General features: G+C 37.1%; 2 protein-coding genes and 1 pseudogene across 2 annotated transcripts; all 3 read right to left on the bottom strand.

Annotated features, from left to right (window-relative positions):
• Positions 1 to 31,656: 31,656 nt before the first annotated feature.
• Positions 31,657 to 32,602, bottom strand: LOC110258891 (olfactory receptor 1009-like). The gene is given in 2 exon segments (XM_021082137.1): positions 31,657 to 31,806; positions 31,808 to 32,602. Coding segments are annotated over 2 exon segments (945 nt in total).
• An 8,104-nt stretch (positions 32,603 to 40,706) lies between these two features.
• On the bottom strand, positions 40,707 to 41,661 carry LOC100520660 (olfactory receptor 1002-like). The gene is given in 3 exon segments (XM_021082120.1): positions 40,707 to 40,801; positions 40,804 to 41,350; positions 41,353 to 41,661. Coding segments are annotated over 3 exon segments (951 nt in total).
• Positions 41,662 to 52,571: 10,910 nt separating this feature from the next.
• Positions 52,572 to 56,933, bottom strand: LOC110258890 (annotated as a pseudogene).
• Positions 56,934 to 72,089: the final 15,156 nt, after the last annotated feature.

Below are 72,089 nucleotides of genomic sequence, written 5' to 3'. Positions count from 1 at the left end.
GAATAATAAGTTCTTTATTATTAGGTTAAATATACTTATCAAATCCCAGCCTCAATAAAAAAAAACAAAAAAGAGAGCTACTAGCCTTAAAAGGGAAAAGAGAGAATTAAGTGAACATCCTGAAGAGAATTCCAGGTCCTTTTTTATGTAGATATTTTAAAAACATGTTCATTACAGATAGCTTGAATAGAGAACCAGAAAGAAATAATTTTAAAGTCATATGTGATATCATCCCACAAATATAACTGCTGCTAAGTTAAGTGATTCATTCCTTTCCTTCCTTTAAAAAAATCATTCTTTCATTTTTTAGTGTTTTGAAAACATGTATATAACATTCTACTTTTAGTTCTCATTTAACAAGAGAATAAATAATATCTTCTCTTTTACCCATGCTTGGCTAAGGTTGGTAATAGCTGAGTAATATTTCTTTATAAAGGACATAATTCTGGAGTTTGTGGGGCTTAAATTTTCAAAATAGGGAAAGGATTATTCATGCCATCTGTAGCTAGGGGCACCTGGGCCTACAACTTTTAATTTCAAGGATGAAAGTCATAAAAAGTCATTTTCAATTTATTATAAATTCTTTTTCTTTTTTCTTTTTTATTAGTTGATTTACAATGCTCTGTCAATTTTTGCTGTACAGCAAAGTGACCCAGGTATACATGCATATATACATTATTTTTCTCATATTTATCCTCTATCATGTTCTATCACAAGTGACTGGATATAGTTCCCTGTGCTATACAGTAGGACTTCATGGCTTAACAACTCTAAATGTTTGCCTCTACTAACCCAAAACTCCCAGTCCCTCCCATTGCCTCCCCATCCCCCTTGGCAACCACAATTCTTCTCTCCATGTCTGTGAGTCTGTTTCTGTTTTAGAGATAAGTACATTGGTGCCATATTTTATATTCCACATGTAAGTCGTATCATATAGTACTTGTCTCTCTCTGACTTCACTTGTATGAGAATCTCTAGATGCATCCATGTTGCTGCAAATGGAATTACTGGTTTCTTTTTTATGGCCAGGTAGTATTCCATTGTGTATATGTATCATATCTTCTTAAGTACTTCATCTGTGGATGGAAATTTAGGTTGTTTCCAAGTCTTGGCTAAAAGAGTTGGATACTTCTTTAAGGCAGAACATGTCCGCTTATGCTATGTAAGCCCTGTCAGTCAACATTTTTTAATCATGGTAAAATACACATAACATAAAATTTACCATTTTCAACACTTTCAAGTTGAAAATTCAGTGACATCCACACTGTTACACAAGCATCACAAGCATTCATCTCCAGAATTATTACCTATCAAACAATAACTGCAAACCATCCCCTCCCCCTGGCAACCACTATTCTACTTTCTGTCTCTGTGAATTTGATACTTTTAGTACCTCATGTAAGTGGAATCACACAATATTTGTCCTTTTGTGTCTGGCTTATTTCATCTAGCCTAATATCTTAAACTTCATCTGTGTGGTAGCCTGTACCGGAATCTTATATCTTTTAAAGCTGAATAATATTCCATTGTATGATATAGCACATTTGATTATTCATGTACTTGTCAATGGACATTTGAGTTGTTTCCACATTTTCCACAAGGATGGAGAGTGCTGCTATTTACATCAGTAATTTTTTAGCCATGCAAAGACAAAGCAAAGATTTTCTGCTGAAATAAGGATGAATATAATAATACAAAGTACTAGCCTGTTAAAAAAAAATTCTTTCAGAGTTCCCATCGTGGCTCAGTGAGTTAGTGACCTGACATAGTATCCACGAGGATGGAAGTTCAATCCCTGGCTCAGTTAATGATCTGGCATTGCCACAAGCTGCAGCATAGGTCACAGATGCAGCTCAGACTGGTGTTGTTGTGGCTATGGTGAAGGGCAACAGCTCCATCACCAATTTGAACCCTAGCCCTGGAACTTCCATATGCCACAAGGGAGGCTGTAAAAAGAAAAGCAAAAGAAAATTTAATTAGACAAATATTATTAAGCACCTACTCTGTATAAGGCATTCTGTGAGGGGAACAGTGGTGAACATAAAGAGCTATTCAATGAGTGTACAAAGTACAAGTGCACCTAGAAATATGGTGGCAAGGATGGGGCAGCTGGCCACCCTGGTCTGGTAGGCACTAACTATAGGTAGCCTCCTCAGGCATATTTCAGAAAGCAGCCCACACAGAGTGGGTCCAGTAGAGACTAACGCCAGCCTCCACTGCTCTATTCTCTGCTTTGCTGCAGTTTGCTAGTTCTGCTAATTCAGGCACCCAAACTGTCTGAATAGCTCCATTGTGGCTAGGAGTCATGGTGCTGCAGGACAGTTACATGTGCCAAGGGCCTGTGGAGATGTGGTCAGGCGGGAGGTGGGGGAAACGTGGGCCTAGCAAAGTCTCCTGGCAAAGGCAACTCCATGTAGGCCCCCAAATCTGTCTTCATATTTATCAGAAATGCCTGTATTTTTAAGCTGATGTGTCATTTTGCTGACATCCAGGCTGCACCATGATTATGTAACAACTTGTGAACATTCAGAAAATTGGGGATTCATCTGCTTTTGAAATACGTTCTATGTAAATGTTAAATTGGATTTTAAAGCCATTTTCATAGAAAACTCCACATTGCATTTGTCAAAAAGAGAAAGTGAAGGAGAGCTTTAACACTGGTTCTTTCAATTTAATTTCAGGCCCTTTAAGTATCTGAATGATGTACAAAATTCAATTTCAAATTATTATTAAGAATTATTCCTCAGGAATTATTTGTAGTCATTTCAACTAAAAAACCTAGAGTAGGAGTTCCCACTGTGGTGTAGTGAGTTAAGAATCCAACTTCAGTGGCTTGAGTACTGTAGAAGTGTGGGTTTGATACCCAGCCCCATGCAGTGGGTTAAAGATCCAGCATTGTTGCAGCTGTGGCTGTAGTGAAGGTCACAGCTGCAGTTCAGATTCAATCCCTGGCCTGGGGACTTCCATATGCTGTGGGTTCAACCATTAAAAAAAAAGAAAGAAAAAATCTAAAGTAGAACTGTTGGAAGCAAACTCATTTCCCCATTCAAATGTTTGGAAAAAAGTATTTGTAATGTTTATATAAATTCAGAACATCTTCTTTTTCATTTTGTACTTTATTTATATCGTTATAATATTTAAAAATAATGAATGTCTAAACAAGTCATATTTGGATACCCCAGTCCTTTTTCAATGTCTTCAGTGTGTGAACAATTATCATTTTTTTGTTATTTTATCATGGCATGAAATCTGTTGAGCTTTGTGATGTTAATATATGTGTCAACTTGGCTAGGCCACAGCACTCAGACAGGCAGTCAAACATTATTTTGGATGTTTCTGTATTGGTGTTTTTGGATAAGATTAACATTTAAACCAGTGAACTCTGAACAGAGTAGACTGCCCTCCATCATGTAGGTGGGCTCATCCAATAGGTTGAAGGCATGCATAGACTAATAGGTGCTCTTTCCTGAGCAAGAGAGAATCTTGCTGCAGACTTTTTCAGGTTTAAACTACAACATAGGCCCTTCCTGGGTTTTCAGCCTGTTGGCACTTTCTAGGAGCGCAGCATGAGGCCATAATAACTACAATATAAATCTATGCATTCAGGGATGATTATATCCCAGAGGATGTGTAAGGTGTTTAATTACACAATACCTTTGTTAACGTTTCAGAGTATGGCATCCCAAACGTGTGTTCATTATGGTAATTTGTTATTTATTTCAAAGAGTCTTCCATTGATCACCTTATTCTGAAACACTTTCCATTATTTAAAAAGAAGATAAAAAATTTTTAAAAAATTCTGGATTTCCCATTAAGGCACAGCAGAAACAACCACAGAAAAAGAAAATTACAGGCCAATTTCACTGATGAACAGAGATGCAAACATCCTCAACAAAATACTAGTAAACTGAACCCAACAATGCATTAAAAGGATTGTACATCATGATCAAGTGGGATTTATCCCAGGGATGCAAGGATTCTTCGATATCTGCAAATCAACCAGTGTGATACAACACATTAACAATCTGAAAAATAAAAACTCTATGATCCTCTCCATAGAAGCAGAAAAATCCTTTGACAAAATCCAACACCCATTTCTGTTAAAAACCAGAAAATGGGCACAGAAGGAACCTACCTCAACATACTAAAGGCCATATAAGACAAACCCAGAGCTAACATGGTGAATGGTGAAAAGCTGAAAGAATTCCCACTGAGATCTGGAATAAGACAAGGATCTCCATTCTCACCACTACTATTTAACATATTTTTTGGAAGTCCTAGCCACAGCAATCATTAAAAAAATGAAATAAAAGGAATGCAAATTGGAAAAGAAGTAAAACTATCACTACGTGCAGATGACATGATACTATACCTAGAGAATCCTAAAGACACTACCAGAAAACTGATAGAGCTCATCCATGAATTTGGCAAAGTCGAAGAATACAAAAATAATACACAGAAATCACCTGCATTTCTATATACTAACAATGAAAGATCAAAAAGAGAAATTAGGGAAACAATCCTATTTACCATTGCATCCAAAAGAATAAAATACCTAGGAGTAAACCTACCTAAAGAGACAAAAGACCTGTACTCTGAAAACTATAAGATGCTAATGAAAGAAAATCAAAGATGACACAAACAGATGGAAAGACATACCATGCTCTTGGATTGGAAGAGTCAATGTTATCAAAATGATTATACTTCCCAATGCAATCTACAGATTCCGTGCAATCCTGATCAAATTATCAAGGACATTTTTCACAGAACTCAAACAAAATATTTCAAAGTTTGTTTGGAAGTGCAAAAGACAGAATAGCCAAAGCCATCCTGAGAAAGAAAAATGGAACTGGAGGAATCAGGCTCCCTGACTTCAGACTATACTACAAAGCAGCAGTCACCAAAACCATATGGTACTGGCACAAAGACAGACATACAGATCAGTGGAATAAGATAGAATGCCCAGAATTAAACCCATGCACCTACAGTCAACTAATTTAAGACAAAGGAGGCAAGAATATACAATGGAGAAAAGACAGCCCCTTCAACAAGTGGTGCTGGGAAAACTGGACAGCCACATGTACAAGAATGAAATTAGAACACTCGCTAACACCATACACAAAAATAAACTCAGAGTAGATTAAAAACCTAGATATAAGACCAGACACTATAAAACTCTTAGAGGAAAACACAGGCCAAACACTCTCCAACATAAACCACAGCAGTTTCTTCTCTGATCCACCACCTAGAGTAATGACGATAAAAACAAAAATAAACAAATGGGACCTAATGAAACTTAAATGTTTCTGCACAGCAAAGGAAACACTAAGCAAAATGAAAAGATAACCCACAGAATGGGAGCATATATGTGTAAATGAATCGACTGACAAGGGATTCATCTCCAAAATTTATAAACACTTTCTGCAGCTCAATACCAAAAAAACAAACAAGCCCAAAAAAAATGGGCAGAAGTTCTAAACAGACAATTCTCCAAAGAAGACATGCAGAATGCCAACAAACACATGAAAAGATGTTCAACATCACTCATCATCAGAGAAATGCAAATCAAAACCACTATGAGGTACCATCTTACACCATACCAAAATGTTTGCAAACAGTAAGTGCTGGAGAGGGTATGGAGAAAAAGGAACCCTATCACACTATTGGTGGGATTGTAAATTGGTGCAACCACTATGGAAAACAGTACGGAGACTCCTCAGAAAACTAAAAACAGAAGATATCCCACTCCTGGGCATCTATCCAGAGAAAACCATAACTCGAAAAGACACATGTACTCCAATGTTCATTACAGCACTATTTTCAACAACCAAGACATGGAACAACCGAAATGCCCATCAACAGAGGAGTGCATAAAGAAGAGGTGGTACATATACACAATAGAATATTACTCAGCCACTAAAAGGAATGAAATAATGGCATTTTTAGCAACATGGGTGGACCTAGAAATTATCATGCTAGGTGGAGTCAGTCAGACAATGAGACACCAACATAAAATGCTATCACTTACATCCGGAAACGGAAAAAAGGACATAGTGAACTTCTTTGCAGAACATATACAGACTCATAGACTTTGAAAAACTTATGGTTTCCAAAGGAAACAGTTTGGGGAGGGGATGGGTTTTGCTGGGGGTGTAGGATGGAAATACTATAAAACTGGATTGTGATGATCATTGTACAAATATACATGTAATAAATTCATTGAGTAATACAAAAAGGCACAGCAGAAAGGAATCCCACTAGTAACCCTGAGGTGTCAGGTTCAATCCCTTTTCTCACTCAGTGGGTTAAGGATCTGGCATTGCCATGAATTGTGGTATAGATCACAGAGGAAGCTCGGATCTGGCATTGCTGTGGCTGTGGTGTAGGCCGACAGCTGTAGCTCTGATTCGACCCCTAGCCTGGGAACCTCCATATGCTGATGCTGTGGCCCTAAAACAAGGGTGAAAACAAAACAAGACAAAAAAAAAAAAACACTTCTCAGAAACTATATGCTGAGATAAGTATTGTCCTCAATTTATACACACACATACATTAAAGTAAAAACCACATGGATAATTCATTACGGATTCTGTATTCTTATTTTCATCTCTTAATCCAAGATACAATTGAGAAAGACATTTTCATATCTCACTGTTTCCCCCACAAGCTAAGAGCATTACAAAGTGCAGGATACAAACACTATTCAAATCCTATTGAAGAATTTTTGGGTAAATTAACTAAACTGTTATTTCTAACAGTTTCATTATTTATACAAAGCAAAAATACAGGTCTTTATTCTGAAATGATTGCTATAGCAATATAAAATACAACCCTGTGACTATGTACATATTTCCAGTTCATAGTAAATCTCACAGTAAACTGAAAAAAAAAATTGTATGCTATTTGAAAAGTACTAGTGATGAAGCATGAGGCTGTCAATATAGAGTCCAAAACCATTTACACATAGCAATGTTTAGGGATTGTCACAGATGAAAATAAGACTTTAATCAATGTCATAATGATAGAATAGCTTATTTATTGAGAATTTATCATAACAAGGGACAATACTAGGTAGCTGACATTTGTTATCTGATTTAAATTAAAGCAGGATGCTCAATTGTCTCAGAGTTTTAGCAGAGCTCCTTGAATCATGGACAAAATACTAGGTGGCCGAATTTGCTGAATTTGAACACAGTGTGGATATGGCCTCACTACGTTGGTGGAAACACACCAGGTGAAGTGATGCAGGAGCATGGAAATGAGACAAGCTAGTGAAGAAAGAGCAGCCACTCAGTTTCAGGCTGTGTGCTGTGTACTTTTTGATTATATAACCTAAGGCTAAATGCATGTTCTTCAATTGCTCTAAAATCCACCTCCTTTGACTCTGGAAAAAGTTACTTTTCTTCATCTGTGCAATAGGAACAATAATAGTAATGCCTACCTTGTAAATTGTTGTGAATATTAAATGAGATAAAGCATTTAACAGAGTCCTATTGAACATTTAGATAAGTGCACACTAATCATTGGTATTTGTGCCTTACATATTGCTTTTACTAAGGATGCTAGCTAAATAAATATCATTAGGTCCTTTTACATAGGAGGAAAATTGGAGCTCATGCCATGTTTACAATATTACTAATGGGTAAAGTGGGCTTTGAACAGGTATCTGTTAAAACAGACTGTGCTTTCTCCTTTTCTACACTGCAGAAATATTTCCTGTGTCTTCACAATTCCTTTCATCTTAAAGAGATCCAAAATTCATTTCAATATGAGTACAGTACAATGCATTTTGGGCTTCCTATTCCTTATGGTGAGGTTACAGCTAGCGGATTTTGGTGGGAAACCTGCTTCCCACCAATAGTATGTTGATTTTAAGCATCACCTTTATGGAAAGTACATGGAAGAAATCTGGAAAGGAGCCTAAATTATCCCAACCCTGTATCCTCTGCATATTCTTTTTTCATCCACTATGAGAATGGCCTTGGTACACAACAATGTAATCAATGTAAATCAATTATACTTCCATTAAAAAAATTTAAGAATAGCCTAGTTTAAGTCAGCTCATCTCTTTGAACCTGAGCAGACCATTCATTCACTGTGGCTAAAACTTTGATTTCTCAGAATTCCCATCCACTCAGAATGAGAACATTGATGTATACGTGCTCAGAAAACTACTTACACTTTATTTTATTAGCCCATGAATATTTGCGTTCAAAATCACATTTAGGCTAGACAATTGCCCTTTACTTTCCTAATTTGAAATTTATCATTTGACTTCAGGAAGGTCTTCTAAGAGGCCAAAGAATACAGCTTACACTATATCTTTTGCTTCAGGAGCATTAAAGAGAAGATGGTATAGCTAGTCATGTGCACTTCTCGTTTGAACCTCTTCAAGGTCTCCTCCAGGACTGGTCATGTACTACAGCTCAATCTTCCACTTGACAACTACCCTACACTCCTAAACTCTTCCTTGTCAGCCTTGGTTTCTAAAACTGCTCAAGCTTTGGTGCACATGTTAATTTCTCAGTGTTTCTGTGACACTAGATGCTTAGAATTGAATATAATGTCCCATACAAAGTGGGGGACATGATGGGCTCTCAGGTTCAGAGCTCTAGGAGAACATCGGCACAACCCATGATAGCCTTATCACAGCAAGGAAATCACCCAGGTGGTTTCACCAGGAATGTGAGCTAAGTTCAATGCTATCTTTTCTCCTTACCCTGCTGCTGAAGCATCTCTCTCCTATTTTATACTTATGTGATTACAATTTGATCCAGTTGCAGAAACTAAATTATTGCCACATAAATGATCTCTTCTTAGACCTCACTCAACCATCCAACGAAGATAAAGCTCTAGCTAATCCTGGCAATGAATCAAATCTGTAATTTATTTTTTTTAATATTTTATTTTATTTATTCATTTATTTATTTTTTAAATTTTCCCACTATACAGCAAGGGGATCAAGTTATCCTTACATGTATATATTACTATTACATTTTTTCCCACCCTTTGTTCTATTGCATCATGAGTATCTACACAAAGTTCTCAATGCTATTCAGCAGGATCTCCTTGTAAATCTATTCTAAGTTGTGTCTGATAAGCCCAAGCTCCAGATCCCTCCTACTCCCTCCCCCTCCCATCAGGCAGCCACAAGTCTCTTCTCCAAGTCCATGATTTTCTTTTCTGTGGAGATGTTCATTTGTGCTGGATATTAGAGTCCAGTTATAAGTGATATCATAAAGTATTTGTCTTTGTCTTTCTGGCTTATTTCACTCAGTATGAGATTCTCTAGTTCCATCCATGTTGCTGCAAATGGCATTATGTCATTCTTTTGGATGGCTGAGTAGTATTCCATTGTGTATATATACCACCTCTTCCAAATCCAATCATCTGTCGATGGACATTTGGATTGTTTCCATGTCCTGGATATTGTGAATAGGGCTGCAATGAACATGCAGGTGTGCCGAGTTCCAGCCCCAGCAGCCAGGGAGTGCCGAAGGAGAGGATGGGCTACAAACGGCGCGGAAAGAATTGGAGCCAACTCCTCAGCTGCATGCTGCAGATGACCCAATTTATTATATGAAAATCATCAGTTTTTATACCATTTCACAATCAGGTTTCGTGTAAGATTTATCATTAACATTTGACTTATAGCCCTTTTGTTCCCTCCACCCGAGATACAAAAAAAGAAGGTTAGTTAAAAGATGTTCCTTTCAACTTCAGATTTTCCTACAAGATTACAAACTTAAAGTTTCACACTGTATTTTTCTTAAAAGGTCAACAACAGCAGCTATTCTATTCTATATTAAGAACAAAGCTTTAATAAGTAATAAACTATGATACCTAACATTCTTTAACTAAAGGTGTATGTAGTTAACAAAACGCATGAAAGTTTTGGGCTCATGGCATTCTTAAAACCACGATTTATTTGGCGCAGCAAGCTAAGCATTTAACCTATTGTGCTGATTTACGTAAGTTCCAAACCACCAATTTCAATAGAAAGGAGTATTATACCCAAAAATTAGCAAATGCCCCCACAAGGGATGAAAGTTACAAGTGACACTGTTAAAAATATATCTATTATAGAAAATAGCAATTTATAGGCCAAACAACATTTTCCCAGCCCAAAACTTCTTTTTAAGTAAAGGGACTGAAATCATAAGTTTCCCCTGAATACTCTCACAAAATAGGTGCCATAAATTGTTACTCCAAAACAAAGGCTTTTTCCATTACATTGTTTAAACAACTTCACTCTGTTTTGGTTCAAGTGTTTTACGTACCCAGGGCAAATCTTTAGCAGTAAGAAAGCTGTGAATAGAGATAGAAAAGGAAGGATAAACACAGAAAAATAGATTAACATATTTTTTTAGGAGATATCATTTTTATTTTCCTGGAGCCGATATCTTTCAAGGGATTGCTCTGCAATCCTTCTTCTTTCATCAGCTTGTCTGTAGCTCTGCTAACCAGACAAGCCTCACGCATCCGCAATCCTTCTTCTTTCTTCAGCTTGTCTGTAGCTATGCTAACCAGACAAGCCTCATGCAGGTGCCGACTGTGGCTTTGCTTTCTTTACTGGAGCAGCCTTATGGCTCCCGACACAGGTGCATGTGTCTAAGTAGAGTTTTGTCTGGATAGATGCCCAAGAGTGGGATTGCGGGGTCATATGGAAGTTCTATGTATAGATTTCTAAGGTATATCCAAACTGTTCTCCATAGTGGCTGAACCAGTTTACATTCCCACCAACAGTGCAGGAGGGTTCCCTTTTCTCCACAGCCCCTCTAGCACTTGTTATTTGTGGACTTCTGAATGATGGCCATTCTGACTGGTGTGAGGTGGTATCTCATGGTAGTTTTGATTTGCATTTCTCTCATAATCAGCGATGTTGAGCAGTTTTTCATGTGTTTGTTGACCATCTATATATCTTCTTTGGAGAAATGTCTATTCAGGTCTTTTGCCCATTTTTCCATTGATTGATTGGTTTTTTTGCTGTTGGGTTGTATAAGTTGTTCATATATTCTAGAGATTAAGCCCTTGCCAGTTGCATCATTTGAAACTATTTTCTCCCATTCTGTAAGTTGTCTTTTTGTTTTCTTTTGGGTTTCCTTTGCTGTGCAAAAGCTTTTCAGTTTGATTAGGTCCCATGGGTTTATTTTTGCTCTTATTTCTATTGCTTTGGGAGACTGACCTGAGAAAATATTCATGATGTTGATGTCAGAGAGTGTTTTGCCTATGTTTTCTTCTAGGAGTTTGATGGTGTCCTGTCGTATATTTAAGTCTTTCAGCCATTTGGAGTTTATTTTTGTGCATGGTGTGAGGGTGTGTTCTCCTTTCATTGCTTTGCATGCAACTGTCCAGGTTTCCCAGCAATGCTTGCTGAATAGACTTTCTTTTTCCCATTTGATGTTCTTGCCTCCCTTGTCAAAGAGTAATTGACCATAGGTGTCAGGGTTTATTCCCTGGTTATCTAATTCTGTTCCATTGGTCTGTCTGTCTGTTTTGATACCAGTACCATATGGTTCTGATGATTCTGGATTTGTAGTATTTCCTGAAGTCTGGGAGAGTTGTGCCTCCTCCTTGGTTTTTGTTTCTCAGGATTGCTTTGGCGATTCTGGGTCTTTTGTTGTTCCATATAAATGTTTGGATTGTTTGTTCTAGTTCTGTGAAAAAAGTCATGGGCAATTTCATAGGGATTGCATTGAATCTATGGATTGCTTTGGGAAGTATGGCCATTTTTACAATATTGATTTTCCCAATCCAGGAACATGGAATATCTTTCCATTTCTTTACATCTTCTTTGATTTCTTTGATTAAGGTTTTATAGTTCTCGGCATATAGGTCCTTTACCTCCTTGGTCAGGTGTATTCCAAGGTATTTGATTTTGTGAGGTGCAATTTTAAAAGGTATCATATATCTGTATTCCTTTTCTAATATTTCATTGCTGGTATACAGAAATGCGACTGACTTCTGAATGTTAATCTTATATCCTGCTACTTTGCTGAATTTATTAATCAGTTCAAGTAGTTTTGGGGTTGAGTCCTTAGGGTTTTCTAGGTATAGTATCATGTCATCTGCATATAGTGACAGTTGTATCTCTTCTCTTCCTATATGGATTCCTTTTATTTCTTCTGTTTGTCTAATTGCTGTGGCTAAGACTTCCAAAACTATGTTGAAGAGCAGTGGTGAGAGTGGGCATCCCTGTCTTGTTCCAGATTTGAGTGAGAAGGCTTTCCGTTTTTCCCCATTGAGGATTATATTTGCTGTGGGTTTATCATAAATGGCTTTGATTATGTTCAGGAATGTTCCCTCTATACCCAGTTTGGCGAGGGTCTTGATCATGAATGGATGTTGGACTTTGTCAAATGCTTTTTCTGCATCTATTGAGATGAACATATGATCTTTGACTTTTTTTTTTGTTAATGTGGTGTATGATGTTGATTGATTTGCGTATGTTGAACCATCCTTGTGAACTTGAGATGAACCATACCTGGTCATGGTGTATAATTTTTTTGATATGTTGTTAGATTCGGTTGGCTAAGATTTTGTTGAGAATTTTTGCATCTATATTCACAAATGATATTGGCTGATAGTTTTCTTTTTTGGTGGTATCTCTGTCTGGTTTTGGAATGAGGGTGATGGTGGCATCATAGAATGTCTTTGGGTGTATTCCTTCTTCTTCAACCTTTTGAAAGAGTTTAAGGAGAATGGGCACCAATTCCTCTTTATATGTTTGATAGAATTCACCTGTGCAGCCATCTGGTCCTGGACTTTTATTTGTAGGGAGTGATTTTATGACCTCTTCCATTTCATTTCTAGTGAACGGCCTGTTTCTTCTTGATTCAGTTTTGGCAGGGTGTAAGATTCTAGAAAATTGTCCATTTCTTCCAGGTTGTCCAACTTGTTGCCATATAGTTGTTCATAGTATTCTCTTATGGTTTTTTGTATTTCTGCAGTATGCGTTGTGATTTCACCTTTTTCATTTCTAATTTTGGTTATTTGGGTTCTTTCTCTCCTCTTTTTAGTGAGTCTGGCCATGGGTTTGTCAATTTTGTTTACCTGTTCAAAGAACCAGCTCTTGGTTTTATTAATTTTCTCTATTGTTTTTTGAATCTCTATTTTATTGTCTTCTTCCTTGATCTTTACAATTTCCTTCCTTCTGCTGATTTTAGGTGTTTCTTGTTCTTCTTTTTCTAATTCATTTAGGTGGAGGGTTAAGTTGTCCATTTGGGATCTTTCTTCTTTTTTGAGAAAGGCCTGTATTGCTATAAATTTCCCTCTGAGCACTGCTTTCGCAGCATCCCATAGATGTTGAGAGGTTGTGTCTTCATTATCATTTGTTTCAAGGTAGTTTTTAAATTCCTTCTTGATTTCCTCATAGACCCATTTGTTTTTTAGTAGCATGTTGTGTAGTCTCCATGTAGTAGGTTTTTTCTCTTTGCTTTTCCCATGGTTGATTTCTAATTTCATGGCATTGTGGTCAGAGAAGATATTTGAGAAAATTTCTATGCTCCTACATTTGTTTAGGTTAGCTTTGTGTCCCAATATGTGGTCGATTCTTGAGAATGTTCCATGAGCTTTTGAGAAGAATGTGTATTCTGCTTTTTTTGTATGTAGTGTCCTGAAGATATCAATTAAGTCTAACTTTTCTATTGTTTCCTTTAGGATCTCCGTTGCTTTATTGGTTTTCTGTCTAGAGGATCTGTCCATTGATGTGAGGGGGGTATTAAGGTCTCCTTCTATGATTGTATTCTCATCAATATCTTCCTTTATGTCTGTTAATATTTGTTGCATGTATATGGATACTCCTGTATTTGGGGCATATATGTTGATGATAGTAACATCCTCTCCTTGGATGGATCCCTTAATCATTAAGTAGTGTTCTTCTTTGTCTTTCTTTATGTCTTTTGTTTTAAAGTCTATTTTGTCTGATATGAGTGTTGCAACACCTGTTTTCTGTCATGTCTATTGGCGTGAAATATTTTCCCCCACCCTTTCACTTTCAATCTATATGTATCCTTTGTCCTAAGGTGAGTTTCTTGTAGGCAGGAAATTGAAGGGTTTTGCCTTTTTATCCACTCAGCCAGTCTGTGTCTTTTGATAGGGGCATTCAGTCCATTGACATTTAAGGTGCTAATTGATAGATGATTATTTATTGCCGTGTTGAACCTCGTGTTCCGGTTGATTCTATGGTTCTCCATTCTTCCTCTTTTTTTTCAGTTGGATGGTTTCCTGTTATTATCTGCTTGAGTGTTTTTTTTTTTATTTTCATTTTTTGCAAATGCAATATTTGGTTTTCGCTTGTGGTTGCCCTGTTTTGTAAGTATGCTAACCCCTTGCTATAATTGTGGGTTTTAGCCTGATGTTCCTGAAAGTTGAAACATTTCATTACTATCTTAAATTTAAGAAGAGAAACATACAAAAAAAAAAACCGAAAAGGTTTATCTATTTCCTAACATCCCTTGCCCACATTTTATAGTATTGATGATTCTTTTTTAATTTTTTATAATTTTATTTTGTTTGAAGCATGTTCATGATTAAATCTGTATGATGGCTTATTTGAGTGACTGCTCTCTGATTGCGGTTTCCTCAGTCCTAATTCATCCTCTTCTTATTTTTTTTCTTTATTTTTTTCTTCCCTTTCCTTCTGTTCTTTTTGGTTTAGAGAAGATCTTTCAATATTTCCTTTAACCTGGGCTTTGTGTTGTGGTATTCTTTAAGTTTTGTTTGTTGGAAAAAATTTTTATTTCTCCTTCTATTTTAAATGATATTCTTGCTGGATAGAGTATTCTAGGTTGCATATTTTTTTCCTTTTAGCATTTTATTATCTCTTGCCATTCCCTCCTGGCCTGTAGTGTTTCTGTAGAGAAATCAGCTGATAACCTTCTGGGGATTCCCTTGTAGGTAACATTCTGCTTTTCTTTTGCTGCCTTTAGGATCCTCTCTTTATCACTAACTTTTGCCATTTTTATAATGATGTGTCTTGGTTTGGGTCTATTTGGGTTCAACTTGTTTGGCGCCCTCTGTACTTCCTGTATCTTGAACTCAGGATCCTTTAGATTTGGGAAGTTTCCAGCAATAATTTCTTCAAATATATTTTCCATCCCCTTATCTTTTTCTGCTCTTTCTGGAATTCCTATTATGCGTTGATTGGCCTGCTTTATATTATCCCATAGGTCTCTTATATTGCTTTCCAGTTTTTTGATTCGGTTTTCTGTCTGCTGACCTGATTGGGTGATTTCCATTATTCTATCTTCCATGTCACTGATTTGTTCTTCTGCATTATTCATTCTGGCTTTTACTGCCCTTAGTTCAGTTTGTATCTCTGCAAATGAATATTCTAGTTTTTCTTGGCTCCTCCTTACATTTTCTAGTTCCTTTTTGAGGGTATCTGCATTACTGTTCATATCTTCTCTTAATTCCTTCAGTATTGTCACTCTTTCTCTTTTGAACTCCAGGGCTGTCAGAGTGCAGAGATCTGTTTCATTGTTGACTGTTTTAGTTGAGTTCTCCTGTTGGTTTGACTGGGGGTGGTTTCTCAGCTTCTTCATCTTGCTTGTTGTTTTCTTTCTCCTGAGGGAGTTGTGCTCTCCATGATCGGGCTGTGTATGCCTTGACACTGCAATGGAATATTTCCTGAGGGCTGGCATTGTTGGTCAGTCTCTTTTGAGGCAGTGTGGCTTTTCTGGAGTGTTGATGGGGCTAAGAGTGTTTCTTTGAAGCAAAGGAGGACTTCCTGAGGGCAGAAAGGACTGGGAAGTCCACACCACGATGATAGATTTTACTCGGTCAGGCAGAGCTTGCTCTGGTGTTTTTAGGCTGTGGGTTTCTTGCAGGGGGTTGGCGGTGTTGGGCAGCTGTTCCCCAGGAGTGCAGCACTCCCTGATGGCTGGAGCAGCTATCTGGGTCACTGAGAACCTAAGAGGCTCTTCCCTAGGGCCGCCCAACTCAGAAGGACTGCCTGAGAATATAGGCGGAACTTTTCACAGTCTGGCCAAGCTTATTGCAGCTTTTCTGGGCTGCAGGGGCTCCTCCAGGGGGCTGGTGGTGCTGAGCAGCTATTCTGCAGAAGTGGGGCAACCCCTGAGGGCTTTGGTGGCTAGCAGGGCTGCTGAAAACCCAAGAGGGTCCTCCCGAGGGCAGCCCAACTCAGAAAGACCGTCTGAGTTCTTTTCACGGCTTAGCCAGGCTTGTTGCAGCTTTTCTGGTCTGCAGGGGCTCCTCAAGGGGGCTGGTGGTGCTGAGCAGCAATTCTGTGGAAGTGGGGCAACCCCTGAGGGCTTTGGTGGCTAGCAGGGCTGCTGAAAACCCAAGAGGGTCCTCCCGAGGGCAACCCAACTCAGAAAGACTGTCTGAGATCTTTTCACAGCTTAGCCAGGCTTGTTGCAGCTCTCTCTGGGCTTCAGGGGGTCCTGCCTGGAGCTGGCAGTCCTATGCCGCTGATCCGCTAGGGCTTGGCACACCCTGGGGGCTTCGGCGGGTAACAGGGTCACTGAAAACCCAAGAGGCTCCTCCCCAGGGCAGCCCGACTCAGAAAGACTGTCCACAAATTAGGCAGATCTTTTCACAGCCTGGCTAGGCTTGTTCTAGCTTTTCTGGGCTGCATGCCTTTTCTCGGGGGCTGGTGGTGTTTGGTGCTGCTCTGCAGAAGTGTAGCCCCTCCAAAGGGCAAGCAGGCCTGTGCAGGGACAGCCCCTGCAGTGGTAGGCTTCAGGCGATTGTTGAGGCCAGCCCTCCTGGATGGCAGGCAGCCCCAGGTCCAGTGAGAGCGTAGGGGGTGGTGGGGGTGGGGGATGCACTGGGAAGCACAGCTTTCTGCTAGCTAGTGGGCCTGTAAGCTTGCTGTGGCGTGGGGCGTATTCTATGGGGACCTACCCCTTCTTCTCTCCCCTCCCCAGCATGGGCGCAGACCAGGCTCTTCTCCCAGGTTCCCTCTGATGTGGCTTTCCACTTCCCCACACCTAGAGTATTGCTCCCTTCCTCTGCAACAGCTTTGTTTTCTAGTCTCCCAGGCAGACTCTGCCCCGTCAAACTTGACAGACCAGTTTCTAGACCTCCCAAGCAGTCTCTGCTCCACCCCCCCCCAGCCCTTTCCCGGGGACTAACCTCCAGAGCCGAGGTCTCGGTGCCCAGCCCTACCCAGGTGTCCCCCAGCCCTTTCCCGGGAATAACCTCTGGAGCTGAGGACTCGGTGCCCAGCCCCCACCCAGGCATCTCAATTTTTGGTGACTGTGCCCGTAGTTCAGATGGTCTGTTCAGTTCTTGATCGGCATTTCAGTACTCCAACTCACTGCTACACTCTTCTCTGCATCTGGAGATTCCTCAGGTTTGTTTGATCTTTCCCCTGGTAGGTGACTTTCTAGCATGTGGGATCCCTTTCTCCTCCTCAGTTTCCCTTTCGGGAGTGCTCATCCCGCTCAGATTCACCTTCTCTCACTCTCCTCTTTTCTCTTGTTTTGCCTAGTAATGTCACGAACTTCTTGCCGTTATTGGAGTTTAGGTTCTTCTGCCAGTGATTGGTTGCTGTTCTGCGTGAGTCATTTATTCTGTAGATGTGCTTTTTTTGTTGTGTTTGTGGGAGAGGGCAAGTGTGTCCCCCTACTCCTCCACCGTCTTGTCTAAGGTGTAATTTATTTTTAATTCCACTTAAAATTTATATTCTCCCAAACTTGTTAAAAATCAGGTAGAAAGAAGACCAGATAATGATTCAGAAGTTCTCAACTTACATTTTAATGGGCTTCCTCTTCTTTAAAGGTGACAAGAAGAATTAGAATAAAAATGGGCCAAATTCCCTCCTAGTTTTCATCTCTTCCCTTAACATGGCTGCCTTCACACACAGAATGGGTGAGAATTTTCAATAGTTGTTTGATTTTATTCTTTGTTTTCTTCCAAAAAGAAAATGTGGAAGACTCCAATGTAAAATATATTCAGAGCTCTCATCAATTAGGTACAAGTTGCCTGAACTATTTGCATCCTTTTGTCTTGCTTGTTATCGAAGATGTCCTGCTCTCAATGTGTACCATATCTTGGGAATGAGCCACTAAGGGAAAGCACAATTAGCATTTTGTTTCATAGACCAAGTCAGTCCAATGAATGAGGTCTATTTTTTTTTCTATTTTTATTTTTCTGATAATTTTATGGGTTTTTTTTTGCAACTGTATATAACTCTCCATGTTTAGTTCCAACCAAAGCAAGGAAAACCTATGGGGTTTTTTTGTAAATTAAAGTAGCTTGGGGAGTTCCTGTTGTGGCACATCAGAAGCAAATCCAACTAGTAGCCATGAGGATGTAGGTTCAATTCCTGGCCTTGCTCAGTGGGTGGGGGATCTGGCATTGCAGTGAGCTATGGGGAAGGTCACAGTGTGGCTCAGATCCTGAGTTGCTCTGGCTCATATAGGCCAGGAGCTGTAGCTCCAATTCAACCCTAACCTGAGAACTTCAGATACCTTGGGTGTGACTCTAAAAAGCAAAAAAAAAAAAGAAAAAAGTAGCATGGATTCAGTGGTCAGTGAAGGACTTGGCTCTCCTTACCCTCTTGGTTTTGTACTAACATTGGGCTGGAAGATAACTTCTGATGATGTATTAACTGATCATTAAACTTCAGCAAGAGATTACATCTGAACTGTTAGCACAGGGCAAAAGAAGTACATTTCTTATTGACAAAAAAAGGGATTACAAACCAATCAAACAAAATACTCTAGGGTTATGTTTTGCTTCCAACACAAATAGCACCATCTTGACAAAAGAGAGTCAACTGGAAACCAAAACGTTGATTCTAGCCTGAGTCAGTGAAAACTTTCAGTCTGTTGACATAGAATACAACAACTTCCCTACTCTAGAGGGGTTTGCTTGGGAGGTTTTGTTTTTAATTTTTTAGTATGCTGCTGCATTCTTTGAAGTAATTTTTCCCATAAGATCTTAATTATTGATAATAACATTTTGGTGACTCTACATAGGAAAAACAATTTATTTCTCCTCTGAAAACTCTGTAGACATTGCCCTTGTATTATTATTTTTTGCTATTACTACTGTCAATAAGATTGAGAATTGTTTGACTGTATTCACTTTGGAGGGTAGCAGGATTTGATTGCCTTTGTACTTAATTGTTTTATTAGCCTCAATGTTGTACTTTATTTTATTAACCTTAAAAAAAACCTCCTTTTTATTGATCTTTGTCTTAAACACAGCAAAATTTTTAAATCATGTCAGTTGGTGTTTTATTAGCTCAGAAAACATTTTTTAGTTTTAAACACCCCTTTTGTTTTGATTACTGACTTATCCTAAACATACATATATTAATACTTGCTGAATCTCTATGTTTTTGATATGATTATGTTTCTTCTCATCTTTTAAACCATATTTTTTTCTGTTCTCCGCATCTTGCAAATAGATTTTCAAATTGGTAATTTCAAATAAGAACTTGATCTCCTAAATGTCAGTTCTTTATTTAAAACTTCTCATTTGGCTTTTAACTGTGAGGTTGCATTGAGTTTCCTTATACTCCTCAATAATTCTTAAATTGCTTTTATCTCACTCTTTTAAAAATGTAATCTTGTCTATGATTTTCAGCCCCTTCGGTCATGGTGACAAACACGTCTGAGATCTGCTTAGAAAAATCCAAGTATTTTTCTAATGTTTTTTTCTGGTTCCTTTGGTATGTCATTTGGAAATTATGTGATTCTTTTGAGTTGTCATAATAATCATTTTCTATTGTGTGACAGTGTGAGTTCATTGGTTTAATATTGCTGAGGGGTTTTACCTATATCATTTCTTGAATGAAGTGTCTTCTACAAACAACAAGCATTTGCCACTAATCAGGGTTTGTGGTATACTTTTGGCCCTATCCTCTGTCTTCCTGCTGACTGGTAATAGCTTTTTCTTTGAGGAATTGGTTAATGCTTGTTCCATAAGCATAGCATTTATATTTTCTAAATTTTTGAAATATAACTTAGTAATTCAAATGGAAATGAATATTTAAGTCTTCTTATATTGTTTATCACATGATTATTTTTATTTTTATTTATTTTTTAAAAGAACATGAGAAATTTATTTATTTATTTTGTATTTCCCCAATACATTATTATTTTTTTTCTTCTGTACATCATGGTGACCCAGTTACACACACATGTATACATTCTTTTTTGTCACATTATGATGCTCCATCATATGTGACTAGACATAGTTCCCAGTGTTACACAGTAGGATCTCACACAATTATTATTAATTTTGTTATGTAAATCTGTTTTGAATCATGTATTTCCAATATTTATTTTTAAATTTACTTTCTTAAGTCATGAGGTCCTAATTTCCTATGTATTTCCAATATTTATTTTTATTTATTTATTTCTTTTTTTGTCTTTTTGCCATTTCTTGCCGCTACTGTGGCATATGGAGGTTCCTAGGCTAGGGGTTGAATTGGAGTGGTAGCTGCTAGCCTACACCAGAGCCACAGCAACACGGGATCCGAGCCACGTCTGTTACCTATATCACAGCTCATGGCAATGCCAGATCCTTAACCCACTGAGCAAGGCCAGAGATCAAACCTACAACCTCATGGTTCCTAGTTAGATTCATTAACAACTGAACCATGAAGAGAACTCCCAATATTTATTTTTAAATTTACTTTCTTAAGTCATGAAGTCCTAATTTCCAGATATATAATTTCTAGTTATAATGACATAATTTCTGTTGATTAAATTTGGAGTATCAAGGTCATAAGACACACCCATTTGTAATACAAAACACAGATAATCAGGTTATCATCAATGTATATTTGTGTTCTCTTCAAAGCTATTTTCTTCTTTCACCTAAATCACTTACTGGGGAAGGAAAAGTCAGCAATGGAAGGAAAGGTACAAATAAATAATGCTAAACCTCACTACAGAACACTCAACTGTGCTATAAATAATTTGTATATTGTTAGCTAAATAAGGGTAAATTAGGAGAAAAACACTTTATTTGTTTTATTATAATAATATCAGATTGATTTTGGAAACTCTGTTTCAAACTCATGTAATTCCTAGCTGAAGCCAAATGTCACATATAATTACAGATTTCATATTTTGCCAACATCAATGCTATATTTGATAACCAATTAGTTAAAAATAAATAAATAAATAACAAAGTAGAAAAATTAATAATACAACTGGTGTTATAGATAGAACATGAATTTAGAAGATTATTATATCAAAGATATTAGATGTAGAGGTAAACTACTCCAGATGTAAACAGATAAGAGAACTAGAACAAACAATCCAAAAACTTGTATGGAACTGCAAAAGACCCAGAATTGCCAAAGCAATCCTGAGGAAAAAAAAAAACCAAGCAGGAGGCATAACTCTTCTAGGCTTCAGGCATAATTACAAAGACACAGTAATGAAAAAAGTGTGGTCCTGGTACCAAAACAGACATACAGACCAATGGAACGGAATAGAGAACCCAGAAATAAACCCAGACACCTATAGTCAATTAATCTTTGACAAAGGAGGCAAAAACATAAAATGGGGAAAAGACAGTCTTTTCAGTAAGTGGTGCTGGGAAAAGTGGACAGCCACATGTAAGTCAATGAAACTGAAACACACCCTCACACCATGCACAAAAATAAACTCAAAATAGCTTAGAGACTTATACGTAAGACAAGACAACATCAAACTCCTAGAAACATAGGAAAAACATTCTCTGACATCAACTTTGCAAATGTTTTCTCAGGTCAGTCTCCCAAAGCAACAGAAATAAAAGCAAAAATCAAACAATGGAACCTAATGAAACTGACAAGCTTTTGCACAGCAAGGAAAACATTAAAAAAAATAAAAAGACAACTTATAGAATGGGAGAAAATAGTTTCAAATGATGCAACTGACCAGGGCTTAATCTGTAAAATATACAAACTTATACAACTCAACTGCAAAAAAGCCAAGAACCCAATTGAAAAATGGGCAAAAGACATGAATAGACATTTCTCCAAAGAAGATATACACATGGCCGACAAGCACATGAAAAAAATGCTCAATATCACTGATTACTAGAGAAATCCAAATCAAAACTACCATGAGATACCACCTCATACCAGTCAAAAAGGCCATCATTAATAAATGACAAATAACAAATGCTAGAGGGAGTGTAGGGAAAAGGGAACCCTCCTGCACTGTTGGGGGGAATATAAGCTGGTACAACCACCATGGAGAACAGCATGGAGGTACCTTAGAAAGCTAAACATAGAACTACCATATGTCATTCAGTCCCACTCTCAGGCATATATCCAGACAAAATTTTCCTTGAAAAAGACAAATGCACTCGCATGTTCATTGAAGCACTATTCACAATAGCCAAGACATGGAAACAACCCAAATGTCCCTGACAGATGATTGGATTAGGAAGATTTGGTATGTATACACATCGGAATACTACTCAGCCATAAAAAGGAAGAAAATAATGCCATCTGCAGCAACATGAATGGAACTAGAGACCCTCATGCTAAGTAAAATATGTCAGAAAGAGATAGACAAATACCATATAATATCACTCATATCTGGAATCTAATATATGGCACAAATGAACCTTTCCACAGAAAAGAAAATCATGGACTTGGAGAAGAGACTTGTGGTTGCCAAGTGGGGTGGGAAGGAGTAGGATGGACTGGGAGTCTGGGATTAATGCCTACTATTGCATCTGGAGTGCATAAGCAATGGGATACTGCTGTATAGCACTGAGAACTATGCCTGATCACTTGTGGTATAGCATGATAATATGAGAAAAAAGAATGTGTACATGTATATGTGATTGGGTCACCTTGCTGTGTGGTAGAAAATTGACAAAACACTGTAAACTAGCTATAATGGAAAAAAAAAATAATTATAAAAGGAAAAAAAAAAACAGCTCATAGGGCTCCAGGTGAAATTTCTTTAAGAAAATGAAATTGACAGAATACCTGATCCATCTAAAACTATAATTGACTGGGAATTCCAGATAGAATTAAAATTATTTCATAGAAAGTTGAGCAAACAAAACTAAGACTATTATTGTGAGGAAAAAAGTTACATGACTCAATATATATACTGCATGGCTCAACTGTAATTAGCTTTTGCCTGGTTAAAAAAGTGACATAGTTGAAAAATATGCATAATATATTGCATACCTCAAATAAAAATGGCTTTTTCATAGTGAAAAGTGATACAGCTGAATACTGATCTAACGAAAATTACAATAAAAGTGTAATTGCCCTTGTGGCACAGCAGAAACAACCTGACTAGCATCCATGAGGACACAGGTTCGATCTCTGGCCCTGCTCAGTGGGTTAAAGATCTGGCATATTGCCAAGTGCTGTGGTGTAGGTCACAGATGCAGCTCAGATCCCATGTTGCTGTGGCTGTGCTATAGGCCAGCAGCCGCAGCCCTGATTGATTTGACCCTTAGCCTGGGAACTTCCATCGGCTATCCGACGGGACTGTCCATGCTGCCCTCCTGTGAATCTTTCATCAAACCATTATGCTTGTCTTCAAACCAGTCCCCAGAATAGCTTAAGCAGGACCTCCTCTATCAAAAGGCTTCCTCTGATACCTGCAATCCAAGCAATTTCTCCCTGTAAATTTCAAAACATGTAGTGACCTCACCTATGGAATTTATTGGTGCTACCAATTTTTAAATTCTGAAATAATTATATTAAAATTCAAGTATGAAAAACCCTAAAACACAAAAATAAATTATTTGCCAAATATTCCAATCTATGGTCAATATGTATTTAAAAATGAAAATAGCAGTAAAATTTTTTAAACTACGCTATTTTATTTTTTTAAGTAGCAAAGGACACACAAGGAAAAGCATTTACAACTAATGTTAGAAAACCATTTTGTAAATTATTATGGTGATGTAAGGAATTGCATGGTGAATTGTATGGTGAGATAAGAATGTTGGATGAAGGACAAAAAAATCTCTGAACCACATGTTTCTAGAACAAGTATACCATAATTTTGTTACATCATAAGAAAATTATTTTCCCACTTTACATTTTAGTTTCACAATATGACAACAAGAATTTTAGAGTAGTTTAGGGGTTTTTAATTTTTATGTGCTATGAGCTTTAAAGAATCTCTGAGATAGGAGTCTTTTTCTGTACCAAGGCCCAAACATATGAAATTTGTATACAATTTCACAGCCCTTCAAACTTAGTTCTTACACTTTTGAAAGCTTTTTTCCATGCCTACTATCTTAATAATGCTTCCAATATTTAAAGGAACATTAGGACAATTTTATGGTGCTAGATAAGCTGATGCTGCCATCTGGTGGCAGAGTTTAACAACACCTTAAAAAAGACCCAGAACACAATGTTACTTCACTAGGAATGGCGTCTACACAACCTATATTAACTATATTAACTGAGACCTTGTTAACAGAAAACGAGTAAATAGTAAAAGGTGAAGGATGTTTCATAAAGAATGTTAAATAGTGCATCTCATGGTATTGAAACTATAACAAACTTTGACCCTCTTGTTTTAAAATACTCAATATTTAAAACTAGGTTTTCAAGAATTTAGGGAATAAGGTCATTTTGAGGGAATCTTCATTAACCTAAAATTCAATCAGGGCTAATATCAGCCTTAAAATTTAATGATGTTTTATCACATTCCTTTCAAAATAACTTCAGATAGATTTAACATATTTATATATGTTAAACTACTTTATATATGTGAAACTACTTTAGTGTCATATATTGCCCTAGATTCTGAAGATAAAGAAGTAGTAGTATTTCCCAGGTCATTCAATAAAGAAGAACTCTTCTTTTTCTAGGCTAGTAAAATTTTACAAAATTTAAGCAGGTTCATAGAGTGTCCTGTGCCTTCCTAATATCTATAAAGACAATCATATGGAAATTTTATGAACCTAAATAAAATAATAATAAGAGTAGCAGAAATATCAGTTACAAACCCCTGAGCCATTATCTTTAATATTCTACCTAATTTTATATTAATATATATAATGTTATATATAATGTTACCCCATTTCATAATGAATATAAGAAATTTTTGTTTAAATTACTTGTGATATTGGATACTGCTTCTTATTTTGAATTTTGCAACATGTAATCTCATCTGCATAACCTGAGTATAACTGTGACATGCTCACTTAAATTATCTCTCTCTCTCACACACACATATACACTCACAAACTCTAAGCACTTTAAAAATATTTTTTTTTCCAGGAGTGTTTCTCACATTGGTAGGGAATAGGAAAGTATGAAAATGTTCTTTCTCTCTCCAAAGCATCTTCTTTATAAACCTTTCTTTCTCTTTCCTCAAAGTTCCATTTCAAATGTTCTTATCTGCCCAACTAGATCTCCCCTTTCTCTTCTTTTGCCATCCCACACCAGTGGCTCTGAGTGAGGCCCTGCCTCTCCCAGGCCACATAGGTAAGCACCTGGTCCAGTGGAGGAGGGACCTCAGCACTCTGGACATGGCCACCAGATCGGTAAGGAAGAATTAGGACGAACTCACAGCACTTGTGTCAAATGGAGAGAGGGAAAATGAATAGAAACATTTTCTCCACTATCTTCTCTGAATTGTATTATCTTTTAATGCACTGAACCTAAAAATCAAGCCAAGAGTCAACCAGAATGTGGTGTGGATATTTTGTCCCCACCCTTTCTCGCCCAAAGAGGCATCTGTGCCAGTCTGAATTAGGATTGCCTATTCCTATGGTAGAAAACTCAGAATAATGGTGGCCCTTTAAAAGTATTTAAGGAATTTATTTTCTATGTCATAAAACATATGTGGAAGTCTCAGGGCTGATACAGCTGGCACACAGTATCAGGAACACAAATGTTTCCTCATGGCCCAAGGTGACTGCTCAAGATCCAGATATTAAGGTTGCATTCCAGGTCATATGAAAGAGGTGAAAGGAATGGCATTCTCTGAAAATCTAAGGAGATGTCCTAGAAGTTCCTTCCACCTACAGACCAGAACTTAGTCACAAGTCAAAATAAAGGAGAATGAGAAAGGCAGTTTTTCGTCTTGGATTCAGTATGCCCAGCTGAAAGTGGGGCTTCCATTAAAAACAGGCAGAATGAAAGGTGGGATGCCTCTTTAGTAGTTCCTGACATGGAATGAAATGGAATTCATTTGGCTGTTTCTCATCCCTTCTTTTTACAAGGTGATCCAATCATGCTGATGGCATTAGTACAACAGCTAAAAACAAAAGTTTTGCTGTCTGAGGACCTGAATTAGATGCTGAAACCACTACATACTAGCAGCATGATCCTGCCTCCATTGCAAGATAGCCTCCATCCTATTATGCTCTTCTTTTTGTGTAGTAGTACTGGTCACAGTTAGGTTTACTTTTATTTGCAAGCCTCTCTTCTCCCAATGAAATGTAAGCTGCATGGCAGAAGAGTCTTTGCCTGTATTGCTCACAGATATATTCTCAGAACCCAGGATACCGCCTACCAAGGATCATGTATCATTGCATGTTAATTTCATACAATATTTTGGCAATTAAACCTACCATTGAGAAGAATATTTAATAAAAAATAGTTTAAATATTTAGGATGTATGATTTAAACAGGCAAGATAATATTTCATATGAAATCCTTACAAATATTATATGTAATACCCAGAAAAATACTGGAAGAATATAGACAAATGACTTAACACAGATGTTCTGCACAAACAAATCATATTATAAGAACATGCGTTTTTTAAGATCCCACTGTCATATAAAATAGACTATATATATTTATATATTTTTGAATTCTGCATATACTATACAAATATACACATACAGGAAAATAACTGAAATAAATATATGAAAGTAGCCACAGTTTTTATATGTGACTAGTGTAATAAGATGAAATTTGTGTGTTTGTGTTCTACCTTCCAGATATCGTAAAATGACTTTGAGCACCACCCCAGATGTGTTTTTATTATTTTTCTTAGGCAACAAAATCTTTTCTAACTTAGGCAGATATGTTGCTTATTCTTGACAGTTTTTAATTGGACTTATACATTAAATTGTATAATAACCTAAGTTGAAATAGCCTCTCAATTTAAAAAAAAAAAAGTCTCATAATTTTTAAACTGTAGAGAGTTCCTTCTGTGGCATAGCAGGTTAAGGATCCAGCACTGTCTCTGATGCAGCTCAAGTTGCTATTGAGGTGCAGGCTCAATCTCCATTGTTAGCACAGTGAGTTAAGGATCTGGTGTGGCTGTGGGTGTAGTGTAGGCTGCAGTAGCAGCTCGGATTTGATCCTTGGCCCTGGAACTTCCATATGCTGTGGGTATGACAAAAAAAGAGTGGTAAAAACTATGATCAAGGAAAATAATTTCTGGAATCTCTGGGAGGACTCATAGCCTCTCACCACATGCTGGCAATTGAATCTCTTGCCTAGGCTACAGACAAGTCTGTCTCCATCAACACCAACCCCATTATAGCTGGCTTTGAAATGGCTCAAGTGAGATTCAAGGAGACTGCAGTTACTGCACATCACCCTGAGCTCAGATGATAGACAGGATAGTTAGATTCCATCTAACCAAGTCTAATCTTCCCTTCCTTGCATCAGCTACCCATGAAACATCCAGAGCCTTGGGAAAGCAGAGTGTCTAAACAGATAACCCCGATGTGTCTCAGGGAATTTCCAAACACCTGAAAAAGACCTTACAGCACCTAATCCATTCCGAAGGCTGGGTTCTGCCTCAGGAGATAGTTTAGATGCACAGGGGTTTATAATAAATTCACCCCCTTTTATTTACCAGTTACTCTGTCTTAAATTGTTAATAAAACTTTATTTGATTGAGACATAAAATGCAGTTATAGCTCATCTTGGTGGAGTCTCCAGACATTATGAGATGAACAAAATCTAAGACTCTGTGCCTACACTGTTTCTCCATTACTTCAGCTCCCCAGGGCTGCCAGAGTCAACTTTCTCAGAGGACGATGCTGGCCTGTGACTTGGCGCAATCGCTGTTGAGACTCATCTTGCCCACTGCAAGACCATGATGGAACTTCCTGGCCTCACCTTTATGTAGCTCTCCTCCCAGATTGCCTCAGAGGTGCTTCATCTTAAACATCTGAGGGTAACACGGCACTCACAAAGCTCCCTGTGGGCCCTAGGCTCAACCATAACTACCTAGATCCCAATAACTCAGGTGTAGGTGGTTTTTGATCTTTTTTTTAAAACTGTTACATATTTTTCTTAGTCAAAAATCCAAGTTAGAAGAGATCAAATTTGTGAGTGTATCTGTTTTTGTTTTTTGTCTTTTAGGGCTGCACCTGCAGCATATGGAAGTTCCCAGGCTGGGGGTCCAATCCGAGCTGTAGCCTCCAGCCTAGACTACAGCTCATGGCAATGCTGGATCCTTAGCCCGCTGAGCAAGGCCAGGGATCAAACCTAGGTCCTCATGGATGCTAGTTGTGTCCCTTAACCACTGAGCCACGATGGGAACTCTGTGAGTGTATCTCAACAGCATCAGACTTATGTATTAAAACTCAACTGCCAAAAAATGAACTGGGGGTGGGGCAGGGAGAAACAGGGGATGGTCTAAAACCTTTGGTGGGTGCAGAGATCTAAGAAAGAGGTTTTGAGGAACTGCATATGGTTCAAAGTCAGGATGCAGACCAAGCTCCTGGAAGTACAATTTGACTCACTGAGGTTTGAATTTATATTCTCTTCCTGGGAAAGAAGGCAACAAGGATACTGTCCAAATGACAGACACATAAATCCTGATCACGTATCCATTCCTCTGCCCATTCATCCAGAAGCACTGGCAAGTGGCCCAGAATCATAGGAACACTCCCAGTTCACTTGTTTGCATAGAAGCTCTTTTTTTTCCATTTCCTATAATGAAAATCTATGTAAATCTATATATCTGTATGAATTTATATCTTAGCAAAAATTATTCTCTTTTATAGACATGCCTTTGGAGATGAAACTAAGTCTCAAATGCTTTACTCCTTTAGAGAGAGCTGGGGAAACTTGAAAGGCTGTCTTAGACATAAAAGCAATTATCACTCAGCACAGAGATCATTTAGAATAAAAGCAGGAGTGGAAGCCTGCGTCCTCTAGAAGCTGCATAGATTCTCACGATGGCAGTAAAGAAGCAAAGAGAGAATATCCAGGAGGTCAGACCATACAAGTGTGCTCTCATTGCAGACACAGTCAAAGAGGAACCCCTGGATGTCACGAGAGAAGGGGTTCACTATACTGTGTGATCATTCTATATGTAAAATTCCATAATAAAAAATTTAAGTGCAAATATGTTGCATGAAGTGTCAGAATATTTGACGGTGAAGAGTAGGGAGATGTCTCAGAAATGACCTGGAGAATAATTCGAAAGCAACAGCTGTCATAAAGTATGATGGTTCACAAATGTAATAGTAGAAATGCTATCCATCACACTGACACTGCATCTGTATCACAAGGCAAATAAATAGAGCTCTGGTTTCTAGGAGATGTGTCTATGCCATAGATGATAAAAGGAACCATTTTACCAGCCTCAAGAATCCAAAGAAGCTAACAACAAAGTCCTACTCTATAGCACTGGGACCTATATATAATCTCCTTGAATAAACCACAGTGGAAAGAAATATCTAAAAGAACGTATATATGTGTATAACTAAGTCACTTTGCTGTTCAGAAGAAATTAAGAAAACATCATAAATGAACTTTAATTTGAAAAAGAAAGAAAAAAAAAAGAATCCAAAGAACCTCTGTTCTTTTTTTTTTTCCTTATTTAATTTTTTTTTTTACCTGAACCTCTGTTCTAAAGCAAGACCAAAATACTGATATTTTCCATTTCAGCAAGAGAAAGAGAAGTCACTCTTAGCAGCAAACATATCTGAATTTGTTCATCCCATCCTCCAGCTAATTCATTGTTTCCACAAGAAATAAATAACACAGATTAAATGGAGGACATGTCTGAGCTAACACCAGGATCCTTTTAGTAGTGACCTATTGGCACTATTTCTGTCTTGCTGGTTAGGTAGCACCTGTCTCATTCCCTCTCTTTGGGAGAATGGTTTCACTGAAGCCATGATTACCCCTAGCCTACACACCACCTCCACGTCTTAGTATCCAGCTCCTTCCACAGCCTGCTCACTTCCTCTGCACTCAAGCCACTCCATGATCAGTCCTTTTAATGGGCTATGCTTAGAATAACTCCAATATTCAAAGCAGGTTCAACAATCCCTGGGGTGCAGAGGAATGATTGTGACATGCTCATGTCAACACTGCCTAAGAAATCATTTTCCTATCTAGCAACCACATCTTATCCACCAACCTCATCAAGATATTTGTGTGCACAGAGGATTGAGCTAAATCTTCACCCTAGTTTCTCCTTCTATCACTACTCATGACACTAAGCATGTCTCACTGTTTTTTTTTCCCACTCGGATGTTGATCTTTCTACAATTTTAAGATAAATTTTACATTTTTAGGTGAGTCACAGCTCATGGGGCTAAAATGCCTGCAGAATCTAGTTTGTACCAAAAAGATGGTTTTAAAAAACTGCTTATCTTCCATGAAAATTATTAGAATTGTTCTTGAGTTCTTCAAAATATCTTCAGAGTGGGTGGTGGGAGAAGAAAGATGTTAAGATAGTTCATAACCTCATTCTGTTGTATGCAGTTTTTTTTTATTTGGAAACAAATGCAACAACAACAAAAAAGGCTAACACGAAAACATGATATAAATTTTCTCCATTTTAGTTATCGCTAACTTTCAGCACCTATTTTCTCTTAAGTTTTAGAATTTTTCTCATTTTTTTCACTCACATTTTTGCATGTTTTCTAATTTCTGTAGTAAGCTATCCCTATTTACTTTTATTTAAAAGAACTAGGAAAAACCAGACGTCAATAATGACATAAGAGTGGGAGTTCCCACTGTGGGGTAGTGGGTTAAGAATCTGACTGCAGCAGCTTGGGTCACTGCAGGGGTATCGGTTGCATCCCTGGCCCAGCGCAGTGAGTTAAAAGGCTAACCCCTGCCCCGGGAACTTCCATAAATAAATAAATAAAATAAAGTAATAGTTGGAACAGCTAAAGAGTCAAATATATAAAGAAGCATCTGGAATTTATTACCAATAGTTGTCACTTGGTGAAAGGATAAGAATACAGGATTTTTGTTTTTATTAATATTGTTCTTCATTTACTTGCCTATATTTTCTCTCTTTTTGCAACAATAATGACATTGCATTTATAATAATAATGACATTGAATAAAGAAAAGAGGCATAAAATATATTAAGAAGAACATGTTTAGTTTTTAAAAAGTCATCAGTGAGATAAGTAACTGCTCTGTTTGATATTTTCAGTTCTGTAGCAATATGGGATGGACACGCTGTTCCAAAGCATCTCCCCTGATCTGGACATTTACTTTTGCCCAGCTAGTGTGAGTGTACTAGTAGCTAGGTGGCTTCAACATTTGATTTTATCATTTCTCAGTAATGAAGATATTTGAGGAAGCAGAATTGCATGGGCTTTGTGGGTGACTGTGGGTTTTTATCACTTACAGGATCATGATGAAATAGAACTTTTAAAAAGATACCATAATAGAAATCAGATGAAAGAAGGGAAGGATGCTATCCTCCAAATTCTGCAAATACTGTAGCATCTTTGCATGATGCCCAGGTAGTCTAGCCATGTCTGGAAGTTTTTCTTTTTATTGATTTTAAGTGGGAATTTAACTTCCAAGGCAAAACTTCCTCCTAGCAATCGTTCTACACATGGCAGCTTTCACTTCTTTATTTCTCAAGCTGTAGATGAGAGGATTCAACATGGGGATCACCACCGTGTAGAACACAGACACTGCTTTGTTGAGGTCCAGAGAAAAAAATTGCACCTGGTCTCACATAGATAAATAAGAGGGTCCCATATAAGAAGGAAATGGCTGTGAGATGGGAAGAGCAGGTGGAAAAGGCTTTGCACCTCCCATCAGCAGAGCGGATTCTCAGGATGGCGATGAAGATGTAGAAATAAGAGATTATAATGGTCAGGCTACTGATGACTAGGACAGCCCCAGCCACAATGAAAACTAGCAACTTATTGATCCAGATGTCAGCACAGATGAGCGAAAGAAGCGGGGACATGTCACAGAAGAAATGATTGATAATGTTGGAGCCACAAAATGGAAGTCGGAAAGCAGCTGTTGTGTGGGTCGTAGTGTTCAGAAACCCCACAGTATAGGGTCCAACTACCAGTAGGATGCAGAGTCTCTGTGACATGGCAACTGAATACAACAGTGGATTAAAGATGGCCACATAGCGGTCATAAGCCATGGATGCCAGGAGAAGGCACTCAATGGCCGCAAAGAACCCAGAGAACCACTGTTGCAAGGCACATCCCAGGAAAGAGATGGCTTTCCTTTCAGCGAAGAAGTCTCTGAGCATCTTGGGACCCACCACGGAGGAAAAGCAGATATCCATAAAGGACAGGTGACTGAGAAAAAAGTACATAGGTGTGTGGAGGCGGGAATCGAGCTGGATGAGGATAATCATGCCCGAGTTTGCTGTCATGGTAACAAGGTAAAAAAGTAGGAAGAGCAAGAAAAGGAAGACTTGCATCTGAGGGTGGTACTTTAAGCCTATGAAAATAAACTCTGTGATCCTTGTATAGTTTTCCCCAGCCATTGGTTGGTTTTAACTGTAAAGTGAGAAAAACAGAAAATTGATACTGCATACAACTTTAAATTTCTTAGAAGCATAACATAACATGAAAGGAAAGAAAGTACAGGTTTTCAATTTAGGAACATTGGCTTTAAAAAAAGCCTAAATAAGAGGCTAACAAATCAAATATATCACAGTTCTAAAGAGCAACATGGCTTAAGTGTTTTAAAGAGAAAATCAGTGTTTAAGAATTCAGGAAAACCGGAGTTCCCGTTGTGGCTCAGTGGTTAACGAATCTGACTAGGAACCCTGAGGTTGTGGGTTCAATCCCTGGCCTTGCTCAGTGGGTTAAGGATCTGGCATTGCTGTGATCTGTGGTGTAGGTTGCAGACACGGCTCAGATCTGGCATTGCTGTGGCTCTGGCATTGACTGGTGGCTACAGCTTTGATTGGACCCCTAGCCTGGGAACCTCCATATGTCACAGAATTGTCCCTAGAAAAGGCAAAAAAGCCAAAAAAAAAAGAACTCAGGAAAACAAATAACATTATTTAGCACATTTACAGATTAAAAGAAAAGCATTATTATTGTTTCAAAAGAATTTTTAAAAGAATTTGATTAATTGTGGCTCTAAAAAAAAAAATCCAAACTAGAAACAAAAATGAACCATGTCACATAGTGAAAAAGAAATATTCCTGAAGCTCCCAGCAAATGTGTGCAGCATAAAATACTAGAAATATTCACATTATAACCAGAAATATGTAAAGATGATCATAATTTACACTATTTAACAGTATATTGAAATCACTGCCAAAATTCTGAGACATTAAAAAAAGAGAGATGTAAAAAATGCAGAAAAAAAGAGAAGAAATACTGTCACTGCTTGCAGGCAAAACAGTCATCCACACAGTAAATGAAATCTTACCAGATATATATTTTTTTATTTTTAGAAAAAACACTGAAAGAGTTCACCAAAGTAACAGAGTAGAAGATCAATGTTAAAAAATTCAATAACAAGCACTTATGAATCAATAATGAAAAACCTCATATTCACCAACTATAATTGATACAATAACCATAAAATAAACCTACCAAGGAAACATCAAGATTTATATGAAGAAAAATATAAATTAGTGAATTTTACTAAAGCAAAGGAAGAAATGCCTAAATCAGTGAAAAAAATATTTTTTTATGTATTTCTCATGTATAACTGACTCAGACCAATTATAAAGATTCATTGCCTCCTGAGAAAGTAAAACTTAGCTTAGACTCCAGCGGTAAGAACCTGCATGGCCATTCTTCACGTGGGAATAGCAGATGCAGACAAGTCTACTGGGAAGTGAAGAGGGACAGAATTGCTCCCACAGTAAACCCTTTAGTTTCTAAAATTGTAGGTTAGCTAAAATATTTGTTTGTTATTAAACTAGCAAGATGAAACTTGCTACTCTGACCCAGAAGACGTAAATCTCTTCGCCATAATGCAGGCGTCTCAACTTCCAGCACGGGGCCAGAGCTCCCTCCGCAGCTGGGATTTCCAGATACAACATTCCATAGCTCTCATCGCTTCCTAGATTCCAGGGAAACAGGACCCTGTGTCTGAGCTGTGAGCCTACTTTGATATAGATCCCTTTACATACAGCCTGCTTTGATTTGACCTTATCAAAATATTTCTTGATTTAAGTTTCACTTTGCTATATAGCAGAAATTGTCACACCATTGTAAATCAATTAGAATTTAAATAAATAAATAAATAAATTTCACCTAAACTCTACCCTTCTCAAAATCCTACATTAACTCTCTTTTACCTTTTCTCAATGAGCCCAATGGTGCCTAGTGTGTGTGACCTGCTCATTGCAAATGGGTCCATAAAGCTGGCTTGGTCCAACTATAGGCTTGCTTCTGTTTGTCTCTGGCTGACTGAGCAAGGACACTCACTACATTAGTTGGTTAATTTAATGCAATTTTAGCTAACATCTATATATAATTATTAATGAAACAATCTGATTTAAAAATTTAAAAAGAAAAAATATTCAAAGCCCATGCTACTGCAGGGGTGGGGCCTCTGGATGGTAAGTTTTCACTGTCTTGAATGTTTCTTAAAAATCATGTACCTGATGATTTAGCAATCCCACTATTTAATATTTACCCTGAGGAAACACAGCATGGAAGAACAATGATGTCTACTTCACCATTGTTTTAAATGATGAAAAACTCAAGTCCATGTAAATATTGTCCAAAAGAGTAAGCACAAAATAAACCTCAGTAAAGTCACTCTATGGAATACTGTATAGAAATGCAGAAAATGGGTAAGCCTATATATACAAACATGGTTATTTTTTCCAATATATATGAAGGAGGAGCAAGTTACAGAATACTCTGTACAGCATGATTCTAGGAACACTTTTACTTTAATATTTTCTTTAATTATAATTATTTAAATATACATGTAAATAAAATAAAAGACTCTCTAAAGATTTACACCAAATGAGCAATCATCATTTCTGAAAACAGAGGAAAATTGAGCTGGATAATCTAGAAAATAAACTGGGAAAAATGAACTGGTGCATAATCAAAGAGGACTACATTTAGGTGCAATTTTAGGATTTTGTTATAAGGAACAAGTGCAGATTCATTAACCTTAAGTTAAAAAATAATCTAAAATAACTGTCATAATCTATAACAAGTCCATAAGGTATTTTAGCAATTTTTTTAAAGAGAACAAGGGAAAGAAAATAGTTACAGTCAACCTGGGGTAGGAACAAGAGGTAAGAACTAAAGCCTAGGAGGTAGAAAGTGAGAAAGAATTGCAAGTTATGCACTTGGAGTTCTAGATTTCTAAAACTGCAACAAGCTCAGAGCACTCCAGTGCCAACCTCGCCTTTATAAATAAGAAAACTGAGAACCTCAGATATCTGAACACCAGTTGCAGGTGGTGAATGTGCAATCCTTTCCCAGCGTGCAGTGCTAGAGCCTGTGATCAGCTTCCTGATACAATTGAGCCTGAAAGAATATGCAAGTCTTACCAGACTCTGCTGTGCAAATATCTGCCCATTTGATTTCCACCCATGTCTGTGGACAAAACATGTTGTTATCCCCATTTTACAGAGCAGGCAATCAGGGCCGTACATGTGGAAGCTGGAGCCTGAAGTCCCAGAGCTAATATCTCATGAGCATCATCTTAGATGAAGACACTGCCCTGTCGGAGTACAGAGCCTCTGTCCTTTCAACAATGTCACTGTCCCAAAGAGGGAAACTTAGATTTCCGAGGGTCCCAACCCAATTCTGCTCATTCTTTGTGGGACATAGAATTGGTCAATGCCCAAATGCAAAGTTAACATTGAATGGTCTGTGGATTACAAAGAAAGCAGTGAAGCCCCAGAGAAATCCTAAATTCAGTCCAAGTCCACTCAAGTAAAGGGCTCTCAGCATCTGCAAACTATGCTCTCATTTCTAGGTCTTTCATTAACCTTCCCATCACATGTGTTGAGTGTGATGCTCATTAACTCAACGCCACATTCCACACAGATGGCACCACACCTGTGGTGGGTGGCCCAGCACAGTCTTTGGGACCTAAAGAGGGATTTCACTTGCCTATATAACCTCTTTGTGCATCTTACAGGATTTCACATTACTTCTTCCTAAATTTGGTGCAACATCCTAACTAGATGATACAGAAGATGTAGTAGTAGTAGTAGATATGGTAATAGATATAATAAACACTTTTTTTTTTTGGCTTTTATGGGCCACACCTGCAGCATGTGGAAGTTCCAAGGCTAGGGGATGAATTGGGGCTGCAGCTTCTGGCCTATTCCACAGCCAGAGCAATGCCAGATCTGAGCCTTGTCTGCAGCCCACACCACAGCTCATGGTAATGCCAGATCCCTAACCCACAGAGCAAGGCTAGGGATTGAACCTTTGTCCTTATACACACTAGTCGGGTTCATTACCACTGAGCCACAATGGGAACTCCATTTAAAATATCTGTCATTTATTTAGCCATAAATCCACATAACTCATTTGGAAATTCCTGACAATAAACAAAGGAGTAGAAATGGATAAAAGATCTAAACTTACATTTCAATAAGTTCCTTTCTTCTTAAGAGAATTAAAATCACAATGGAATATAAATTGTACTCTTTTTCAGCATAGATTTCATCTTCCCACCCCGAGTTGTGCCTCTGCACAGAGAGGAGGTCCGACCTTCTAGCCATCACTTGATTTTATTCTTGGTTTTCTTCTCAGGGAACTAGTAAGATTCCTGCTCTGAAACACATAATCATCCTCACGTGGACTGAAGTTTCCAGAAGTAGTTACATTATATTTTTTTTGGCTGTTGTTTTGGGAGGATTTATGTCCCTAAAGGGTGCCATACCTTGGGAATTTTATTAAGAGGGAAGTAAATGAAAATGTTCTTGCTGTTCTTAAATGCTTTAAAAAATCCTCTGGGATCAATGTATTAGTTTTCCCTGTTTGACTGGATAAACTTTTACTTATCCTTCTTAAACTACTTCAAGAGTAAACTTTAGTGCAATGATGTAATAATGGATGAGTTTTCTCCACGAGAAGGATGACAACATTTCTGGGACTGTTCAGCTAATGTACATTATAGTAGAGAATCTGTCACCTTGTGATGGTTTATCTTTTTTCCAATACTGACCCAAAAATTTCACTGAGAATCAGAATGTGACAATAATCTCTATTATGTTCATACAGGTTTTGTTTTTTCATGAAAAACTGAAAGAGGTTTCACTGACAAAGGAAGTTTCACTGACCAATGCACATTTTAAAGCTTTTACTGATGACTAACACAGGGAAACATATATAAATCTTACATGTACTGCTCAGTGCTTAGTACAAAGCAAACACACACAGGAAACCATCATTCAAGTTAAGAAATAGATCTTCTCCATCATCTATGACATCCCTATTACTTGTCTTTAAGATCACTGTTTATTCTGTGAGCATCAGTGTACTAGCAGAATTTCTAAATGGTCCAACAAAGATCACCAATCTTTGTCTTAATCCCTGGAATCTGAGAATTTGATGAACTAACGTTTGTATGATTATGCTCTATTATAGGGCACAGTTAACCTTAAAAGAGGGAGACTATGCTGGATGACTAGGTGGGTCCAGAACTTTCTCCAGCTGAGACCAGAGAGTCAGAGAGGCATTGTTTTTCTGTTTGTTTTGTTTATATTTATCTTGGAGTTTTTTGGCTTGTTTTGTTTCTTGTTGCCACAACTGCAGCATATGGAAGTTCCCAGGCTAGGGGTCGAATCTGAGCTGCAGCTGTGCCACAGCCACAGCAATGCTAGATCCAAGCCACATCTGCAACCTATGCTGCAGCCTGTGGCAATGCTGGATCCTTAACTCACTGAGTGAGGTCAGGGATCTGACCTGAATCCTCACAAAGATAATGTCAGATTCTTAATCCACATAGCCACAAAGGGAACTCCTAGACATGTGACTGCTGATCTGAAATGGAGGCCACATAAGAAGGAATGCAGGCAGCCTTAAGGATCTGAGAGAGGAACCTGGATGACAGGTGCAAGGAACAGGCACCTCGGCTCTACAACCACTAAGAACAGAATTTTGTCAAACACACAAATAAGGAATTCCTGTCGTGGCTCAGTGGTTAAGGAATATGTCTAGGAACCATGAAATTGTGGATTCGATCCCTGGCCTTGCTCAGTAGGTTAAGGATCCAGCATTGCTGTGAGCTGTGATGTTGGTCACAGATGCGGCTCAGATCCTGCATTGCTGTGGCTCTGATGTAGGCCGGTGGCTACAGCTCTAATTAGGCCCCTAGTCTGGGAACCTCCATATGCCACGTTATGGCCCTAGAAAGGGCAAAAAGACAAAAAAAAAGTTAAAAATGTATAGTTGAGATAGGGAAGGAACAGAATTATTTTAGGCAAAGAAGTCCAGAGACCCTCTTTGATGATATGATATGATGATTGAGCAGAAACTCAGATGAGATAAGGAGTGAAAGGCAACCCTGCTCCAGAAGGAGGAAACAGAAAAAGAAAAGGCCAGGTAAGACCCCAGTATGACTGAAGAAATCCCACAGAGGAGGCCTCTAGATAGTACACACATCATTGTAAGGCAGTGCATCTTAGCAGTGATTTACCAAAAAAGAAAGGAAGAAAGAAAGAAAGAAAGAAAGAAAGATCAGATTAAATCAGAATGCACTGTTTAATGCTACCAAGATAATCTGCGCAGATTTTTGTTTTATTTTTATGGTGCAAGGAGGCTTGAAGTGACTAGGAAATAATAGACCATAATTACTCCAGCATAATGTGCCTAGGAAGATCTCTTCTCCAAAGTAATTATTTTTATGAGTACTCATTTGCTCATAGTGAATCCCTTTTACCAACAATGCATTGCGTAACTTCTTCCTATTCTCAACTTTCCTTTAACAAAACATCTGCATCATAAAAAGAAAAGAGAAAATGATCCTGTGGATTAGCTCGCCAACATTGCCCTCTGTCCTAGAACACCCAAGGGTCCTGTTACTATTGCACAGGGTCCTTTCTTCTTTTATGACCCAAATAGCGGCATCTGAGTCCATTATCCTAAACAGAATTTCTTCATTTTTCCTGATCCCTTTTTTAAAGAAGCTCTTATTTACTACCCTTGCTAAGATATACACCTCTATGCTCATCTTGATGCCTCAATTATTTCTGTCACAGAAATCACCCCAGACAGATAGTCATTTTGAATCTTTTTGCTTGATTACCTGTCTTTCTACTCTACTAGCCTGTAACTTTCATGAGAACTTCTCCTTCAATGTGAACAACACGCAATAAAGGGTCAGCCACATAAGGCATATGTAAAAATTTGTTAAATTGACTACTGATTACAGCATCCTTTTACTCCCGTTTCTTCTTAACTGAATAGCAGCTTGACCCAAGTGTTATCCAACACAGACACCAAAACTGTCAGAAAGCATGGCAAAAAATAAGCAAAACAAACAAAAACTTTAGGGCATTACTGACTTCCCATCCTTCAAAGTTAATGAGCTATAATGAAGTGTGTTTTAAGGAAAGTCCTCAGAGATGACAGAGTGTAGATCTCAATGAATCTTATAATGAATGGTATATAAACACGGCTTATTACCTTGTGTCTTGGATTTTTTATGATGTGCCAGAGAATAAAAGTGTGAGACCAAATCTTCATGGCTGTTTGGCTCATTATCTGTAAATACAGACCTAATATCCTGCCTATGACACAGAAGTCAATAAATAACAATAATAGCAGCATTTTATTAAAGAACAGGAGTGTGTTCTGTACTTCAAATGCACACATCATGTAATTATGGCAACAAAACTGAGAAAAGTTACTACTACGACTTGAGGATATACAAGATATAGAGGATGTACAAGATCTTAATAAAATGTCTATGCCAAGCGAGAAGGTAGTATTAGAGGGCTATGGTCACATCATTCCTGAAAAATTCACTTTTTTCATTTTTACCAGTGCATAATTTACATATAATATTGTATTAGTCCAAGGTATACAACATTGTGATTCATATGCACAATGATTACACAATATATTTATCAATTACATAAAGAGTTATGAACTTATTTCTTATGATGGCCCCTATTAAGATATACTCTCTCAGCAACTTACAAATAAACACACAATGCAGCATTATTAACTATGCTCACCATGCTATCCATTAGAGCCGCAGAACTAATACACTTTTTAACAGTTTATGTTTATAATGTCAAGGCCAAGATCACAAACAATGAGCACTCTTGACACATTGCAGGCAAAACAGAAGTATTGGTAAGCCACTGATTGTGACTACAGCATTTATTTTCAGAATTTAACAAAGAATCTCTCATATCCTCATCATAAAATGTTTTGTGTGTGAATAAAAATATTTTTAAAATCGTGGGATTCAATGATCTACTCATCTGAGCTGAAAGTTCTAAAATGCATCCCTACTGAATCAGAAATGAGGAAAAAAAAGTGAGAAAATTGTGACCTAAAGGCACTGTGTGACTTGTCAGTGACACAGGGGAGTTCTCAACGTAAAATTAGGACTTCCTATATACAGGCCATGCAGTTGCATCTTGCATACATGTTAGCTCCCAATCTGTAGTAAAATGGTATTCCAGTTTATTTACCCATAAGGAACTTATTCCTTTGACATGATCTTCTGAATGAATTTTTGACTTCCTTGTTTCTCAGGCTAGAGATGAATGGTTCAATATGGGAATCACAGCTGTGTAGAACACAGAAACCACTTTGTTGATGTCCAAGGAGAAACTAGAACTTGGCCATACATAGGTAAAGAAGAGGGTCCCACAAAGAATGGAGACAGCTAAGTGTGAAGAGCAGGTGGAGAAGACTTTCCACCTCCCATAAGCAGAATGAATTCTCAAGATGGCCATGATGATGTAAGAGCAGGAGACCAAGATGATCACACTAGTGAGGACTCCTCCAGCTCCAGCCACGATGAAAAGTAAAAATTTATTGACCTGTGTGTCTGCCCATGCCAAGGAGAAAACTGGAAGAAGGTCACAGAAGAAATGATTGATGATGTTTGAACCACAGTAAGGCAAGCAAAAGGAAAAAACTGTATGAATCACAGCACTTATAAGACCCATGGCATAAGGCCCTACCACCAGCTGCACACAAACTCGCTGGGACATAATGAGTGCATAAAATATGGGCTTACAGATGGCCATATACTGATCGAATGCCATGGAAGACAAAAGGAAACACTTAGTCACTACGAACTGATTAAAAAAAACAAACAAACAAACATGACTGAGCAGCACAACCAAAGAAAGAGATGACTTTTTTCCTCCAGAAAGATGTCAGTAAACATCTTGGGACCAATGAAAGAAGAGGAACAGACATCCACAAAGGACAAGTGGCTGAGGAAAAAGTACATGGGGGTGTGGAGTCGAGAATCCATCCTGATGACAGTGACTATCCCCAAGTTTCCCAGTAGAGTGACAAGATAAACCAAGAGAAATATCACAAAAAGAACCACCTGGTGCTGGAAGTGATTTGCCAAGCCCACAAAAACAAACTCCATCACCAAAGTTTGATTTCCATAATCCATTCCTCCAATCTAAGCTGTAATGAAAAAGAGAAAGATTTTTCCTTTGAATCAATTCATAACTGGACGTCTTGAGTTTAAAAATGAATATAGCTTCTATGTTTTTATCTTTCATGGGGTAGACTGTCAAATAACAGTCCTGATGTTGACTTCTTGTCTGTCATCCTATCTGCTAACACTCTGTGCAATACTGAGTCACCAAATCTCACTGGGTTTTCAGTTTTTCTTGATCAAAACAGGATTTTTGAAGAGAAGCATACATTTTATAGGTGTAGAAATGGCCTCTGGAGATTATCTAAGGCAAGTCCTCTAACTATGCCAGATTATGTTTCTAAAAACCCCTGCCTTTGAACCAAGGGTGTTTTAAAACACATTTCATAGGTGAAGTATTTTATGTGACCTTTATGAATTCAGGCTGACAGTTCTCATTCTAGAGAAAAGGTGTGAGGAATATAACTTTCTTGACACTTCCTTTAGATTCTAGAAAAAATAGTTAAAATCTAAAATATAACTTCTGAAGTCTAAGAAGGAGTGCAAGCCTAGATAAAAGAAGCTGGATTTTGAACAGGGTCAAAGTCCTCCATAGTGTCTACTCTGTGACACCTTCTTCAAAACACTGACATTCCCCATATGATGTAGGTGATTAAAATAATCAAACTCCAGTGAATTTTTAGTCCATAAGAAGAGATCAGTTCTGAAATACTGAACAGGTGTTGTCATCCATTGAGTGTTATCTGAAACTGGGAAAGAAAAATAATATGTTGCAGATGAAAAGGACACTTATGGGCAATGATCTCAAGAAATAAAAAGCTATATTCACAGAAAATCTGTACACTTTTTATTCATAGGAACTTCATTCATAATGGCCAAACACTTAGAACAATCAAAGTGTCCTACGATAGGTCAATGGTGAAGCAAACTGTGGTATATCCATACTGCAGAATACTATTCAGTAATTAAGAGGCACAACCTATGATACACGCAGCAACTTGACTGGGTTTCAACCACATTAATGTTGAAGAAAAATCTCAAAAGGTATCATACTCTATGATTCCATTTATATAATGTGTTCAAATGGCAAAATTTTTGAGATGAACAGGTCACCTGGGATTAGGAATGTTGGGAAAGTAGGGTAATGATGTGATTATAAAGAAGGAAGCACATGGGAGGTCTTTGTGGAGATGGAATAATTTTGTATCCTGAGTGTGGTGGTGGTTAAACAAATCTACACGTGTGCTAAAATGATACAGAAGTATACACACATTATATCAATGTTCATTCTCTGTTTTTTTTTATAGTGTCCTGCAGTGGTAAACTGGGGGGAACCTGAAAGAAATGTATGTGAGGCCCCCTCTGGACTATCTTTGAACTTGACTGTGAATCTTTATTTATTTCAAAATTGAAAGGTTTCAGAAAAAAGAAAAAAACTATTAGGATGTTAGAGAAAAGGAAAGTGAGTATAGTATGAAAAATGAAAATTGAAGAAGGGAGGTATAAATTTTGGACACGGAAATAACCAGATCCCAGCAGCGCAATCACACAAAAGTATTATGGATTTTGAGTTCCTGTTGTGGCTCAGCAGTAATGAACCCAACTAGTATCCATAAGGATGTAAGTTCTATCACTGGCCTTGCTCAGTGGGTTAAGGATCCAGCGTTGCCATGAGCTGTGGTGTAGGTCACAGACGTTTGTCAGACCCTGCATTGCTATGGCTGTGAAGTAGGCTGGCAGCTGCAGCTTCTATTTGATACCTAGCCTGGGAATTTTACATATGCTGCAGGTGCATCCCTAAGAAGAAAAAATATATATATTAATGGAGTGTGTGGTGGGAGATGTACTAACAGACATCGCATGACATCCTCTCTGGTAAGACAGATTGAAGAGGGTTTAGCTTAGCTGGAAATGAATGAAATAAAAGCCACTGACCTCCTGTGGTCTCAGAGGCAATGGAACTCAGAAAAGAGGGATGGAATTTAAGATTAGTCAGAATTATCATACATTAGTTAGTAAAATGTTTCAAAAATTTAATATTTTATAAATTCAGACACATTTCAGGTCACTTATATTTGTTAGCACTCAAACAAGATGGAAATAAAACAGTTTAAGTGCCAAAATAAATTGAGGTGATAAAAATTGTATGAGGGTAAAACTAGAATATGCTCATCTATGATCGCAACCAACTCAAACTCTTACATAAAAGCAAAAGTTTCTGACAGTTGAAGTACCTATTACTCTATTTCCCCCAGCCTTACCCAATACATAGTTTCCAATACAGAAAACTCATGGTCTTAGGTATGCATGTGACTCTGGACATGAGTAGCAGGAATTCAAGACAGATGATTCAGAGGCTTGTTTTCTACATATAGCATTCAGTATACATATAACATTCAGTATACATAACATGAAGATATTAATTCCCTTTGTGGCTCAGCGAATTAAGAACTCAACATGGTCTCTGTGAAGATGTAGATTCAATCCCTTGCCTTGCTCAATGAATTAGGGGTCCAGCAATGCCATAAGCTGCATCACAGATCACAGATGTGGCTTGGATCCAGTGTCGCTGTGGCTGTGGCATAGGTCATAGCTGGCCCAGGAACTTCCATAAGTTTCAGGTATTGCCATAAAAAAAAGACAAAGAAACTAACGTCTCTTCATTATAACATTCTTTGAGCCCATATGTCTTGTAGCATACTTAGCATCTCCATGTCAAATGCAAAATTAAAACAAAATGTACATTAAAGTTAGGTCATTAAAACCAAAAGACAAAGACTAAACATTCTATGTATACCAAATTACTCCTCACAATAAGCTTAGAGGGGATGTTTTCTTAGACTTCTAAACTCAGTTTCTCTATCTGGCCTCCAGAAGGTAATTTAGGAAATCACTTAACTCACTTGTCCTAAGAAACATGCTCTGGACTTTTTGACTATTTATGCCAAGGTAAATTACAAAATTAACATTTCCTGATAGGAAAATAAATTACCCTCCAATGTAGACCTGTCATTCTTCTCAGCTCCTAGAGTATAGTGATACCACCTTCAAATCTGGGTCTTCCCAGATTAAAAAAGGGTTTATTGACTCAATACTACACAACACATACCAGAGGTTTTTCTAAAGAACTGTTGTATAATAATTCCTAGGGAAACAGAAGCTCAGGAGATAAGGCCTATAGAGAAGAAATTAAAGTTATTTTATGAGGAACTTATTTAGAGAGTACCTGCACAAAATAAAATTTTATCTCCCTTTGGGACCATCTTCCCTCTTGGAAATTCCAGTGTTGAACCTTCAACCTCTGCATGATAAGCACCAGCCATTGGCACAGTGCAGATTTGAGAACTAAAATAAAGCCCTGCTTCAGAGAGATTACAATCAGAGTGTGGATGCCCAGCAGCACTTAGGGACCTCATGATTGGCCCACGAATTACCAGGAGGGTGGGATCATTATAACAGAGGTTTTGGAAATAGTCTCTTGGATATAATGAAGCTCAAATGGAGGTTAAGATTCAGGTAAAGAAATATAAGATGAACCAGGGTTATCTGTTCAGCAATAGAGAGCTATAACTTTAGATAGCGCAGCATCTTTGAGAGACAAAACTAGTCCACACTGGATATATGAAATTTTAAAATATAAGGTTTGAAAAACAGGTTTGGGTTTAAATTTAAAAATATTTTAACATGAGGCAAAAAATTTCTGTAAGCAATTATGTGTCTTTCAACACATGTCAGAAAACAAATGACACCTATTCATCTAAAAGTTGCCTCAGGACATTAATCTAGTTACTGGAGATGCTTACTACATGCTGGGCATTCTTCAAAGTGTTTTGAGAGCATTTATTCATTCAGAAACTCATAAGAGCCCAATGAAGTAGACTGATAAAAAGATGTAGATTTTCCTACCTTTCACCTCCTCACTCAAACATGTGCTGTTTTTGGAAAAAGCAAAGCAAGATTCTACCTCGGGTGAGACTGGGTGTGTTCAGGGTGGTATGGCTGTAGAAGAAGAAGTGGTACATGTATAAAATGGAACACTACTCAGCCATAAAAAGAATGAATTAATGACATTTGCAGCAACATGGATACAGCTAGAGATTCTCATACTAAGTGAAGTCAGTCAGAAAGAGACAAATATCATATGATGTCACTTATATGTAGAATCTAAAATGCAGCACAAATGAACCCCTATCTACAAAACAGATACAAACTCACAGATACAGAGAAGAGCCTTGTGGATACCAAGTGGGAGGGGGGATGGAGGGGGATGGACTGGGAGTTTGGGGTTAGTAGATGCAGATTATTACATTTACAGTGGATAAGCAATGAGGTCCTACTATATAACACGGGGAATCATATGCAATCTCTTGGGATAGAACATGATGGAAGACTATATGAAAAAAGGAATGTGCGTATATGTATGCTGGGGTCCCTATGCTGTACACAGAAATTGACACAACATGTAAATCAACTATACTTTAATTTAAAAAAAATAAATTAAGAAAAGATTCTACCTCAGAAGATTCTTCTCTCTTCTTTCTGTTCATAGTGTATTTCTATCCTTATAGCCACACAATTTTCTCCTCTACTTCATTCAGTTTTCTGCTATAAAACCCCCTCCTCATGGAGGCCATCTCTCACCATCCTTTGAGTACACTTTTGAGCACAACTAACCCCACTCAAACCCATTCTCTTTCTCTTTACCCAATTTTATGTTTCTTCAAAGCAATTACCATTACGTAACATTGAATTTCAATGGCATCTTATCATCCTATAAGAATGAGCATGGATTTTGTTGCTTTTTCTATGCTGTGTCTCCACCTTCAAGAATAATGCCTTAAACAGTAAATTTCAATAAGCATTTTAAAACAATTGAGCACATAAATAATGGGCAAATAGTTGTAAGAATATGGCCACAGGAAGAAAAGTCATGAGATGAATCTAACTTCTTTCAGCCATTAGGTAATGAGATGAGAACTTTCCATGAGAACTGAAAGGAATTAAAGTTATTTCTTTGAAAGATAGTCCTAGGAAGATCAAACTTGAATGGACAGAATTTTGTTCTGGGAGGGGGATGATCTGAGCCAAGGCTGAATTCAAAGTGCCAGACTTGAGACTCTGGGAGAATTTTTATATATCTTCCTAGACCTCAACTGGCTGGCTGGACTTTGACTTATGACCTTACATAGTTTTACAGTTAATCTTCACCTAGAGCATGACTGACACTTGGTCTCACCACATAGATCATTTGGACATATTGTATAAAATTATATAACCTTAGAGAAGAAAGTAATTCAGATGGCACTGAGTCCAGTATGCTCCTTTTACAAATTAAGACTCTGAGAACCAGAAACAGTATAGGATTTATCTGCTTTTAGTCCTCTTAGTAATTGGTGATCTCCTGAAGCCAAAGCCAGTTATCTTCTTAAGTAAATACTTGAGTGCTCCACCTGTACAATGGCAAAAGTCACCCTCAAAATTACCTATTCAGCAGGAAATTTGTCTTAACCAATGGCCTCCAAAATGCATATTTTTTTTTTTGCCCATGAATCAAGGTGGTATAGAATGCAGATACCACTTTTTTTAATGTCCTGAGATGAGTGGGAATTGGGCTAGATATGAATGAAGAAAAGGGTACCATATAAGACAGCTACAGCAGACAAATGTGATGAACAGGCAGAGAAAGCTTTTTGCCTCCCATCCACAGAGTGGTGATTCAATACGGTTTTGAGATATACATATAGGAGGCCAAAATGTTTAAAGCACTGAGCATTCCTACTAATACAGACAAAACAAAAAGAATTATTGTTCTGGGTGCCAGCACATGCCAGGGACAGGATAGGGAGAACATCCTAGAAAAAGTGGTTAACCACATTTGGACCACAGAAGGGTAAGCAAAAAGTAAAAGTCACTTCTTTTTGTATATGTGTGTATGAATATGTGAATATGTGAATACGTGAATATGTGTGTATGAATATGTGAATATACATATATAGACACATATATACACATATACATATATACATATACATATATACACAAACATACATACATATATATATATATATATATATATATGGCTTTGTATTATTAAAGTACGTTAAAGAGAAATGATGAAGGCTTAGCTGACAGAGCTATTTGAAGAATTAATTAAATTTGTAAAATACCTTCCATATAGTAAATACTCATTAAAACTTAATTCCCTTCTGCTTTTACTCTGTCCTCTACTAAGTTTTTCTACAACACTGGTTCACCCTTTGTTTCTCTCTCATTGTGATTCCATAGCATCTTTATTAATAAACCATCCCTTTATTAAAGCATTTATCAAATACATACAGTATTTCCCAACATAGAACAACTTGAGCAAAGCAAATATGCTTAACTCATTTTTGCTCCCCCAGTGCTTGTCAGAGTGCATGGCGGTTAGGGGTCCTGGGGGAAGGTGCTAGATACTTGAATAAATGAAGAAGGAAAGAAAATTATTATTATAATTTTAATCATATTTTCACCAACCATGCATCATCCATGGACAGTGTAACCATGTAATTATGAAGACAACATATATGCCTGATCTCAACAAAGAAACATGGAGTCAGCAAAGTAACAAATGTAGCAACAAAAACAAAGTCTGCCACACAATCTTAAGTGATGCTGTGATCTTATTTGGAAATATGGGCTTTAGGATGGAGATGAGATCAGACGATGTGTAATCTTATCTTCAAATACTGAAAGCTTAAATTATGGCAAAAGGCTTATTATGAACAATGGTGGTTTTATTTTTTTCCTTAAAGTAATCTCAGGAGACAGATGACATTTTAGGGGATTTCATCCATAAAATTATAAATTTAAGCTCAAGAAGGTAATGAAATTTTCAACAATTAGAACATTCCAAGGGTAGTTTCTTTTGGACTGTAAGAATCCACAACATTTCAGGGGACCCAAGCAATGATTGGATGGCAATTTAACAAGACTATTTCAGAGCAAATGAAGTAAAAGAGTGGAGAAATTAATCCATAGAACTTAAACTTCTGTCATCTTATTAAATGTGTTGTTCTAATTCAGAGTAATGGAATTATTTTCATTATTTACTCCATTCCATATGAATATAATTCAAGACATCATAGTGAATAAATAAACTATTAATACTGATAATTTCTGATCAATGTTCCTGACTCAAGAGGAATAAAAAAGGAAGAACAGACTCTTTCAAATGACAACAGAATGTCAAGGTGTAGGACACTGTGGAACAGTCGTGTGAACACTATAAAGCCCTATTGTGCAATAGGTGTCCATGAGTCAGCAACACCAGCATCACCTTGAGTTTTATCAGAAATGCAGAATTTGAAGCCCCACTCCAGTTCAACTGAGTCAAAATCTGCATTTTAACAAGGTCCCCAAATGATATTCATACATTAAACATTGTAAACACAGATCGAGTTATTTATGTTTCTCTACATGAATCAACTGTGTAAACAAGGACAGTAAAATGTCATTGCCCTATGATGTCAAGTAATGTTAAGTATAAAATTTAATTGCCCTTACAGCATAACCGTAGTTAGCCAAATTGGTTGCAGTTGCATATTTTATCTCTGCAATGAATTATTTGTGGTAGATACACAGGGATTGTGCTTGCTTTAGTCAAATGGGTGAATGTCACTTACATAAATCTAAGCTTCCAGCAGAAGCATGATCCATTGCAAATAGTATGTTTATTTGCTCATAAATGGGTTTATAGGATTGTAGGAAAATGATGAAATATATTTTTAAATAATTAGTTTTGAAAAACTATATATCAAAGAACTACCACCAGTGGAACATCAGTCTTGTTACATTACCAGATTCCCATTGAGATGGCGGGACTAAGTGAACATTTTAGCAACTCAGGCCAAATTAACCTGACATTCAGGTTTAAAAATCATGCAAGTGTTCTGTTTACTGTGAAGCAAGCACAAGAATATTTGAGCCAAGCTGTTCTATTTGGAGGATTTATAAAACTAATTGTAGCCACATAATTATACTATCATTTTATGAATTTTACTTCTCCAAAGTTCAGCAAACTTACCACTTTGGTAAAATCTTTTATTTGCTTCTTTTAATTACTTAAAAATTATACCAAATTCTGTGGACTTCTGGCCTCAGAAAAGAAAAAATAAGGGTCTCCAATATGGTATTATTATTTTTTTATTTTTATTTGCTGCTTCCCAGTATGCAGAAGTTCTGAGGCCAGAGATGGAATCCCAGCCACTGCAGTGACAACACCAGATCCTTAACCCACTAGACCACCAGGGACCTCCTCCAATTTGGTGTTCCTGAAGTATTATGAATTCTTATTATAGCCTGATGAAGAAGGGTTACCTTTGTGCTGATTGTCCTGGGGTCTCCTAATGCACATGAAATAATTCCTTCCTCTTTTCTGGCTCTCACATGACACAGTATGAGTGAATATTTTTCTTGAAAGTTTTGAGCCAATTTTCACCTGATCCCTGAAGAACCCTGAGCCTCAAGAATCTATATCCATACAGGAGATATTAAAGTAAAAGTGATGCTATGGACGTCAAGCCAATATTACCTCAAAATAGGATTTTTTTCTCAAGGAAAATTAAAAAAAATACCCTCCTCTTGGGACTATCTTTGAAAAAGCAACAGAATTCTACTGAACAAGAAGCACTGAGTGCTAAGAGATAGAAATTCACAGTTCAAAAAACTACCCCTTGGAGAAATGCCTATTCAGGTCCTTTGCCCATTCTTCAATTGGGTTGTTGGCTTGTTTGCTGTCGAGTTGTATAAGTTGTTTGTATATTTTAGAGATTAGGCCCTTGTCAGTTGCATCATTTGAAACTATTTTCTCCCATTCTGTAAATTGTCTTTTGGTTTTCTTTTTGGCTTCCTTTGCTGTCCAAAAGCTTGTCAGTTTGATTAGGTCCCATTGGTTTACATTTGTTTGTATTTCTGTTGCTCTGGGAGACTGACCTGAGAAAACATTTGTAAGGGTGATGTAAGAGAATGTTTTGCCTATGTTCTCTTTTAGGAGTTTGATGGTGTCTTGTCTTATATTTAAGTTATTCATAAATAACAGAGAACAGATTGATGGTTGTTAAAGGGATAGGAGGCTGGAGAGGAAGTAAAAATGGGTGAAGAGGTGGGTTAATTGTAGGATGACAGATAATAATTGGACATTGTGGGAATCACTTTATAGTATATACAAAGATCAAATTATTATGTTGTACTCTTGCAACTAATATAATGCTGTAAACCAATTTTACCTCAATTTTAAAAAACTGAAATAAATTACATCTTACTTTTTTCTAAAAAAAATAAAAACAAAAAACTACCCCTGAAAGCCGATAGAGGCTGTTTAGGATACCGAACAAAAAAGTGGAAAAATCAAATGTGGAACACAACCTAACGACACACAGACTTGGAAATTCCTTATTTTAGGTTTATTTAGAACGACAGGGGAAAATCCTCAGTTGGGAAATGGGCTCCTGGAGACCACTTGCAGGTGTACTTTTATATGCATAATATACTCTTAAGGGTCAAAACACTACACAAATATTTCTGGTTATCAGTAAAATCCACCATATTTTAACTTTAATTTGTGTTAGCTTATGCCAAAGAACAGGGTTTTGCAAACTAAACCCCATATGAATTATAATCTATGTGTATTAGAAATCCAAGCATCTGGAAAACTCCAAAACAACCGAAATTCCATATTTCATGTGATAGCTTTTATGAGGTTTCAAGAGGAATAGATTGTTTTGGTTTGGAATGATCTGGTTTTAGGTCATAGATTGTTTAATAAAAGGGAAAATACTTTGAAGTTCAAAAACATCCTCTGTAACTGGTGCTATGTACTGAATTGTGTTGCCCCCAAATTCATATGTGGATCCCCTGACCCTCAAGGTGACTGGATTTGAAGAAAGAACCTTCAAGGAGCTAATTAATGTTTAATGAGGTCATAAGGGTGGGTGGGACTATAAAGAAATTAGTTTGTTTACACCACCCAACCTGTGGCATTTTGTTATAATAGCACTGGCAGACTAATAGAGTTGGATAAAAACTTTTTGGAAATAAGTCACTGTTAAAAGAAGGATAAAGCTAAAGTTTCCAAAAAGAAAATAAATGGGCAGTGTAATAAGACTAATGAGACTTAAAAGGCAAGGGAAGGAAACATACACTCTTTATATCTGAATGACAGAGTTTTACACATTTCTCTCGCTATGTTATCTTTACCTGATATACATATATATGCCTCCTTATCTTCAGTTATTTCAAGGTATTATATATGATTCTATTTAAAACCAGTCTATCCAATCCTGCATCTGATTCTGTTACCTCATGCTGTCTCCAGAACTCCTAATTTTAATTTGGCCATAGTCTTATGTCTTCAATTTTTAATATTGAAGCATTCCAAACAGATGTAATAATTTTATAATGTCTAATATTCAAAAGAGAGCTCCCATATGCTCCTCACGCATGCATTAGAAACTATCCTATCATTATCTTCTCTATTAGATGGTAATTCTGCCTGGTAATCATGACTTTGTTCTCTGTATCTGTCAGTATGTTTCTATCTTGTCCTATTTGCAACTAAGACAATATTGTAAGTTAACTACCACTTCAATAAATAAATTGTAACAACAAAAAATAAATGCAAAAAAATTCAAATGTATTATAGGTTGGAAGTCAAAATGTTGTGGATAACAGAAAAGGTACACCAGAGTAAAGAGAATCTAAGTTTCTTCATGGGGTAGTGATGGTTAAAAAAAATCAGTATTATATAAGTTATAGTAAATCTTGTTGAGAAAACAAGCTTCAAGAAAAAGCAGAAAGGTATGGCATCCCCCAAGCAAACATGTGAGGATGACCAATCTCAGGCAGAGGGAACATTATTATGAAAACTATGAGGGGACTTTTGGTTTCTAGGTCTTCATGGGAGGAGCCTGGAAGTCACCATTCTTCCCTAAAAATGAAAAGAATGAAAAATCAACAATGTTTCTTAGATCCTGTAAGAGAGGGTAGGACACAGTAAATTGCTGGCCCCAAGATCAGAGAGACCCACAGGTGACTACAAGGAGTCACTGCTTACCAGAGCAGACTCACGAGAGGAATGCACTAGGGGAACCATGAACAATATTGTGAGATTTACCTCCTGGAGTCTGACCAGGTTCCCTCAGTAAATAGCACGGAGAAATCCCCTTATGTTTCCAGCAGAGGGAAGTGAAGCAGAGGGAAGTGCAAACACACCACAGCATTCTGTACTTCATACCCTGGCCTGCCCTCAAGAGCAACTAGTTAAACAGAGCCTAACCTTCTAGGGGATTATCAGAGCCCAGCTGACCTGTGGGAAGGGAAGTAGCCAACCTCACTTTCCACTGACCTTCCATATAGCAGAAGGGAAATACCCAAGTCCAGCCCACTCTAGCCTTCATGAACCAACTTATGGGTAGATTGTGAGGAACCCTGAGAAACAATTGTGAAGTTCACAATCCAGAGACACAGTTTCATAAAAGACTGAGACCTTATCATAGGACACAGAGCACTTTCCCTCTACCCACAGCTAACACCACAGTACTGAAGACCTATTTACAGAAATTCCTTATACCTAACACATCAGGTCTGGCTATCAGGAAAAAATTACAAAGTATACAAAAGGTATAAAATGCAGTCAAAAGAGAGCAAACATCAGAACCAGACATGGCAGGGATGTGGAAATTACAAGACAATGAATTCAAATCAGCTATGATTAGAATGCTAGAGATCAAAAACACTGAAACAAAAATAAAGTGCCTTTGATTGGATGAGTAATAGACTGGATACGACTAAGGAAAGAATCAGGGTGTCAGAGAATACAGCAAATAGAAACTTCAAAACAGAAAACCAGAGTGGAGAAAAAAAAAAGAACAGAATATCTAAGGACTATGAGATAACTACAAAAGGTATCATATATGCAAGATGGGACTATCCAAAGAAGCATGACGGGGACAGAAGAAATATTTGAGACCATAATAACAGAATTTCCCCCAAATAATGTTAGACACCAAACCACAAACCCAGGAAGCTCAGGAAACACTAAGCAGGATAAATGGCAAAAACAACCAACAATTATACCTGAGCATAACATTTTCAAACTGCAGAAATGAGAAAGAAAGAAAAAAATCCTGAAAGAAGCCAAGGGCAAAAAAAAAAAAAAAAAAAAAAAAAATCTCACCTACAGATAAACTAAGATTAAAAATTCCATCTGAGTTCTCCTGAGAAAAGATGCCTTATGAAAATTGATGATCTCTTCCCATGGGGCTCACCCTTTTTATACAAAATAAGGAGAACCACTTAGAGGGTGAAGAAAAAAAATGCAGTTCTCAGTGAATTTCTGTCTCTGCCTACTCTAAAGAATCATCTGGGACCATTTCTCACTAATAAAAATAAAGCAAAACAAAACAAAACAACATGTATTGTGTTATAAAGTCTGAAGAAAAGAAATATGAAATGGTCAGAGAAAAACACAAAGAGGTTCAATTGAGACTGAAGAGTTAGGGTGATTATTTGAATGGAAGCAATGCTTAAGCAGTATATGAAAAATGCAACGAGCTTTCCGGACAGAAAATACATTAGGATATTAGAATAGCAATAAATTGAGCTAGAGAGAACAGCTGGCTTGGAATACATTTGCATATACTTAGGGAAGGAACAGAGAGCCATTGAGGAAATTTATAATCATCACTTGCTCCCTGCTATTCTCCCAATATCCTTCTAATAGATGTTGCACCATAATTGTTTAAGAAACAGTTTAAAAGACAGAAAATACTTCCGGTCTCTTACTAGGAAATGACTATCTCAAAAGGTGACTTGTGGTTTGAGACGTGCTATATAACAAATACACAGAATGGAGGAATGTTAAGATAAAATTCAACTGGGAAAGAATACTGTTCATCTTTCCAGATAAAAACGGGAGAAAATGCATTTCCCTTTGCCACACCTAAGTCCAAGTTTTAACAGTGCTTAGTAAAATGGTGTTGGAAATTTTTATAAGAATGACAATTAACTATGGTAGGGTTTTTTTGTTGTTTATTTGTTTGTTTTGGTTTTGGGTTTTGTGGATTTTTTGGTTTTCTTCATTTGTTTGTTTTTGCTTTTTTAGGGCCACTCCTTCGGCATATGGAAGTTCCCAGGCTAAGGGTTGGATCAAAGCTACAGTGGCCAGACTACACTACAGCCAGAGCAACATGGGATCTGAGCTGTATCTGTAACCTACACTACAACTCATGGCAATGCCAGATCCTTAACCCACTGAGCGAGGCCAGGGATCAAACCTGCATCCTTGTGGATACTAGTCTGGTTCCTTACCACTGAGACACAACAGGAACTCCAACAAGGTAGTTTTATATGGATATATTTAAGACAATATTTAGTATACCTTTCAAATTTCATATTTGCATTGTGTCACTTTTAATTTAGTATTTTGTTATCATTTCAAAGAAAATACCACTATGTGTACAAGTTACAGACTAAGGGGAGGGAAAAAAATGCAGATACTAAGAGGGAAAAAGTGAGAGACTGAAAGCATAGTTGCAGAGAATCTGTACGTTTTACTTAACTTTTTTTTTCTTTCTAGGGCCACACCCCATGGCTGCATACGGAGGTTCCCAGGCTAAGGATCAGATGAAGACTATAGCCACTGGCCTACACCACAGCCATAGCAATCCAGATCCGAGCCTGCAATAATTATCTGCAGCTCTCAACAATGCTGGATCCTAAACCCACTGAGCAAGGCCAGGGATCAAATGTGCATCTTCATGGATACTAGTCAAATTCATTTCCTCTGAGCCACAATGGGAACTCCCGTTTTACCTAACTTTTGACAAAGTTTTCATTCACCAATGTTCAGAGGTATTTCATGAAACCAGAGAATGTTAGAATGTAGAAGCAGCCTTCAAGAAGGCATTGAGCTCCATCCCCTTTGATTTTAGTTGCTGATAAATTCATTCATTCAGTTTGATGCAGATTGCAGTTTTTCAAAAGTGAATCTTAATTACAAAATTAAACGTATTTGTTATAAGTTCAACAACTTAAATGAGTAGGATATACCATCCCACTCTCCTCCTCCAATGTCATGCCACTAAAGTAAACAATGTAGCTTTCCACTTCTCTACATGATTTTGTAAATAAGACCAATACCACTATATTTTTCACATTAGGTAGAATGTACGCCATACTTTTTTTTTTTTTTTTTTTTTTTTTTTTTACTAAGTGTAATCAGTTCTGGAATTAAAAGAGTTTCTAATTCTCAGTGTGGTATCCTTTTTACCACGTATAATGGAATCAAACTCTGTGGTACAGGATAATTAGAATTCTTTTTTTTTTTAAAAAAAATGTTCCTTTCAAACTTCCTACTGAATGCATTTTTCACCTCCTTGTTCCTCAAGCTGTAGATGAGGGGGTTCAACATGGGGGTCACCACAGTGTAAAACAGAGAAACCACTTTATTGATATCTAGGGAGGAACTTGAGCCAGGTCGCACATAAATGAAGAAAAGAGTCCCATAGAGGATGGAGACTGCTGCCAGGTGAGAAGAACAGGTCGAGAAAGCTTTCCTCCTCCCACCAGCAGTCTGGATCCTCAGGATGGCTACCAGGATGCAAACATAGGAAATCATGATGATCAGGCTACTGAGAACCTCTACTGTTCCAGCCAAGGTGAAAAGCGTAAATTTAATCACTGAAGTGTCTGCACATGCTAGGGAAAGCAGTGGCGAAATGTCACAAAAAAAGTGATTGATAACATTTGGACCACAGAAGGGTAAGCAGAAGGTCAATGTGGTATGAGTCATGGTGCTCATGAGAGCCACAGCATAAGGGCCCATCACCAGCTGCACACAGACCCTTTGGGACATGATCTGTGAATACAGCAAGGGCTTACAGATAGCTAGGTACCGATCATAGGCCATGGAAGCCAGGAGGAAACATTCAGTTGCCACAAAAAGACCCAGGAACCACATCTGTGCAGCATAACCCAAGAAAGAGATGCCTTTTTTATCAGCAAAGATATCACACAGCACCTTGGGCACAATGGAAGATGATGAACACATGTCTACAAAGGACAGGTGGCTAAGAAAAAAGTACATAGGTATGTGGAGTCTGTAATCCATCCAGATGAGAGTGATCATCCCCAAGGGTGACAAGATAGACAAAGACCAGAGTGACAAAGAGGATAATCTGCTGATGGAGATGATCAGTGAGGCCCAAGAAAAGGAATTCAGTCACTGCAGTCTGATTCTAATCTTCCATTGATCTTTTGTAATCTGTTTTAAGAAGAAAAATCTTTATTATAAAATTATATAGTAATTACATGTAGAGCTTGATAAAAATATGGAGACTATATCCATTACATTTATGACTATTCACAATTATCATGATTACTGGCTAATGCCACATATTTTCAGCAGTCACAAAGACAATGCTAGGCTTGGATTAGGAGCACTAGCCATTGCATGAATGTTCTTCTATATGTCCACCTAAATATGACAATATAGGTGTGTAAAGTAGGGGGTTGAATAGACTGCTTCTACTTTTGTCAAAACCACTATGTCTGTACGTATGTATGTATGCATATACATATACATATGCATTTAAATGTAAGTCATTATTAGTCTTCTATAAAACAATGGGGAGAGTCTATGTGCCCTCTTCATAGCTAAAATTATGGGACCTTAGAATTCTTTGTGGACACTACAGTAACTCTATATTGTAAAGAAATAAACAAGAAAATTGGCTCTGAAAATGTGACAAAACTGGGTACTCAGTTTTTTAAGGATTTGAACACAATGCCAATCTACTCTTTTTGGAAACCCTTGGCTTGAGGTGGGGGAGTTTATACTCCCAAAGTTCAAACTTATCCTGGTGTTTCTCCATCATACTTCAAAAACCTCATACTATCCAAAATGCAGTGTACTCACGTCTTTAAAGATATCTTTTATGAAGCTCCTTAGATTGCTTCAAAAGGAATAATTATTTTCTGGACATAAGAATGGGACATTCAACTTCCCTCATGATGGCACCGTTTTCTAAGAGGCATGACTTTCTAGGTCCTCGGTAAAGAAGACAAATCCCTCATCTTGAAGATCTTGGGAGTAAAAAAGATACTCCGACCTGCACATTGATTCACACACTGTACAGAATAAGGGACTTTTTCTTGGGAGTTTTCAATGCTTTAGAGCCAGGTCCTAAAGAACTCAAACCTCAAGGGCTTACACCTGGAGGGACAAAATTAACATGATCTTGGTGGCATCTAGACCAACTGTTATATCTTTTTTAAACTTTATTTTTGTTAAGTATAGTTGATTTACAGTGTTGTGTCAATTTATGCTATACAGCGTAATGACCCAGCCATACAAATATATTCATTCTCAAGTGTCATATCTTAACCGTACCTTTTCTCAAAGAGAAGTTTCCCTAACATTACAATGTGTGGTTTTCCCCTCTGGGGTCCTCCTCTGTCAGAAGGAAGCTCTCTTTTCTATGAGACAGGAGTTAGGCATCAGCACCTGGCATCAGCTGAGAGGAGGGCATTTGCTGCCTGGTTCTGGAGCCACCTTACCTGGATGTAATCTTAATCTCATCATCTACTGACTGTGTTAATTTAAGCAAGTTTTTAAATCTCTCTATGCCTCACTCTCTCAATCTCTTAAGTACAGAAAAAATGGCTACTAGCTCACAAAGAAGTTGGGTGGATTTAGTGAAGACATTAAAGAAGAGTATCCAGCACAGAATCATTGTTCATTAATGTTATTCAGTATCCTAAGGGGTCTGTGGCACAGCTGAAGAGACAGTATTTTTGATATAAAAATAAAACATCAAAAGTTCAAAGTGGCAATTGCTTATCTCTATGCAAAAAAAAAAAAATTACTGGACTCTAAAGGAAGACCAATTCACTATAAATTGGAACACATGACAATTTTTTCAGAGAAGGTACTGTTATGAAAGATAAGTATAATTTGGATAAACTGAAGTTAATGGGAAAGGCATTACAGGCAATGCTAAGGGGATGAACAGAAGCAAGGAAGTAGAAACAGAGTCAAAAATATGTTTCATAAAGAAGGGTCATGAGAGAGGAGGAATGTACAGAGTCTGATGGCATAGGGTGAATGCTCTAAGTGGCTATCTTCTCTGAGAACCTGATTATTATCCCATCAAGAAAGGCACATTTCACTCCCATAACACTTCACTGTTAGCTCATGTATGCTCTCTTATATATTTATCTCAGAAAGCTGTCCATAATCGTGTTATGTACAGATTTGTTGAATTAGTGGAAAACAAATTTATAAAATCTATATAATTCATAATGGTTCATATTTACTAACTAAAATTATGCTGTCTACTTTTTTTTTTGCCTTTTTGCCTTTTTTCTAGGGCCGCACCCATGGCATATGGAGGTTCCCAGGCTAGGGGTCTAATTGGATCTGTAGTTGCCGGCCTACACCAGAGCCACAGCAACTTGTGACCCAAGCCACATCTGCAACCTACAACACAGCTCATGACAACACTGGATCCTTAAACCAATGAGCAAGGGCAGGGATCAAACCCACAACCTCAAGGTTCCTAGTCAGATTCGTTAACCACTGAGCCACGACAGGAACTCCTGTCTACTTTTCTTTATACTTCATTTATTTTTATTAAAGTATAGTTGATTTATAATGTTCCTTCAATTTCTGTTGTACAGCAAAGTGACCCAATCATACACAGTTCCCTGTGTTGTACAGTAGGGTCCCATTGCTACACTGTCTACTTTTAACTAAAGATGTCAGGGAAAAAGTATTTCTATTTGTTATTCTTATTAAAAGCAATGAGAACATTATGAAAATAGATTTTTTAAAGAAAATGACAGTACTTTAAACCTATGGGAAAAAAGGAATATGAAAAATAACAGAAAGTATTTGATTAAAAAAAGTATGAGAAAATTCTTCTTTGTCACATTAAAAAAATAAAAAAATAACAGCATTCTGTGGAATATCAAGGTTGAATAAAGAAATAGCCAAAAGTATATCAGGTGACTGGAGGTAAGCTGGCTGAGCTCAAGAAAGAAAATTATACATATATTTGTCAGTCACATGAAACAAAACAAACAAAAGGAGAATAAATCCTACTGAAAATAATCATGGAAGATGTTTGAGAAATTTTCAAAAAATTTTAAAGAAAATACAATTTCAGAAGGTTTAGAGAAAAAATGATCAATATGCAAAAAGGAAGGTAATAATATACAAATAATTGGTATCTCCAAAGAAAGAGATAATAAAAATTCTCAAACATAAGATCTCTATGGAGTAAAACTACAGAAAATATCTTAAGGAAAAAAAAATAAATAACTCTTGGTTTCTTCTGGTGAAGTGTCTGGATTTTATTATTTTTATTTGTAAAGGACAAAACTCAAACTCTTCTCTGAATTTCTACCATGTCATCCCACATGCATTAAAATGAATACCCTTAAAGATGGAATCAAGACTGGAAAACTTTGGGGTTTATAGGAAATGGCGGTATGACAATAGCAAATCAATCAATAAAGATACTAATTTGAATAGTACAGCAATATAATCAAACTTCACAAACTCAAAATAAAAGAAGAGGTAATTTTATAATTACTCTTAGCCTACAAATCTCCTCCTCTTTGTATAGGGAATTATTAAATGTTGTTTAAGTGTAACAAATATTATTTTATGTATAAGTATATTTTAAGACAGAAAGTCTGCTGCTAGGGGCACTGAGAATAATAAAGTAATCTACCAAAATCAGGCTACAGAAAGAAAATAAGAAGAAATATAAATGTACTAATGTTAATATCTTCATAGCAACATGGTCTCAAGGCAATAATTGTGTCCCATATCTAATCTCCAACATTCAGCCAAGTAGTAGCTACTTGGCTTTATAGCTACTACTTGATAAATTAAACTTTAATACCATATATTTAATATTCTTAACTGTTTATTGGAGTCTATTCATAGTTTCTCCTAAAGTGAAAAAAATAATTTAAAAGGAGCCTTATCATTTATTTACTCATTGTGTACTTCTACCACATCATGAGATTGCCTCTCCTTCTAGCCAGCAAGAAGGTTTTAAAATCATATCTTAGTTAAATTTCAGGCACTCCATCATTACACTTGTTATTAGCCCCCCATCATTACATTGCTTATTAGCCTGGCAGACTCTGTTTGTGCCTTACTCTAATCATTTCAGTAGACACCAGCCAACTTTACCTGCCACCACCTGTGTTTCTTTATTAGAGGATTTCTCTTTACACTACTTTTCTACCCCCCATCAAAACAGATGTGCCAAAAATAGTTAAATAAATAAAAGAACACTCCTCATGAGAAGATATCAACCAAGTACTGATTCAAAGAAATGAGGAAATGAGGCAAAAATGAATAAAGAATAGATGGGACAAAAAGAACACAAAAAGTAAGATGACAGATTTAAGACGAAGCATATCAATAATCGCTCTAAATGTAAATTCTCCAAATAGCCACAAATAAAATGTAAAAAAAATTATTATTGTGAATAAAGGAAGATAAACAATATAACTCCTAAGAAATACCTATTTTAAATATGAAGACTCATATAGGTTAATGTTGAAAGGTTATACTCTACCAAACATTTAAATTAACATCTATCCTTCTGAAATTATTCCAAAAATTTTCAGAAGAACACTCCTGAACTCATTCTATGTTTCCACCACCAACTTTACACCAAAGCTAGACAAAATATAACAAAAAAAGAAAACTACACATTAATATCACTGATGAACATAGAAGTGAAAATTCTCAAAAAAATATTAGCTGAATCCAACAATCCATTAAAAGGATCAAGTAGGATTTAGCCCAGGGATGCAAGGATTTTTCACTACCTGCAAATCAATCAATGTGATATACCATGTTAACCAACTGAAGAATAAAACCCATACTATCATTGCAATAGGTGAAGATAAAACTTTGGATAAAATTAAACACCATTTATGATTAAAAAAAAAAAAAAACTCTCCAGAAAGCAGACGTGGAACACACCTCGACACAATAAAGGCTATATATGACAAACCTAGTGCTAACATCATACTCAATGGTAAAAAGCTGAAAGCATTTCTTCTAAGATCAGGAACAAGACAAGGGTTGTCCACTCGCCACTTTTATTCAACATAGTTTTGGAAGTCCTAGCCACAGCAGTCAGAGAAGAAAAAGAAACAAAAGGAATTCAAATTGGAAAAGAAGCGAAACTGTAACTGTTTGCAGATGATATGATGCTATATTTAGAAAATCTTAAAGACACTGTCAGAAAACTATTAGACATCCTTAGTGAATTCAATAAAGTTGCAGGATAAAAAATTAATACTTAGAATATTAATATACAGAATATATTGCATTTCTATATACTAACAACAAATGTTCAGAAAGAGGAATTAAGGAAACAGTGCCATTGTATCAAAAAGTAGAAAATATCTAGAAATAAACCTACCTAAGGAGGCAAAAGACCTGTAGTCTGAGAACTATAAGACACCAATGCAAATAATTTGAAGACAATACAAACATGTGAAAAGATATACCATATTCTTAGATTGGAAGAATCAATATTGTTAAAATGACCATATCTCCTAAAGCAACCCACAGATTCAATGCAATCCCTATCAAAATATCCGTGGCATTTTCCCCAGAACAAGAATAAATAATTTTTTTAAATTTATATGGAAACACTAAAGACACAGAATAGTCAAAACAATCTTGAGAAAGAACAGATTTTGAGAAATCATGCTCCCTGTCTTCAGGCTGTGTTACAAAGCTACAGTAATCAAAATGGTATGGCACTGGCACAAAAATAAATACAGGTCCTAAAACTTTAGCAAAATATTTCTATCCTGAAACAGGATAGAAAGCCCAGAAATAAACCCACACATTTATGGTCAATTAATCTACTACAAAGAAGACAAGAATACGGAGTTCCCATCGTGGCGCAGTGGTTAACAAATCCGACTAGGAACCATGAGGTTGCGGGTTCGGTCCCTGCCCTTGCTCAGTGGGTTAACGGTCCGGCGTTGTCAAGAGCTGTGGTGTAGGTTGCAGACGCGGCTCGGATCCCGCGTTGCTGTGGCTCTGGCGTAGGCTGGTGGCTACAGCTCTGATTCAACCCCTAGCCTGGGAACCTCCATATGCCGTGGGAGCGGCCCAGGAAATAGTAACAACAACAACAACAACAAAAAGACAAAAGACAAAAGACAAAAAAAAAATAAAAGAAGACAAGAATACACAATGGAGAAATGATAGTGTCTTCAACATGTGATGCTGGGAAAATTGGACAGCTACCTGTAAAAGAATAAAATTACAACATTCTCTAACACCATACGCAAAAGTAAACCCAAAATGTATTAAATACCTAAATGTAAGACTAGATACTATAAAGCCCCTAGGGGATGATATAGGCAGAAAACACTTTGACATGAATTAAAGCAATATTTTTTTGGATTTGTCTCCTAGTGTTATGCAAATAAAAGCAAAAATGAACAAATTGGACCTAATTAAACTTAAAAGCTTTTGCACAGCAAAGGAAACCACAAACAAAATGAAAAGACAACCTACTGAATGGAAGAAAATATTTGCAAATGATATGACCAAAAGGGGATTAACTTCCAAAATATACAAATATCTTATACAGGCTAATATTAAAAAAAAACAATCCAGTCAAAAAATAGACAAATCTAAACAGACATTTCTCCAAAAGAGACATACAGATGTCCTTTGGACACATGAAAAAATGCTCATCATTGCTAATCATCAGGGAAATGAAAACCAAAACCAAATTGAGATATCACCTCATACCTCTCAGAATGACTATCACCAAAAAGAACACAAATAACAAATGTTGGTGAGTATGTGGAGAAAAGGGAACATTATACGCTGTTGTTAGGAATGTAAGTTGGTACATCCACTTTGGAAAACAGTATTCCAGTTCTCAAATGATAGAACTACCATATGAACCAGTAATTTCAATCTTGAGTGTATGTCAAAAAAAAAATGAAAACACTAATTTGAAAATATTACATGCACCTCAATGTTCATAGTAGCATTATTTCCAATTGCTAAGTTATAGAAGCAACCTGTGTCTATCAACAAATGAATGGATTTTTTAAAAAAATATAACACACACACACACACATATATATATATACATATATACATATATATTCATATGTACACATATATATGCATACACACAATGAAATACTCCCAGCCACAAAAAAAGAACAAACATTGCCATCTGTAGCAACATGGATGGACTTGGAGAGCATTATGCCAAGGGAAATAAATCAGACAAAGAAAAATACCATATGATATCACTTATCTATGAATCTAAAAATTATAGCAAACTAGTAAAAATAACAAAAAAGAAGCATACTCACAGATAGAACAAAGTAGTGGGTACCAATGGGGTGGGATGGGCAATATAGGTGTGGGAGGGAAGAAGGTGCAAACTACTGGGTGTAGGATAGGCTCAAAGATGTACTGCATAACACAGGGAATATAGCCAATATTTTGTAATAACTATAAATGGAAAGTAACATTTAAAATTGTATAAACACTTAAATACAAAAAAGAAAAGAAATCCCATCAAAAAAGAAATTGAATCAATAATATATTTTTAAAAATCCCAATAAATAAAAATCCAAATCTTGGCAGCTTCACCAGAGAATTCTGTCAAGAATTTAAGGGAAGAGTTTTGGGGGTTTTTTGTTTCTTTTTTGTTTTTTGTCTTTTGATTATTTTTTGTTTATTTTATTGTGTTTGTTGTTTTATTTGGCTTCATTTTTTTGTCTTTTTAGGGATGCACCTTCAGCATAAGGAAGTTAAATTGGAGCTAGGGGTTAAATCAGAGCTGTAATTGCTAGCCTACGCCACAACCACAGCAATGCCAGATCTGAGCCATGTCTTCAACCTATACCACAGCTCACAGCAATTTCTGATCCCTAACTTACTGAGTGAGGCCAGGGATTGAACCCATGTCCTCATGGATACTAGTTGGAATCATTACTCATGAGCCACCTCAGGAACTCCTAAGGGAAGAATTAATGCCTGTTGTTCTCAAACTATTCCAAAAAAACTACAGAGGAAATAGTGTTCCTGAATTCATTCTACATGGCCAATATCACCCTGATACCAAAACCAGATGAATATATCACAAATAAAGAAAATGATAACAAAGACAAAAAAGACAACAAATAACAAGTATTGGTGAGGATGTGAAGAAAACTGAACACTTGTACGCTGCTGGTGAGACTCTGCTGTGGAAAAGAGTATGGATGTTCCTCAAAAAAATTAAAATAGAACTGCCAGCTATTTCACTTCTGGGTATTACCCAAGGAAAACAAAAAGTAATTCGTGTACCTAACATTCATTGCAACATTGTTTAAATTGGCCAAGCTATGTAAGCAACCTACATGCCTATTGGATGGCACATAGGTAAAGTTATATACACACAACAGAATATTTCTCAGCCATAGGAAGGAATGAAATCTTATCACATGTGTCAACATGGATGGGTCTAGAGGTTATTATGCTAAGTGAAATAAAACAGAAAGAGAAAAGAAAAATACACCATTATTTCACTTATATGTGGAATGTAACCAAAACAAACAAACCAAAATGAAGAGACTCACATATATAGAAATTAGACAGAAAGGGTGGCTGCTAGAAGGGAAGTGGGGGAATAAGATGAATGTAGGTGAATTAGGCAAGGGAGATTAAGAAGTACTAAACCTACTATTATAGCCATGGGTATATAATATACAGAATAAGGAATATGGTCAATAACACTGTAACTTTGTACAGAGGCAGGTGGTTGGTTACCAGATTGTCATGGTCATCATTTCATAAAGTATGCAAACATCAAATCATTATGCAGTACCTCTGAAACTAGAATAATATTGTATATCAGTTATATTTCAACAAAAATAAATGTAGTATTTAATAAATATCATTTTGTAAACACAATAAATATTTGATTATCATGATCAATTTTTGGCTATTTTTCAAATGAGAAAACCACCACCCAAAACTCTTGGAACTTGTCCAAGGTCAGGGAGCAAGTTAATATCATTTTGGAGACTAGAATCCATGTCTCCTGATTTCCACCCAACACAAAAAAAATCATCCAAAAGTCTTCTAAACTATCAAAACAAGAAGTCATAACTAGAGTGAGTCCATATTTTCATCCCAATGTTCAGTGCAACGTTATTTAAAATAGCCAAGAAGTGGAAGCAACTGAAGCATCCATTGATAGAAGAATGGATGAAAAAGACAACGTATATACAATGAACTATTACTCAGCCATAAAGGTGAAGGAAATCTGGGCAATTTGCAACAGCATGGATGGTTCTAGAGGGTATTATGCTAAATGAAATAAGCCAAGCAGAGGAAAAAATACCATCAGTTTTCACTTAAATGCAGAATTTTTAAAAACAAAAGAGAAACAGACTCAGATACAAAGAACAAACTCATAGTTACCCGAGAAGAGGGGGGCTGTCAGTTGGGTGAAATAGGTGAAGAGTATTAAGGGGTATAGACTTCCAGTTATAAAATAAATAAATCACAGGGCCATAATATAAGGATAGAGTCAGTATATTATTATTGTAATAATTCTTCACAGTAACAAATAAATTATAGATTTATCATGGTAATCATTTAGCAGTGTACTTAAATGTCAATTCACTATGTTATATACCTGCAATTCACTATGTTATGTACCTGAAGCCAGTGTTATTCAGCGCTTCAATTATACCTCAACAACAAAAAAGAATACACTGAAACAGCCTTTGAAACCTAGTCAATGACATATAAAGACCAACATGTGGAAGTGTATTTACATACAAAGAGGTAAACTGTATTGATTTCCAGTCTCCTGTTTTTCCTCCCTTTATTAAAAAACACACACACTACTATATATAAAATAGATAATTAACAAGGACCTACTGTATAACACAGGGAGGTCTACTTAATGTTCTGTAATAACCTAATGGGAAAAAATAATGTATATATGTCTATATATATTTATAAATATAAAACTGATTCACATCTGAAAATTAATACAAAACTACAAATCAGCTATACTCTGATAAAATTTAAAATATATGTATATAATATAAAACAGGAGTTTCCATCACGGCATAGGGGAAACAAATCCAAGTAGGAACCATGAGGTTGTGGGTTTAATCCCTGGCCTTGCTCAGTGGGTCAAGGATCTGGTGTTGCTGCCAGCTCAGGTGTAGGTCACAGATGTGGCTCTGATCCTTCATTGCTGTGGCTCTGGCATAGGTAAGCGGCTATGACTCCGATTGGATCCCTGGCCTGGGAAACTCTGTAGTCCATGGGTGCAGCCCTAAAAAAAGGCAGAAAAATTTAAAAAATAAAGTAAAATATATATGTAATATAAAACAGAAATATTGCTATGATTAAACAGGTAAACAGTTAAATCAATAACACCATTTTGTAAAATAACAGATTATAGGACAATAAGATAATTGTTCATTTTTCTTATTTATTAAAACACACAGGATTGGTGGAAAAAAAAAACACCATCCAAATCCAACTATCGATATCCTGATCATACCACAGTAACTCCTTTAACTGAATACGCTTCAGATACCCCTAACTATGGACTCTGCTACCAACTCAGAATAGAATTTCTCACAAGATTGTTACTGAAATCCTTATTGTAAATTAATTGCTTTGCTGAAGAAAAAGCACCATTTAAGAACTTAAGGAGCATCAAACCATCTAAGAGTCAGCCATTAAGTTATTCTGGTGTTTATCAAGTAAAAAAAAAAAATCTATGGTTTATAGCAGTTTATGGAGTAACATTAAGATGCCTCACTTCAACCTCCATTATTCCTGCCCTCCAAAAATTAGAATATTTGAAATATTTCCTAATTAGGATTGCCCACCCTGAGAATAAACATATAAATGAGTGGGGAATAATTGAGGACAGAAAAATATCCAAAGTAGCTTTTGAAAGATCTATCCTGCTACACTGGACAGAAATAAGATTAAATGATTGTTTTGTCTAAAGATTAAGAACATTCATTAGAAGGGGAATTTGCCAGTTATACAACCACAAAACCAAAAAACCAAAAACAATCGGCCCAACAAACAAAAACCTTCGTATCCAAATGTATCAAAAGGGGTGAGGAAATCTAGAGTATCGTTCTTATAGCAGCTTAACCAAATGCCAGTAAATATCCAAATCTTAGCTACAGCTCCTTTACCCATCGCCACATCCACCAAGCAAGTTCCAAACTAGCACATGGCACACCCTTCCTAACACACATATGTACATATCCTCCACGGAGTCTGAATAAATGAGGCCATGTGAGTTTTCCTGTCTAAGGAAACTACATACCTACTGAAAAAATCATAAATTAGTACTCTACTTTCAAGTATCATCTTTTTTTGGGGGGAAGGGGGGCACACCTGTGGCAAAAGGGAGCTCCCAGGCTAGGGGTCAAATTGGAGCTGCAGGGGCTAGCTTCACCACAGACACAGCCATGCCAGATTTAAACCACATCTGCCACCTATGCCACAGCTTGCTTGGCAACACCAGATCCTTAACCTTCTGAGGCCAGAGATTGAATCTGCATCCTCATGGATACTCATCAGGTTCTTAACCCACTGAGCCGCAATGGGAACTCCTCATGTATCATCTTTTTTTGTGACTTTAGGGAAGCTTTTACATATCATTCTCTTATACTTTTTTTTTTGTCCAAACTAAACATTTTTGTAAGATTTCTTGGCAACTATTCGCCTTCCACTCATGACACCTCATGTCCATGGACTTAACTTTCAAACATTAACAAATTTGCTTTGGTGAATATTCACCTTTCTTACACAGATACTCTCATTTATGTCTTCTACAGAAATGGAAATAAATGGTCACCTGACTACATCAGAGACTTAATGATGGCTATAAACTCGCCATGGAGTATCTTTTCAGCCATAGGAACAACTGGATAATTGGATGATATCAACTTACTAGCTGATTCCAAATCCAGAATAATATGGTTTTAGACCAAATAAACTGACATCTAAAAATATCATATAATCACACATTTTTTTTCCCAATTCGAAGGTAACTTGTTAATCTTCCATGTCACAGCTACTTTCTTTGTCAAGAAAGTGAAAGGTGATTGTCTTACCAGTTTCACATAAAGCACTTACTTTTCTAGTAATTGATTTTGTCACAGACACATAAAATATCCTACCAAAGGGGACTCCAGAGGTTAAAGAAGGCAACTTCTTATTTTACAAATAAGGAAGTGAAGACTGGAGACAGGATTAAGATGGCAGAATAGAAGGGCTGGAGCTCAATTTCTTTCATAAAAACAACAGAATTACAACCAAATGTCGAACAATCTTCAACCAAATGGGCTGGAAACTTTCAAAAAGATATCCTACTCCAGAAGACAAAGAGGAGGCAACATAAAGAGGCAGAAGGGGTGATTACCTGGTATAAGCAACCCCATACCTGCCAGGTGGAAAGCTCAAGACTGGAAAGTAACTGTATCACAGAGACATACCTAAAGGATCGAGAGTTCTGAGCTCAACATCAAGTCCCCATGCCTGGGGATTTGGCACTTGGAGAAAGAGCACCCAGAGCATCTGGCATTGAAGTCCAGTGGAGCTTCTGTGCAGGAGATCCATGAGACTTTGGGAAATGGATACACCATTCTTGAAAATTGCACATAGGCTTTCAAATGCATTGGGTCCCAGGGCAAAGCAGAGACTCCATAGGGATCTGGGTCAGACCTGACTACAGTTCTTGGAGGATCTCATTGGAAAATGGGGTGATTGTGACTTTTTATGGGGGAGGGGCATTGGAGGCAAAGCTCTCAGGAATATTCATCACTGTTTCTCTGGAGCTGGCCATTTTGGGAAAATCTCACCCTACCCATCAACACTGAGAAGCCCCAGGCCAAACAATAATCCTGGTGGGATCACAGACCCACCCTTCAGGAAGCAGGCTGCCTAAAGAACCCCCCCCAGGAACACAGTTGCCTCTAATCTCACCCAGAGACAAAGCACCAGAGGGAGAGAAATCAGCCCAAATTATCAGTGGTCAGGCATCAGTCCCTCCCATCAGGAAGCCTACAGCAAGCCCCCACACCAACTTCAGCCCCAAGGGGGGCAGATATCAGAAATAAGAGAGGCTACAACTCTATTGTCTGAAAAAAGGACCCACATCAAAAACCTTAGAAATCTATACATAGAACTTCCATATGACCCTGCAATCCCACTCTTGGGCATCTATCCGGACAAAGCTCTACTTAAAAGAGACACATGCACCCGCATGTTCATTGCAGCACTATTCACAATAGCCAGGACATGGAAACAATCCAAATGTCCATTGACAGAGGATTGGATTCGGAAGATGTGGTATATATACACAATGGAATACTACTCAGCCATAAAAAAGGATGACATAAAGCCATTTGCAGCAACATGGATGGAACTAGAGAATCTCATACTGAGTGAAATGAGCCAGAAAGACAAAGACAAATACCATATGATATCACTTATAACTGGAATCTAATATCCAGCACAAATGAACATCTCCTCAGAAGAGAAAATCATGGACTTGGAGAAGAGACTTGTGGTTGCCTGATGGGAGGGGGAGGGAGTGGGAGGGATTGGGAGCTTGGGCTTATCAGACACAACCTAGAATAGATTTACAAGGAGATCCCACTGAATAGCATTGAGAACTATGTCTAGATACTCATGTTGCAACAGAAGAAATGGTGGGGGAAAAACTGTAATTGTAATGTATACATGTAAGGATAACCTGACACCCTTGCTGTACAGTGGGAAAACAAAATAAATAAAAAAAAAACCTATAAAAATGAAAAGACCAAAAACTATAGCTTAGATAAGGGAGAAAGAAAAAAAAAACAGAAAAACAGCTAAGTGATCTGGAGATTAGCACCATCCCAGAAAAAGACTTTAGACAGATGATGCTAAAGATGATGCAAGACATTGGAAATATACTGGAGGCAAAGATTGATAATTTATAGCAAGACTGAGCAAAGAAATACAAGATTTAAAACTTAAGCAATTAGAGATGCAAAATACAATAACTGAAATAAGAAAATCACTAGAAGCAAACAATGGCAGAATTCAGGAGGCAGAAGAAAAAATAAGCAAGGTTGAGGACAGACTAGTGGAAATCACTTATGCAGAACACAAAAGATAAAAAAGATTGAAAATAAATGAAGACAGTCTAAGAGAATTCTGGGATGTTAAATGCACCAACATCCAGATTATAGGGGTGCCAGAAGGAGAAGAGAGAGACAAAGGTACAGAGAAAATATTTAAAGAGATAATAGCCAAAATCTTCATTCCCTAACATGGGAAAGGAACCACTCACTCGAATCCAGGAAGTGCAATGAGTACCATATAAAATAAACCCAAGGAGGAACACCCTGAGACACATATTAATCAAATTGACCAAAATTAAAGACAAAAATAAAATATTGAAAGAAGCTATGGAAAAGAAACAACATACAAGGAAACCCTGATAGGGTTATTGGCATATTTCTCAGCAGAAACTCTGCAGGCCAAAAGGAAGTGGCATGATATACTTAATGTGATGAAAGGAAAAAACCTCCAACCAAGATTACTTTACCCAGCAAGGCTCTCATTCAGATTTGAAGGAGATATCAAAAGCTTTACAGACAAACAAAAGCTAAGATAATTCAGCAACAATAAACCAGCTTTACAACAAATACTAAAGGAACTTCTATAGGTGGAAAAGAAAAGGCCACAACTAAAAACAAAAATAGCACAAATGACAAGGCTCACCAGTACAGGTATATATACAGTAAAGATACGAAATCATCCAAGCACAATTATGCTACTAAAATCAGGAATTGTGAGAAGAGGAGGGTACAAATGCAGGACACTGGAGATGCACTTGCAATTAAGAGACCAAAAACTTAAAACAATCTCATATACATATAGACACCTATATCAAAATTTCAGGGTAACTACAAACCAAACATCTACAATTGATATACACACAAAGGAAAAATCAACTCAAAGAAAACACTAAATATAGTCATCAAACCACAAGAGGAGAGAATAAGAGAAGGGAAGAAAAAAGAGCAATTTAAATCCAAAACAGTTAATAAAATGGCAATAAAGATACATATCAATAATTACTTTAAATATTAATGGACTAAATGCCCCAACCAAAAGACAAAGACAAGCTGAATAGATACAAAAACAAGACCCATATATATGCTGTCTTCAAGAGACTCACTTCATTTCTAGGGACACATACAAATTGAAAGTGAGAGGATGGAAGAAAATATTTCATGCAAATGGAGACCATAAGAATCCTGGAGTAGCAATACTCCTATCAGACAAA

Source organism: Sus scrofa, unplaced genomic scaffold (assembly GCF_000003025.6).
Source record: "Sus scrofa isolate TJ Tabasco breed Duroc unplaced genomic scaffold, Sscrofa11.1 Contig53, whole genome shotgun sequence".
Lineage (NCBI taxonomy): Eukaryota > Metazoa > Chordata > Mammalia > Artiodactyla > Suidae > Sus > Sus scrofa.
The sequence above is the reverse complement of the archived record's forward strand: the minus strand, read 5'-3'. Positions and strand labels throughout refer to the sequence as shown.